Source organism: Pantherophis guttatus, chromosome 15 (genome assembly GCF_059756535.1).
Source record: "Pantherophis guttatus breed Tessera chromosome 15, ASM5975653v1, whole genome shotgun sequence".
Taxonomy (NCBI): domain Eukaryota; kingdom Metazoa; phylum Chordata; class Lepidosauria; order Squamata; family Colubridae; genus Pantherophis; species Pantherophis guttatus.
The window spans coordinates 2,038,460-2,108,556 of record NC_142077.1 but is presented as its reverse complement, the minus strand read 5'-3'; the positions used below and the strand labels follow the sequence as shown (position 1 = coordinate 2,108,556).

At 46.9% G+C, this 70,097-nt stretch overlaps 1 protein-coding gene and 1 long non-coding RNA gene across 2 annotated transcripts in view; one reads left to right on the top strand and one right to left on the bottom strand.

Moving 5' to 3' along the window:
- Positions 1-4,343, bottom strand: part of LOC148111845 (uncharacterized) — a 6,062-nt gene extending 1,719 nt beyond the window's left edge. Inside the window, exons 1-2 of the long non-coding RNA XR_015730054.1 lie at positions 3,880-4,343; positions 2,223-2,285 (exon numbers count right to left, since the gene is read on the bottom strand). This is a non-coding gene — a long non-coding RNA (uncharacterized LOC148111845). The remainder of the gene's footprint in view (positions 1-2,222; positions 2,286-3,879) is intronic.
- An 11,840-nt stretch (positions 4,344-16,183) lies between these two features.
- Positions 16,184-62,465, top strand: EPHA8 (EPH receptor A8). Its single transcript, XM_087879252.1, has 17 exons — positions 16,184-16,378; positions 32,635-32,699; positions 37,475-38,138; positions 42,588-42,743; positions 44,297-44,632; positions 48,624-48,748; positions 49,109-49,271; positions 50,695-50,791; positions 51,093-51,160; positions 52,114-52,239; positions 52,809-52,994; positions 54,122-54,183; positions 54,482-54,691; positions 56,056-56,205; positions 56,380-56,570; positions 56,866-57,021; positions 59,460-62,465. The coding sequence occupies exons 1-17, from the start codon at positions 16,279-16,281 to the stop codon at positions 59,572-59,574; spliced, it is 2,970 nt and encodes a 989-aa protein (XP_087735378.1). The 5' UTR covers positions 16,184-16,278; the 3' UTR covers positions 59,575-62,465.
- The last annotated feature ends 7,632 nt before the right edge of the window (positions 62,466-70,097 follow it).

The window sequence follows — 70,097 nt, the reverse complement described above, 5'->3', positions numbered from 1 at the left end:
AATGGCTGAGGAATTCTGGGAGATGAAGTGCAGACACAAAATGGCTGGGGAATTCTGGGAGATGAAGTGCAGACACAAAATGGCTGAGGAATTCTGGGAGTTGAAGTCCAGACACAAAATGGCTGAGGAATTCTGGGAGATGAAGTGCAGACACAAAATGGCTGAGGAATTCTGGGAGATGAAGCCCAGACACAAAATGGCTGGGGAATTCTGGGAGTTAAAGTCCAGATACAAAATGGCTGGGGAATTATGGGAGTTGAAGTCCAGACACAAAATGGCTGGGGAATTCTGGGAGTTAAAGTCCAGATACAAAATGGCTGGGGAATTATGGGAGTTGAAGTCCAGAAACAAAATGGCCGGGGAATTCTTGTCCCTCTCTCCCTCAGCTCGACCCACCTCACAGGATTGTTGTTGCGAGTAAAACTGAAGGAAGGGGTTATTAAGTACACGAACCTAACCATTATCCCAACCATAATCTTAATAAAAAATAAAGGAGATAAGTGAGAAAAAAAACCCCCTGCTTAACTATAGATAGCCCTCAACTTACAATGGTTCATTTAGTGACCATTCAAAGTTACAACTTCATCGAAAACACCATTTTTCACACTTAACGACCGTTGCAGCATCCCCCACAGTCACGTGAACAAAATTCAGACGCTTGGCCACTGACTCACATTTATGACGCTTGCCACATCCCAGAATCGTGCGGAATCATGCGACCTTCTGATAACCAAAGTCAATGGGGAGGCCAGATTAACAACGGTGGCAATGTCTCATTTACCGACAGAAATTTTGGGCTCAACTGTGGCCGTAAGTGAAGGACCTCTTGTGTGTTTTTATTAGTTGCAAATATTCCTTCCTAAATCCGTTTTCTTTTGTTCCATTCACTGTGCATTGAAAGGCCCCCAAATATCTTCATTTTTATAACGTGATTTGTCCAATATTATTATTTTGCAGACTTGGCTACCGAATGAGATGCCATTTCGAAATAAAAAATCTGGGTTGCAAGATTTTTAGAGGAGAAAATCATCGGACGGATTGCTGGGCAGACAAAGGTAAGATATAAATAACCCCCAAAATAAATAAACAAATCAAAATACAAATATATCAAATAAAACCAAATTCAAAAAAAATAAACACGGACAAACGAATGAATAAAAACAAGCTGTTGAATAAAAATAAACGAGTGAAGAAAATAAATGAAGAAAATAACAATAATAAAAATCCAAAATGAATGAATGAATAACATAAAAATAAATAAAATAAACAATTAAAATAAACGAATCAAACAAAAAAAAATAAACAAGAAAATAAAAACCAACCTACGAATAAAATAAAAACAAACAAATGAGCCAAATAAAAATACACAAATGCATAAAATAAATATAAATGAATCCAATAAAAACGAAAGAATGAACGAACAAATGAACGAACAAACGAATGAAGGAACCGCCCAGGAGGGCCCCCTCTTTGTGAAATTAATTTTTAAGAAACACAAAACATAAATACAAGTAAATAAAAAGCTACAAAGAAAAAGGAACGAGTAATAAATAAACCACATCAAATAAAAACGAAAGAATGGATGGTATGAATTAAAAAAAAATCAACGCACGAATGAAATAGAAATAAATCCTTCCAAAAATCAAGGGAATGGATGACAATAAAAAAAAAAAGGAACGGACGAATAAAAGATCAACAAAAGAAAGAAAAAAATATTTTAAAAAATAACAAATACATACCAATAAATAAAATAAAATAAAATAAAATAGACATTTTTTTCTCCACCAGAAATCCCTTCCAGGCGTTGCAAACTTAAGTTGGCTTGATCCCATCCAGAAGGGCAGAGGTCAAAGAGGGCATTTATCATCTCCATTCACACACAAATGGGAACAGGAATAAAAAAGCTGTTTATTTTTAATTTTAATTTTAATTTTAAAAAAAGTATTCGGACCGGACATTAGGGCTGCTCCAAATAAAATCCACTTTTTAATTCTTTGCATGATCTGCTCATCCTAGAAAATAAACCCCAGAAAACTTGTCTCCTGGAGTTCCTCCTTCTCTTTGCATATCCATCTTTTTCTCCCAAAGTTGGGGTACCCAAATTCCTCCCCCTTCAGTTTAACCCTTCGACTAAAGCATTTAAATTGAGATTTTCCTGAGATGTTACTTTGCAATTCTTTGCCGATTCCTTCATCTTGACCGGCCTTTTTTCCATTTCTTACCTTGCCATTTCGGTCTGTGGTCCTCTTGGACAGAATCGCTCCGGCCAGCCTTGATTGCACAAACTGGAAAAAGGAATTGATTTTTATTTTTATTTTATTTTTTACCCCAGCAGCAAAGCTGGAGCGTTCGAACCAATTATTTTGGGATTATCCCTGATGGTTACGGGAGCAAAAGCGCTCAATTCATCTAACACCACCGAAAGACAACGGGAGGTATGGTCACCCCATCCTTCCCATTTAAAGGTAATTTAGTCTAATTTACGTCCTTTACACGAATCGGGGTAGGGGGGGAAAAAGAGTGCCTGGGTCTGTGGGCATATTGGGGGAGGGGGGTTTATCCTTCAGAGTGGAATCTGATATTTTTTTTCTTTTTTGGAAATGTATTTTTAGATCCTGGGAATTAAAAAAAAAAAAACTTTTAAAGGGTGTTTGGGGATGCTTGGAAAATTCATTTTGAAACGGGATCGGTCCTTCTCAGTTTTAGCAACTTTGAGAGGGGTGGACTTCCACTCCCAGAATCCCCCAGCCAGCGTGCTTTAAGATGGACGGACTTCAACTCCCAGAATTCCCCACCTAGGGTGCTTTAAGATGGATGCACTTCCACTCCCAGAATTCCCCACCTAGCATGCTTTAAGATGGATGGACTTCAACTCCCAGAATCCCCCAGCCAGCGTGCTTTAAGATGGATGGATAACTCCCAGAATCCCCCAGCCGGCATGCTTTGAGAGTGGTGGACTTCAACTCCCAGAATCCCCCAGCCAGCATGCTTTAAGAGAGGTGGACTAGTGAAGAGTTGAGAGGAACTTCAGAGATCATTTAGCCCAACCCCAGTCGAGCGCAGGACACTACCTTCTAATCCAACCCCCTACTCAAGCAGGAGACCCTATACTCACTTCAGGCAACTGGTGGTCCAGTCTCTTCTTGAAGACTTCCAATGATAGAGCCTCCACAACTTCTTGTGGCAAGCTGTTCCACTGGTTAATTGTTCTCACTGTTAGGACATTTCTCCTTATTTCCAGGTTGTTTCTCTTCTGGGGTGGCTCATTGAAGCAGGATGTCTTGTCCCCAGGAGGTCCAAGTTCACAATTTGGCCCGAAAGCATCAAGATGCTGATGGTGGGATGGAAGCTCCATCATCTTAACTTCCTACCAGCGCCTCGTTTGCAAAAACGAACATGGATCTGTTTGTTAATGGGAGATCTCCCGCTCATTTTCCCTCCACCTCTTTTTGCAAACCGGGTCCATTCAATGGTGGGATCCTGCCGGTTTAACCACCGGTTCGGTGATCGCACGCTTCACGCACACGCACAGTTTTACGAAAACTTACCTTCCGCATTACTTCTGGGGAGTAACAGCTGAGAAGAAATAGGTCAGAAAAGTGCAGAGGCGGGTGGGCCCACCTGATTGTCTGAGTGAACCAGTTCGCCCGAACCGGTCTGAACCAGTAGAATCCCACCCCTGTGTCCATTCCCCTTTTATCTTTCAATCCCCCAGAAGTGGCCAGGCGAGAACTTCCAGACTGGTGAGATGTTCTCCACCGAATTCACTAGAAGGAGGACCCCGTCTCATAAAATAATCCTCGGACCCGATGGAAGTAGAAGTCCCCCGAATTCGAATCTAGCCCTCCCCACAACCAGAAAAAGGAAGCCAAACCGAACCTTCTCTGCAAAACGAGGACCTCGTTTTGGAATTCTTCCATCGTTGACGCCTTGGCTTTTCTGACGGTAAAAGTCTCCAATAGGAGTCGACAAGCTTCGCGGTCCTGAATCGATCCTGAATCAATCCTCTGGATCGGAGGCCGGTTGGGTAGAGAACAGACACCTCCCCCCACCCCCCAAATAGATCCATTTTTCTTCACTCCGAGTGCAGAACGCTCTCCGCTTCCTCCTCAGCGTCGCCAAATTAATATTCTGGCTACAAACCCCACGCTTCACAGCTTAATCTACGCGCTGCTGACAGCTCCTTTGGCGGTTTGCTTTGGTGTCCCCCACATTAGCTCAACGGATGTCACTCGGTGTAAAATCTGCTTTTTACTTTGGTTCGTCTTCTTTTTTTTCGCTCGGGGCCTGTTTGAGGCGATCTGGTCTCTGGCCTCCAAGGTTGGAGACGAAGCCCCGTACAATCCACAGCACGAAATGCAAAACGAGAACTTCCTACGGTACAGCTGGCTGACCGCGCGGCGAATAATACTACCAAACGATAATATGAATAAAAAGTACAGGCAGGCCCCGATTTAGTGAGCACTCAAACTTACAACGGCACTGTAAAAAAAAAAAAAAAAAAAAAAAGGACTTACTTAGGACCATTCTTCACACTTACGACGGACATGTGATCAAAATTCAGACGCTTGGCAACCGACTCGTATTTATGCCGGTCGCAGCGTCCTCGGGGTATGTGTCACGCGATCTCCTTTTGCGACCTTCTGACAAGCAAAGTCAACGGGGAAGCCGGGTTCACTTAACGACCGTGTGACTAACTTAACAACCGAAGTGACTCCCTTAACAACGGTGGCGAGAAAAGTCATCAAATGAGGCAAAATGTCACTTAACAAATGTCTCCCTTGGCAACGTAAATTCTGGGCTCAATGGTGGTCGTAAATCGAGGATTACCTGTAGTGCAGAATGCAGAAAGCAATTTTATATATATATAAAACGCCCCGCTATCCTACAGCAAACATTTAAAGTATTTTTATCCGCTTTTCTATTACTTTAAAAAAAAAAAAACTCTCTCACAGCAGCTAATGAAAGAAAACACACACCATCAAGTAGACATTTAAAATCCATTTTTAAGCAGACATCTTAAAATCAATCAAATCTCCCACCCACCCCCCAAATCACAACCTATGAAGACGAGACCCACCGAAACAGCCTCGATGGAGGCGTAGGCCTAGCGTAGACTTTCCTACTTTTTTTCTGCTCCAAAGATCCGCCCTCCCACTTAATCCGCGAAAGGAAAAATATTTATGAATATGGCACGTGGAGAATTAAAAACACTCGCCGAGGGATTCGGCGTTTCTGTCTGAAAAGACGCTGCTTTTATTTACAGGGTTTATTGTCTTAAGGGCCTGCCCTTCGGAGGAAAATTATGATTTAAAAAGAAACCCCAGCTGCCTTCCCTAATGAAGTTTTAGCGCTACTTTGCAGGGATTAGCGGTTTCCTTTTTGGGGTGGGGAGAATGTGGATTTTCCCCTTTTGGGAAAGCCTCGAACCTGGAGCCCAGCCGATAACGTAATCGATCCTTGCTCATCGATAGCCTTCATACAGTGAATCATTTTGGGGCCTCTTCGCGATGAATGGAACTGTTCAGCTTCGCGACGTCAGATAAAATTCCTAAATTGTGTTGGAATTCATTGTTGGCCTGTATTTTTACGCAACCACTACAGTAGTATTCGGCCAGTAGATGGCAGTGTTTACAAGTTTGGGATCTATGGTATATACTCTATGCTCTTTTGTTCTAAGTAGAGTTTCCTGTTTCCCGTTACAGTAAGAACAGTTGAGCAGTAAAGCACATGGTGACTGTGCTCTCCGATTGCTCTGCGGTGCTCTCTATGAGCAGCATTTCTAAACAATTTAATTTTTGCGGTTTCTCTTAAAGCTGAATTTCAAAATGCATCACGCTTACATCCAAAACGTTTTGCAATTTTGGAGAACAACTCTGTACAGTTGCCTGGATGATGATGATGATGATGATGATGATCCTCCTCCTCCTTCTCCTCCCTCCCTCTTAATCTTCCTCCTCCTCCTCCTCCTCCTCCTCCTCCTCCTCCTCCTCCTCCTCCTCCTCCTCCTCCTCCTCTTCTTCTCCTTCTTCTTCTTCTTCTTCTTCTTCTTCTTCTTCTTCTTCTTCTTCTTCTTCTTCTTCTTCTTCTTCTTCTTCTTCTTCTTCTTCTTCTTCTTCTTCTTCTTCTTCTTCTTCTTCTTCTTCTTCTTCTTCTTCTTCTTCTTCTGCAATGGGCAACAGAGAGGGCATCCTTAGCCTGAAAAGTTGTCCTCCTTTTGTTTCCTTAAATATGGCTCTGGTTCTCCAGGGTCATTTTGGATGGGGCCGGGTGAAATGGGGGGAGAAATCCATCCATCTTTCTTTCTGTCTCTCTCTCTCACACTCCTTCCTTCCTTCCTTCCTTCCTTCCTTCCCTCCCTCCCTCCCTCCCTCCTTCCTTCCTTCTGTCCTCCCTCCCTCCTTCTTCTTTCTTTTTCTTCCTCCCTCCCCCTTTCTTCTCTCTTTTTCTTTCCTTCATCCATCTTTCTTTCTCACTCTCTCTCTCTCCCTTCCTTCCTTCTTGTTCCTCCCTCCCCTTCTTTCTTTCTTTCTCTCACTCACTCATTCATTCACTCACTTTCTCTCTCCCTCCCTTCCTCCTCTCTTTTTCTTTCCTTCATCCATCCATCCATCTTTCTTTCTTTTCTTTCTTTATCTTTCTTTCTCTCCCCCCTCCCTCTCTCACACACACATTCCTTCCTTCCCCCCTCTCTCAGTACATATTTTCCTTCCTTCCTTCCTTCCTTCCTTCCTTCCTTCCTTCCTTCCTTCCTTCCTTCCTTCCTCCCTCCCTCCCTCCCTCCCTCCCTTCCTCTCTCCCTCTCTCCCTCCTTCTTTCTCTTTTTCTATTTTTTTTTAAATAAAAAAAGGAGTTGGGGAGGGGGTACGCTCCCCCCCCCATCTCAGACCCTCTGGTATGCTAATGTTCCAGTTCTCTGGGTTTTCATTTTCAGCAGGGACTAATTTGAAAGAAATGGCCATTCTCCCAGCGGACTTCAAAGCAAAAAGCATTTGATGAATTTTAGCAGTTTCTAGCAAGCTCTCATTAGAATTTCAGAGTGTTTCTCTGCAATTTTGCTGGTGACATTCAAGAGAGATGGTAGGGGTGGCTTTATCTGCCGGTAAAACTGGGCTGTTTTTTCCCCCTTTCTTTCTTTCTTTCTTTCTTTCTTTCTTTCTTTCTTTCTTTCTTTCTTTCTTCGTGATTTGTTACAGCAAAAAAAGAAGGGGGGGCTAGAAAGGAGACCTCTAAATTGTGAGGACACAAGGACCGCTTTAAGAAAGGATGGAGTGCGCAAATAAGTGAACGGAGGGGGGGGAAAGGGGGCGGCAGTCTGCTTGTCCGTGGGGAATAGAGGTCAGGGAGAACAAGCGGTTTGACTAAATTGGGAACTTCTTCATCCGGATAGGTTTCCCACCAAGATTTCTGCTTTCTGTTGGAAAGTCAGTTTGCAACAAGTTGTGTGTGTGTGTGTGTGTGTGTGTGTGTGTGTGTGTGTGTGTGTGTTTGTGTGTGCATTTCAAGCCCAGGTTGCAATCAGGTTTGGCCAGGAGCATTGCAGAGAGAGAAAGAGAAAGGGAAAGAGAAAGGAAAGAGAGAGAGAGAGAGGGAAAGAGAGAAAGAAAGAGAGGGAAAGAGAGAGATAGAAAGAAAAAGAAAGAAAAGAGGGAAACAAAGAGAGAGAAAGAAAGAGAGAGAGAGAAAGAGAGAAAGAGAAAGAAAGAAAGAAAAAAGAGCAAGAAAGAGAAAGAGAGCAAGAGAGAGCAAGAAAGAAAGCGAGAAAAAGAGAGAGAAAGAAGGGGGAGGGAGGGGGAAAAAGGGAGAGAGAGAGAGAGAGGGAAAGAGAGAAAGAGAGAGAAAGAAAAAGAAAGAAAAGAGGGAAAGAAAGAGAAAGAAAGTGAGAGAAAGAAAAAGAGGGAAAGAAAGAGAGAAAGAGAGAGAGAAAGAAAGAAAGAAAGAAAGAGAATGAAGGGAAGAGAGAAAGAAAGAGAGCAAGAAAGCGAGAAAAAGAGAGAGAAAGAGGGAGAGAAAGAAGGGGAGGGAGAGTTAAAATTGGGCACAACACGCTCAGCGGCCTTGCTTAGCAAGGGAAATTCTAGCCCCCACTCCCCCCCCCCGTTGCTGTCGTAGGCCGAGGACTTTTCAATCCTGGTCAGTCTACATGAATGGAATTACAATCACAATTGATCGTGGGATGCTATGCCGGTCGTAAGTGCGAGGACCGGTCGTAAACCACTTTTTTTCCCAGGACCTGTATAACTTCAAACGGTCGCTAGACAAATCGTTTCTAATTCGAGGACCACGTTTTTAATGCAACCTTTTCCGATTCTCTTTTACCCGAGTGGCTTGCCATTGCCCCCTTCTTGAGGCTGAGAGAGAATGGCTGGCCCAAAATCCACCAGCTTGGCTTCGTGCCCAAGGCAGGACTAGAACTCGGGGCCTCCTGGAGTTTCTAACCACGATGCCTTCAAACCGCCACAAATGAACTAGCACTCAATAAAAGCCAGATCCAGGCTTAACATGAACAGAAGTTGCCTTCAGAAGTCGTGGGAGCTTCATCCCTGGAAGCTTTCAGGAAGAGATTGGACTGGTGTAAAATCTCCTGCTCGGGCAGGGGGTTGGACTAGATGACCTATCAGGTCCCTTCCAACTCTGTTAATCATCTGTTACTTGGGGGGAGGGTCTTTGGGGAAGGCACAAAAACCCACTTTGGAAAAAGATTGGGCGGCTCCAGCTGGGGAAGATCTTAATAGACTCTCCAGACCCCAGAGGTCCGGGGAAGAGCTCCTCTTCTTCTCCACCCTATTACGGATGTCACTCTCGGAGACCATCTTAGCTTTCGGAGAGAAACCGCTGACGTGGCGTGGCCATGTTGCATTTAATGCCTCGCACCGCTGTCGCCGACAATTTCACGCCTTCCTGTACATCTTTAACTCGTCGGGTGTTGACAGCTTCTCATCCCAGCCGCCTGAACGCGCCGAAGGACAAAAGAGACGGGAGCCACTCATTAGCAAAAAAAAAAAAAAAAACTGCCTTGACACGCCGTTGTCGCCCCTTCCCCCCAAAAATATTTGCAAAATAAATAAATAAATAAATAATCAGACATCTGGGCAGAGAGTCCGCAGAATTTTCTACCTCTCCGGTAGTGCACTGAGCGGAATGAGAAGTAGGGCAGAGATCCCAACAGTGGGCAATCCTCGGGGGTCCGAGGAGGCCGCTGTAGTGACAGGGAGATTGACAAAGCCATGCAATTTTTTTTCCTCCCCCCCCTCTCTCCCCGCCTCAATCGTGCGCCGCGCCTGAGCATCTCAATGAAGGCAGGGAAAGGGGGAAAAAAAGAATCACAGTGGACACCGACGGAGAATTTTTGGTTTCTTTTCTTTTCAAATATTGGGAGAAAGCACGCCTCGGCGCTTCGTAGAGAGAGACCAGGATGGCTTCCCAAGCGTTCGGTGCATGAAATGCCACATTTCTCTTCCAACATGGCCTCCGTGCTGAGGGAGAGTAGGAGGAAAGCTTGGAGCGAATCCGAAAAAAAGTGACAAAACGGGAGTGCCGATTAGGTTCTTTCAGCACCACGGAGAGCTCTCGGCCAACAGACGCGTTGTTCCGAGACGCATTCGGTCGGGGGAAATTTGATAGCCGTTTCTCAGTCCTTGAAGGGCTGTCACGGAGAAGAAGGGGGTCGATTTATTCTCCATAGCTCCTGAGGGGAGGACGAGAATCGATCGGAATAGAGTTGGAAGGGACCTTGGAGGTCTTCTAGTCCAACCCCCTGCTCAAGCAGGAGGCCCTAGACCGTTTCAATCAATCAATCAGTCAGTCAGTCAGTCAGTCAATCAGAATAGAGATATCAGCCAGGTTTCCCAAAACCACCTCATGGTAAATAATAACACAATAACAGAGTTGGAAGGGACCTTAGAGGTCATTTAGTCCAACCCCCCGCCCAAGAAACGTGGCTTATTGCTGGCAGACCGTTCTCTCTTCACCTTGACATCTTGACCCTCCAATATTTGAGGGGCTGCCCCAAAGAAGAGTGGGGGGGGCGGGTCAGCCTATTCTCCAAAGAGCCTGAAGGCCGGAGAAGAAGCAACGGATGGAAACTCATCAAGGAGAGAAGCAACCTGGGATTAAGGAGAAACTTCCTGGCAGTGGGAACAATTAATCAATAGAACAGCTTGTCTCCAGACGTTGTGCTCCATCATTGGAGGTCTTCAAGAAAAGATTGTTCATTGTATATGAACGGTTGCAGGAACTGAGCATGGCTGGTCTAGTGAAGAGAAGGACCAGGGGAGACAGGAGAGCATCTTCCAATATTTGAGGGGCTGCCCCAGAGAGGAGGAAGGGGGTCAAGCTATTTTCCAAGGCCAGACAAGGAAGAATGGATGGAAACTGATCAAGGAGAGATTCAACCTGGAAATAAGGAGAAATTTTCTGACATTGAGAGCAATCAACCCATGGAACAGAAGTTGTCTTCAGAAGGTGTAGGAGCTTCATCCCTGGAGGTTTTCAAGAAGGGACCGGACTGCCCTCTGTCAGGAATGGTGTAGGATCTCCTACTTGGGCAGAGTGGGGTTGGACTAGATGACCTCCAAGGTCCCTTCCGACTCTGTTATTCTGTTATTATTCTGTTATTCAGAAGTTGTGGGAGCTTCATCCCTGGAAGCTTTCAAGAACAGACAGTCAGAAATGGCGCTCGGGTGGCGGGGGGTGGGTGGGTGGGGTTGGACTAGATGACCTCCAAGGTCCCTTCCAACTCTGTTAATCTGTTAATCCCCCTGGGCCGCGGCCTACTACCGAGGCCCGAGCTGTTCGGAACCGGGTCAGCAGAAGAAACGGAGCTCTTGCCCGTTAACTCGCGTGGGAACATCTCCCCCTCCTTCCTACCCATCGGGAAAGCCAGAAAGGTTGGCGAACTCTGGATTAGATAGAAGGTTCCTACGGTCGGATGCAAACCCGCTCGGGAAGCGCCATCGCGGGAAAGACGTCCGAGCGAGGACCTTCACTCTCGCTCCGGAGAGAGAGAGAATGAGAGAGAGAGAGAAAGAGAGAGAGAGAGAGACAGACGAGAAGGTCTCCCAGCGGTCCTGACCAGGATGTACACAATATGTCTTGTGTCTTAAGAGGCCCTCCGTCCCTTTTTAATCCTATCCGATGGTCTCGGTAGCTTTCAAACCCACCGAAAAAGCCCGAGTCCCCGGCTCTATCAGCGTCTCCGAATGAAATCTGGCTGACAAAGCTCTTTTTCTCCTAATAAAGCTGTCACTGCAAGGCTATTATTTCCCGGCTCATAAACGGAGCTTGCCCTCCGTTTCACCAGATAATCTGCCTATTTAAAAAAAAAAAAAAACCACTTTTCTGCCAGTCCGGTGAAAGCTCTCAGCCACTTGTAACCAATGCTGGGCGAGAAAAAAAAAAGATATATATATATATATATATATATCTCGGAAGAATAGAAAATAGCATCTAAGATTTTGCAGAGAACGTCTACGATGCTCGGCGGGGTTCAATTCCACGCTTATTTTTTTTCTTCTCGCCCTCCCACCCTCCAAGCTTTGGGGAAACGGTCCCGGTTTTTGGGTGGATCGTCTCGTAAAACGGTTGGGAAATGTGGGGTGGGGGGGGCAGCTCCATTAAAGAAAAATTAAATTAAACTGAGAGCGTGTTTGGGTCTTCGACGGGGGCGGTGGGGGCGCAGCTGCCGTAGAGAGTATCGCGGATCAAACACAGGGGCCCGGGGTGTGAGAGAGGCTTGGTTTAAACCTGATGTTAGTCTGTTTTGCTTAAATCGTCATTTATGGAAGAAACCAGACTGGGCTCTTTGGTTCAGGCCATCGATTCTGGTTTGCACAGGCTGCCGTGAGCCACAGGCGAGCAAAACTAGTTAGTATTTCATCGGTCGGCTTTGGGTGCGAAGGCACATTTTCTCCAGCTGTTCTCCACGCTTGCAGGCCGACGTTTCTCAAGAAAATTAGGAAAATTAAGAAAAATTAGGAAACTTGCAAGACGCTTTGGTGAAAGATCCCTGGCGAGGGACGCTAAATGTGAAATCCAGAACGAGAAAGGAAAATCGTCGTGTTGAACAGCGCAGGAGGCCTCCCCAAAAAAATAGGCAACGCTACATGAATTTTTGTATACAGGGAGTCCTTGACTAACAACAGTTCATTTAGTGACCGCTCAAAGTTACGACAGCACTGGAAAAAAAGTGACCAATGCCCGTTTTGCACACGACCGTTGTAGCATGATCACACGATCAAAAAATTTAGAGGCTTGGCAACTGGCACGTCCCCGATTCCCTTTTGCAACCTTCTGACAAGCAAAATCAATGGGGAAGCCGGATTCATTTAACGACCATGTTACTAATTGAACCACTACGGGGACTCCCATAACAACCGTGGTGAGAAAAGTTGCAAGACGGGGGCAAATCTCATGTAACAAATGTCTCACTTAGCAACATAAATTCTGGCCTCAGTTGTGGTCATAAGTTGAGGGCTTTCTGGTACTAACTGCATCAACAGAGGAAGGAAGGAAGGAGGAATGGAGGGAAGGAAGGAAGGAAGGAAGGAAGGAAGGAGGAAAGGAAGGAAGGAAGGGGGAATGGGAGGAAGGAAGGAAGGGGGAATGGAAGGAAGGAAGGAAGGAGGAATGGAAGGAAGGAAGGAAGGAAGGGGGAATGAGAGGGAGAAAGGAAGGAAAGGAAGGAAGGGGGAAGGGAGGAAGGAAGGAAGAAGGAATGGGAGGAAGGGAGAATGGAAGGAAGGGGGAAGGGAGGAAGGAGGAATGGGAGGAAGGAAGGAAGGAAGGGGGAATGGGAGGAAGGAAGGAAGGAGGAATGGGAGGGAGAAAGGAAGGAAGGGGGAAGGGAGGAAGGAAGGAAGAAGGAATGGAAGGAAGGGGGAAGGGAAGAAGGAAGGAATGGGAGGGAGGAGGAATGGAAGGAAGGGGCAAGGAAGGAAGGAGGAATGGGAGAAAGGAGGAATGGAAGGAAGGGGGAAGGGAGGAAGGAAGGAATGGGAGGAAGGGGGAAGGGAGGAAGGAAGGAATGGGAGGAAGGAGGAATGGAAGGAAGGGGGAAGGGAGGAAGGAGGAATGGGAGGAAGGGGGAAGGAAAGGGGAGAGAAACAAAGAGAGAGAGAGAGAAAGAACAACATGAAGGAAAGAAAAAAGAAAAGAGATGGCAGAAAAGAAAGGAAAACAGATGAAAGAAAAAAGTAAAGAGATGAAAGAGAAGAAAGAAGACCAAAAAGGAAGAAAAAAAGCGATAAAGTCAGAAAAAAATAAAAGAGAAAGAAGAGAAAGAGAAAGAAATATAAAGATGTGGCTTCCAATCTTCCTTTAGTCATAAACACATTGCATTTTAACCTAATCTCTCTCTTGGAGATTATTTGCCTAATCTACCTTTTCGAATCTTCAAACCTATATATCACAACTACATCCCTCCCCCTTCTACCCAGCAGAGAGTCCCTAAAGGGTTTCCAGCCAATAACAAATGTAGTTATTGTCTTTTCTCTAATTAAACAAGCCAATTTTGCCAACTCGGCTAATTCTTTCAACTTCCCCAGGCATCCCTCTACATTGATATTTTAAGAGCCCTTCCATCATACCATCATCTCGCTGCGTCCGAAAATCTTTTCTAGTTCCTTGTCCATTAGCAGGGGAGAAAAAAAATATCTAGATTTTGGTTGAAATATTAAGTCTTTCAAAATTCTTCCCATGACTGTATATATTTAAATCCAGAATCTTCTGGCTTTTTCTTTTTCTTTTTAACAAGCAAACTGACTCTTTAATCGTCTGTAAATAACAACCGAGATTTGAAGTCCCTTGCTCCGTTCATTGTTCTAAAGTCATGCACGAACCGTAAATCATTTTATTAAAAATTCTCTTTTTCAGTCAAATCCTAATGTAAATTTCAGTCCTTCCAGCCAACAGTTTCTCTGCTGTTCCTTCAGGATATTACCTCCTTTCTGTGCATTTTTAAATTTTGAGATACTTTTAGCCCATGGATATATATATATATAAGTATATATTTTACACCTCTGTATTGATGTGGTCATTTAGGATATATTAATAATTCTGCTGTTAGATCTGCAAAGGTGGGCATTGTCAAACACCGTTGAAAATCACAATCCTGCAGCATTGCACACGCTGTGGTGTGGGTTTTTTTTTTTTGCAAAGTATACGGGTCAGTGTTGCACGAGGGAGTTACGGCACACAGTTGTGAGATGCTGGCACCCGGACAGGAGAAACCCGTAAGACGGTTGCGGGTTCATATTTTCAAACTATGAAAAAAAAAAAGGCTACCACAAAACCCCACAATTTTCAGCTTGCTTGGAAGAGTTTTTGGCGAACAAGGAAACATGGTTGTGTGTAGGAGGTGTTGAGATGCGAGCAAAAATAGAAAAAAACCCTGTGAAGAAGTTCCGGTGGAGATGGCGAGAAAAATAAAAAGCGACAAAAATCCACTTTCTAAAAGAAAATATATATATATATATATATATATATATGCATTGTGAGATCACCCTGATTTTAACCGTGAAGAAAAACGGTTCCTTTGTTGAAAAATTCACAAAATAAATAAATAAATAAATTTCACACCAGGCCGATGTTTATAGTATCTGTAGTCCTCAAGTTATGACCGTTAATGGAGTCTGCCCATCCCAGTTATAACCTGGAGTGGTCGTAAAAGAGGTCGGACCTGCGTCTGACTGGATTTTGTTACTTTTTTTTTGCAGTGGTTGTTAAGTGAATCATCTCAGTTGTTAAGTGAATGAATGGTCGATCCGGCTGAAAATCGGAAGTCAAGGCCACATTTGACCCAAACCGTCACTGTAAGGATCTGCGAATGGTCGTAAATGCGATTCGGTTGCCGTGTGTCCTAAATGCATTCACGTGACTGCGCGGGGGTGAGGGAGGGGCGACCCCGACTGTCAGAACTTTAAATCTGGGTTGTAAGTCCCCTCCCTCACGAAGTAGTTCTGTCAGAACTTTGGACGGTCGCTAAGTGATCGGTCGTAACTCCAGGACTGCCTGATGTTTTTAATTCAGCTCACCGATTTTAACCAGCCTTATTAAAGGCTTTTTTCTACATTTTTTTAAAAGACCTTTTTCACCCCAAAATATTTTGTCTTTCCAACCTGGGGGAAAAAAAATTCTGTATCCCACTAGAATAGATCTTAGGAATGGAGGTGGGGGGGGAAAAAAAGAAAAGGAGTTTAGAAACAAAACACAGAACGTATTAAAAATGCTCTTATATTCTATCCCTTATATTTAAATATTAAAATACATGAAATGCAACGCAGAGTGTAGAAAATAGCTGGGCTCACCTGGATTTTTTTTTTTTCCAGGAAAGCAAAAAAAAAAAAAAAAAAAAAAATTTAGAAATCAGTTCCAAAAAAAAAAAAAAAAAAAAAATTAGAAATCAGTTCCAAAAAAATAATAATAATAATAATTCAGAAACGGAAACGGGCAGAAACCTGAAGTAAAAAGGAGCAATTTTCTTTGAAAGACTTTTAGGGGAATTTCAAAAATAAAATAAAATAAAAAGAATAATACATCCCCAAAGGAAATTCAGCTTTTTAAAGTGTGGATTTTTTTTTCTTTTCTTTTTTGGTCGTGCCATTTGAGCATCTCTCCTTTGCTTCAAAAAAAAAAAAAAAAAAAAAAAACCCAAAGGCAGGTCAGTTCTGAGCTCCGGAGACCCCCCCACTCACCCAATTCAGGACCCCCTGTGCCCAGTTAGGATTCTCTCCATCCTCCCTTTCGGTGCCAGCTGTGGCGATGCTGAGGATGGAGAGACCCTGTTTGAAAGTTTGGGTTTCCTAGCAACGGGAAACAATCTGCTGAGCATCCTCTGTGTGTGTGTGTGTGTCTCTCTCTCTCTTTCTCTGTGTGTGCATTTGTGTGTGTGTGTGTCTGTGTGCTTTCCCCTGGCAGAAGGGGAAGAGAAGGAAGCAGCCCTTGGCACAAAGAACCCCCTCCCATCATTTCTCTGGTTTGCATGTCAGGGAAAGGCTTCCCAACAAAAGGCAGGAGAGGAGGGGAGGGGTCCTGAGCCGAGGGGGTGCCTCCAATTGGCTTGGGCGCCCGTGACAGGCAGCTGGGCTCCCCCCCTCCTCAACCTCTCTCTCTCTCTCTCTCTTTTTTTTTTTCCTTCCTTCCTTCCTTCCCTCCCACCAACCCACCCACCCACCAGCTCTCGGGAATGCAATCAAATGTGGAAAAAGTCCATTAAGCAGAGCTGGCGCAAAACAGCAGGATCTTGGCCAGCTCCAGCTGGCCGGCGGCTCCCCACGCAGGATGGCCGGATCCCCCGGGGAAGTCGCCCCAGCCTCCGCTGCCACCCCGGCTGTCCTCTTGGCAGCGTTGGCCACCTGCCTCTCGGCCGCCACCAGCGAAGGTAGGGAGGGAGCCAAGGTGTGGGCAGGAGAGGAAGAGGAGGAGGGGGAGGCAAGCAGGGTTTTGTGGGGTGGGTGGGTGGGGGGTGTACTGTAGCAATCTGGTGCAGCAGCCTCTGCCAGCTGACTTGGGCATCCCAGGCTGGCCGGGTTCCCTTGGAAACCTGAATTTGGGGGTGCCAAGGAGAAGAGAGTCCCGGGCAACCTTTGGGTATCCCCCCCCCTCCTCCCATCCTCAGTCTCTGGACTGGACATCTTCATCTCGACTTTCTCTCTTTATAACAAAAGCATAGGATGGTAGGAAGGGACCTTGGAGGTCTTCTAGTCCAACCCCGTGTCCCCAGCAGGAGACCCTTCCCCTCAAATGCTGGTGGAGGGGGGGGGCGTTAGATCCAGAGTGGGGATGCTTTTATAGTTGGGACTCTGTCCTGCCCCGTTTTTGGACTCAGGACTCCCGTTTCCCAAATGGATTCTCCTTGCGTCTCCGGATTGCGGGCGGCCTTTCCTTTGCCGTGACCTCTGCCCTTTCCTCCCCTCCCCAGGACCAGTCGGGGTCACGGCGCACCCCTTTGCACTCTTCAGGCGATGCCCCCAATTTGTACTCGTTTATTTGTGGCTCGTGTGTCTCTGTGTGTGTATGGGGTTTTTTTTGTGCTCTCTTCTTCTCTTCTCTTCTCTTCTCTTCTCTTCTCTTCTCTTCTCTTCTCTTCTCTTCTCTTCTCTTCTCTTCTCTTCTCTTCTCTTCTCTTCTCCTCTCCTCTCCTCTCCTCTCCTCTCCTCTCCTCTCCTCTCCCCTTCCCTTCCCCCAAACCCTTTCTCTCCATCTCGCACCTTCTCACCTCCCTTCTTCCTGTCTTCCCATTGGCACCCCGGTAACTTTTCTTTGAGCAATTCCGAGGGGTCCCACTTTCTGTCCCAAACAGCCTGAGGAAGAAGTCACACTGAGCCAGAAAGAGAGAGAGAGAGAGAGAGAAAAGGAGAGAGAACGAGAGGAGAAAGAGAGAGAGAGAAGAAGGAGAGAAGGAGAAAGAGAGAGAGAGAGAGGAGAAGGAGAAAGAGAGAGAGAGAGAGAAAAGGAGAGAAAGAGAACGGAGGAGAAAGGAAGAGAGAGAAAAAAGGAGAGAGAACGAGAGAAGGAGAAAGAGAAAGAGAGAGAGGAGAGGGAATGAGAGAGAAAGAGAGGGGAGAGAAAGGAGAGAGAAAAAGAGAGAGAACAGGCGAGAGAAAGAGAAAGAAAGAGAGAAAAGGAGAGAGAAAGAGAGAAGGAGAGAGAAAAAGAGAGAGAAAGAGAAGGAAAGAGAGAGAGAAAAGGACAGAGAAAGAGAAAGAAGGAGAAAGAGAAAAAAGAAATAACGAGAGAAGGAGAAAGAGAAAGAAAGAGAGAGAAAGAGAGAGAGAAAAGGAGAGAGAAAGAGAAGGAGAGAGAAAGAGAGAGAGAAAAGGAGAGAGAACAAGAGAAGGAGAAAGAGAAAAAGGAGAGGAGAGAGAAAGAGAGAGAGGGAGAGAGAGAAAAGAAGAGAAAGAGATGGAGAGAAAGAAGGAGAGAGAAAGAGAGAGAGAGAAAAGATGGGGTTAGTGTTAGGGTTAAAAGGAGCTGCTTGAATCTTGACCCGTTTGAGAGACCCACATCTCGCCCAAACCGGGTTTATTTCAGTACTGCCCATCTCACGAACAAGGAAACCAGGTTCAGGGTTGTTGTATGGCGCCATCGACCTGGCTTAACAGAATAACAGAGTCGGAAAAGACCTTGTTAAGTCACCTAGTCTGACCCCATCCCCCTTTCAGACAAATGGTGGTCCAATCTCTTCTCCAAAAGCCTCCAGCGATGGGAGCACCCACAACTTCTGGTGGCCAGCTGTTCCACTGGTTCATTGTCCTCGCTATTCGGAAGTTTCTCCTTAATTCCAGGTTGCTTCGCTCCTTGATGAGTTTCCATCCGTTGCTTCTTCTCCTGTCTTCGGGCACTTTAGAAAAAAATAAAAATAAACTGACCCCCTCTTCTTTGGGGGCAGCCCCCCAAATACTATCCTATTCTTCTTTTTCTCTAGACTAGCCAAACTCCCAATTCCTGCCGCCGTGTTCTTCGTACGTTTTAATCTCCAGGCCTTTAACCATCTTCGTTGCTCTTCTTTGCGCTTTTTTCCAAAGTCTCAACCTGTAACGTGGGGACCAAAACTGGGTGCAAAATTCTAGGTGTGGCCTTACCCGTTAAGAGAAATTTGCCTTTAATTTCACATTCTCCCTTCCTCCAGGTGCTTGTCAATTAAGGCTACACCCTGATTCTGCCTCCGTTTCCCCCCCCCCGGTCATCGTGGTCTAGTTTAAGCGTCCCTCCCCACGACTCCTTTCTAACCATCATCGGGTGCAAAATCATCCAGGCGACGGACGGGTGTCTGCACCTCAAAACCCCATTTCACCTCGAGGTTCCTCCAGCTGCCCCATTACGCCAATCCACCCACCCATCCACCCACCCCCGCGGGCCAACGTCCCTCACCTCCCACTAACCACCAATGTCGGTTTGTTTTGCCGCTGGGCGGAGGGGAGGCCGCCGGCGTCCGCGACGACGTCCTGCTTGGCTTTTGATTCTGCAATTAGACGGTCCCCAAATTGTCAGCTTCGTTCTCTCCACCCCCACCCCCTCACCGTGATCTTAATTAGATGGTGGTCTGTTCTGGGATCTCCAGAGCTGCCTGATCTGGGGATCTGCTGGTTTTTCGTCCTTTTTATCTAGCAGCCATCGCATTTGCAGGCAGCTGTTCTCCCAGCGTGAACTGAAAGGCGACGGGGGGGCTTAAAATCTGCTTTTTAGCAGCCTGAATAAATCAAGGAAAGCTTCATCCGGTTATAATTTCATTTGGCGTCCAAAATCGGAGCCGAATGGCGAGTTTCGTCCGGCGAGATCCTTCCAGAATTTGTCGGTGGTTAGATTTGGCAATCACGAGAACCGATCCGAAGGGATCCTTTTTTTTTTTTTGAGCTGTGAAGCTTATCTTCTCTAGCCGAACATTTATCCTCGGCTTATCTAGCGATACCGTTTAGTTTTATTTATTTATTTTTCTTCCCTTCCAGCAAGTAAGGAATATCCCCAGTTCTCCTCCTTGGGAAAAAAGGAAAAAAAAAAAATGACACCCCTCGGTCGAATTCTTTGCACAGCTGGATTTAGGGGAGCTGTCCTCGCTGCCCGTTTTGCACCCGACGCTAAGCCAGGATGACAACAGGCCAAGATTGACCTGAACTGAGTTGAGCGTCTTCTTGGTCCAGGGTTGTTTTTCGTCCTGTTATGGTTTGGAAAGATGAGCTTGGTGCGGTCTTGCAAAGCGGCCCCTGAAATGCTTAAAATTTATAGGATGGAAGGGTTGGAAGGGATGTGAAGATCATCTAGTCTAACCCCGCCACCCGAAATTCTTTGCCAGTCAAAATCTGCTTTTTTTCTTTTTCTTTTTCTTTTTCTTTTTCTTTTTCTTTTTTTCTTTTTCTCTCTTTCTTTCTTCATTCATTCTTTCTTTCTCCTTCTCTCTTTCTTTCTCCTTCCTTCCTTTCTCTCTTCTTCCTCCTCCCTCCCTCCTTCCTTCTTCCTTCCTTCCTCTTCCCTCCTTCCTTCCCTCTCTTCCCTCCTTCCTTCCTTTCTCCTTCCTTCTTTCTCCTTCCTCCCTCCCTCCCTCCTTCCTTCCTTCCTTCTTTCTTCCTTCCCTCCCTCCTTGTCTCTCCTTCCTTCTTTCTCCTTCCTCCCTCCCTCCCTCCTTCCTTCCTTCTTTCTTCCTTCCCTCCCTCCTTGTCTCTCCTTCCTTCCTTCCTCCTCCTTCCCTGTCTTCCTTCCTTTCTCCTTTCTCCTCCCTCCCTCCCTTCTTCTTCCTTCCTTCCCTCCCTCCTTGTCTCTCCTTCCTTCCTTCCTCCTCCCTCCTTCCCTCCCTCTCTTCCTTCCTTCCTTCCTTTCTCCTTCCTTCTTTCTCCTCCCTCCCTCCCTCCCTCCCTCCCTCCCTCCCTTCTTCTTCCTTCCTTCCCTCCCTCCTTGTCTCTCCTTCCTTCCTTCCTCCTCCCTCCTTCCCTCCCTCTCTTCCTTCCTTCCTTCCTTTCTCCTTCCTTCTTTCTCCTCCCTCCCTCCCTCCCTTCCTGTTTAAGAGTCTTTTCTCCTAAAATTAAACATAGCCCAGCTGGACCTCCAAATTCCTAAACTACAGATACCTAGGAGAGCTTGTCGTTCTCTCTAACACCCTTGCAGGGTAGGTCACTTTTAAAGAAGGCCGAATCGGCACCTGTGTCCGTTTCTGTGAAAACTCTCCTGGCCCTTTAGTGCAAATCTGGCATCCACAATTGGCACCACAACGATCTCCAAATTTGGCACCGTTTCCATGCCCCTTAAATTTTTGGACTTTCAGTTCTCTTCCTCTTTATTTATTTTTGCTTCGATCCCAGAATCTCCTGTTGGTGCCCCATCCACGGGCTCCGCTTCGATTTCGCCTTCTAAAAAAAAAAAAAAAAAGAGACAACTCAAATGCGATCTTTATGCAAATGGGCAGGCCTGTCCGGAAAGGGGGTTTCTAAAATGCCAGGAGAAGGGGGGGGGCACAAAACCTGTTTAATTCCTCCCTTTGCGTCCTTCTTTGGTCACAAGAAGAGGACCAGGGAAACTCGGTGGGCACGTGGGAGAAAACCGGTTTTGCAAGCTTTGCAGAATCGGCCGTCCAATTCCTCCCTGCCCCAAATAGCTAAACCAAATCATAAAACGCCTTTTTTTGTGTGTGCGTGTGGGTCCCTCGGGCGCTGCCCAAGATCGAATTTTGGCTTGGTGAGGGAGAGAAGGATGATCGTGTCGGAGTTCATTTTCCTCCGCGGCTCATTTTTTCTCCCTCTTCTTTCAAGTTGCTTGCAGCTCTTTTTTCTGTCGTAGATGGTGGTGGGTTGTTTTCTTTTAAATATTTTTTGTAAATGAAGAAAGACCCTTCCTTCCTTCCTTCCTTCCTTCCTTCCTTCCTTCCTTCCTTCCTTCCTTCCTTCCTTCCTTCCTTCCTTCCTCTTATTCTCTCTCACACAAAAACACACATTTTTCCTTCCTTTCTTCCTTTCCTTCTTTCTCTCTTTCTTTCTTTCCTCCTTCCTTCCCTTCTCTTCCTTTCTTCCCCCCTCTCAGTACCTATTTTCCTTCCTTCCTTCCTTCCTTCCTTCCTTCCTTCCTTCCTTCCTTCCTTCCTTCCTTCCTTCCTTCCTTCCCTCTCTCTCACACACAAAAACACACATTTTTCTTTCCTTTCCTTCTTTCTTTCTTTCCTCCTTCCTTCCCTTCTTTTCCTTTCTTCCCCCCTCTCTCAGTACCTATTTTCCTTCCTTCCTTCCTTCCCTCCCTCTCTCTCTGTCACACAAAAACACACATTTTTCCTTTCCTTTCCTTTCCTTTCCTTTCCTTTCCTTTCCTTTCCTTTCCTAAGTTCTTTCTTTCTTTCTTTCTTTCTTTCTTTCTTTCTTTCTTTCTTTCTTTCTCTCTCTCTCTCTCTCTCTTTCTTTCTTTCTTTCCTCCTTCCTTCCTTCCCTTCTCTTCTTTCTTCCCCGTCTCTCTCAGTACCTATTTTCCTTCCTTTCTTTCTTCCCTTCCCTTCTCTTCCCTCCCACCCTCCCTCTCTCACACAGAAAACAACACATTTTTCCTTCCTTTCCTTCTTCCTTTCCTTCCTTTCCTCTCTTTCTTTCACACACATTTTCCTTCCTTCCCTCCCTCTCTCAGTACATATTTTCCCTCCCTCCCTCCCTCCCTCCCACCCTTCCTTCCTTCCTTCCTTCCTTCCTTCCTTCCTTCCTTCCTTCCTTCTCTCATTTCCCCCAAGGCCTGTGTTCATCGCAGGGCCTGTCCCTTTCCTCGAGCACCCCCATTTCCCTACAGAGTTTCCGTGTTGTCGACTGTGTGGAAAGTTGTGTCGTAACACACACACAGCCTTGGGCCGGATGGCCGATGGCCGAGAAACGAAGCTCTTGATCTGCTTGATCTGAAAGGCTCTCCTGCCTTTCCCCATTCCGTGCCCTGAAAATATACATATATATATTTCTGCTTTTCTTTGTTTTTCCCGAAACGGAAGGGGATGTCGGTGCATTTCGCAGGGCTGTCAAAAAATGCACGAGGGCCTTTCCTTCGTCTTCAGTTTTGCTTTCTGCCCGGCTGAAATATTTCCACTTTCAACATTTTCCCCTGCAGACTTCATGGGAGATCCCAGGATCTCGCCAGGGTGGATCCAAAACTATCTTTTTTTGCAGAATGGGGTTGGGTGGGCAGCCTAGAGTGCTGCAGAAAAATGCAAAAATTGTGGGATGTTTTTTTGGGGGGGCTCTGTGTTCAAGAGCATTTCTCTCATGGCGTACAGATGGTCCTCGACTTACAACCGCAATGGAGAAACCCCAGATTTCTGTTGCTGAGTGAGACCTGTGAGTTTTGCCCCATTTTACGGCTTTCCTTGCCACGGTTATTAAGCGAATCCGGTTCCCCCCCCCCCTTGACTTGGCTCATCAGAAGGTCGCCCAAGGGGAATCACATGACCCTGGGACACTGTGACCGTCATAAGTATGAATCAGTTGTTAAGTAAATCGCTGCAGCTAAGCTAGTCACACTGTCCTTAAGCGAATCCAGCTTCCCTCGCTGACTTGGCTTGTCTGAAGGTCGCAAAAGGAGATTGCGTGACGCCGCCGGGATGCTACATCCGTCATAAGTATGAGTCAGTTCCCGGGTGCCCGAATTTTGATCCCATGGGGATGCTGCAACGGTCATTAAGTGTGACAAACTGTCCTTTTTTTCAGTGCCTTTTTGTAACTTCGATCACTAAGGGAACTGCTGTAACTTGAAGACTAGCTATAGTCACTAAATGAATGGTTATAAGTCGAGGACTGCCTGGAATTTTAACAAGAGAATGGGACTCTCCATAATGGTTAGCATCCACTTGTCGAATTGTGGATGCAGGCAGTTTAATAATAAGAGAATAATAGTGTTGGAAGGGACCTTGTAGGTCATCTAGACCAACCCTGCCCAAGAAGGAGACACAGACAACTTCTGGTTTCCCCCCCCCATCCCCGGAGCCCCCCTTGTCTTCCCCCCCCACCCTCAGGCTGAAGAATCTCTGTTGCTTTGATCATTGCCCCCACCCCCACTCCCAATTGGGATCTCAATGGGCGGTGAGTCAGATTTGATTGATTGGATCGATCGATCGATCGATCGGCAGAGTGGAGAAAATTTCGTCCAAACCCTTCCTCCAGCCTTCTTTTGTTAAATATGCCTTTTGTTAAAACATTGACACACGGAACAACTAACTCAAACTAAGAAAGAGTGAACACAGGGGAAAAAGGAAGGAAGGAAAGAAAAGAAAGAAAGAAAGAAAAAAGAAAGAGAGAGAGGGAGTTAAGGAAGCAAGGAAGAAGAAGAGAGAGAGAAGGAGGAAGGGAAGGAAGAAGGAAGGGAGGGAGGAAGGAAGAGGGAAGGATGGAAGGAAGGAAAAGAAAGAAAGAAAAAGGGAGGGAAGGAGAAAGGAGAGGAAGGAAGGAAAGAGGGAGAAATGGAGAAAGGAAGAGAGGGAGGAAAGGAAGGAAGAAGAAGAGAAAGGGAAGAATAGAATAGAATAGAATAGAATAGAATAGAATAGAATAGAATAGAATAGAACTTTTTATTGGCCAAGTGTGATTGGACACACAAGGAATTTGTCTTTGGCGCATAGACTCTCAGTGTACATAAAAGAGAAGATAACGTTCGTCAAGAATCATAAGGTACAACACTTAATGATAGTCATAGGATACAAATCAGCAATCAAGAAACAATCGATAGCAATATAAATCGTAAGGATGCAAGGAACAGTCATGCAGTCATAAGCGGGAGGAGATGGGTGGTGGGAACAATGAGAAGATTAATAGTAATAGTAGTGCAGACTTAGTGAATAGTTTGACAGTGTTGAGCGAATTATTTGTTTAGCAGAGTGATGGCGTACGGGAAAAAAACTCTCCTTGTGTCTAGTTGTTCTGGTGTGCAGTGCTCTATATAGCGTCGTTTTGAGGGTAGGAGTTGAACCAATTTATGTCCAGGATGCGAGGGGTCTGTAGATATTTTCCCAGCCCTCTTTTTGACTCGTGCAGTCAACAGGTCCTCCAGGGAAGGCAGGTTGGTAGCCACAGTTTTTTTCCGCAGTCCTAATGATCCTCTGACGTCCGTCTCTGTCTTGTTGGGTTGCAGAGCCAAACCAGACAATTATGGAGGTGCAGATGGCAGACTCAATAGTTCCTCTGTAGACCTGGATCAGCGGCGCTTTGGGGCAGTTTGAGCTTCCTGAGTTGGTGCAGCATCGTATTGGCTTTTTCGGCTGCTGCCGCACACGGATTGGCTCATGTTTAAGGGATCGTCCAGTTAGGACTCTCAAGGTCTTCTTTTGCACGATTGTTATGTTTTTGCATCCAATTTTTTTTCCCCCCCTCTTCGGCTTTTTTAGACACCCTCCCAAGCTTGATAACACGTCCTTGATTTGTCCCAACGAACTCTCCCGATTGCGTTTTTTTTTAAAACCCATTTTCTAGGCGCTTTACACTGAATTATTTACTTGCCTGCAGGTGGGTTCGCTCACCGCCTAAGGACAGGTGTGCTCGAAATGAAAAACCTCTATTTTATTTGAGAACGCGTCCCAGATGTTTGGCCGACGGCTGGTTGATGCGCCTGCATTTCAACCGGGAGCAAACTCCAAAATGGGTCTTATGGGGTGTTTACGGGCTCCGTCTCCCCACTTTCCCCCCCTTCTTCCTCCTCGGCATGTGTCAGCCCTGCCAGGTAGTCCAGACCGGAAGCACATCTGGGAATATCTGTAGTCCTCGACTTTATGACCGTAATTGAACCCCAAATTTCGGTGGCTCAGCAAGACGGTGGCTATGCGAATTTTACCCCGTTTTACGACCTTTCTGGCCACCGTTGTTAAGTGAAGCGCTGAAGTGGTTATGTTAGGAACACGGGTGGTTAAGCGAATCAGGCTTCCCGCTTGACTTGGCTTCTCTGAAGGGGGCCCTGGGACACCGTGACTTTCGTAAATAAGAGTCAGTTGCCATTTGTTTCTGAATGGTCAGATAAGAGACCGTCTGGCCCTCAGCTGTATGATGGAGAGAGAGAGAGAGAGAGAGAGAGAGAGAGAGAGAGACCCTCCCTAGTTTCCCAAGCTGTAAAGGAGACCCTCCCTAGCTTCCCAAGCTGTAAAGGAGACCCTCCCTACCTTCTCAAGCTGTAAAGGAGACCCTCCCTACCTTCTCAAGCTGTAAAGGAGACCCTCCCTACCTTCTCAAGCTGTAAAGGGGACCCTCCCTAGCTTCCCAAGCTGTAAAGGAGACCCTCCCTACCTTCTCAAGCTGTAAAGGGGACCCTCCCTAGCTTCCCAAGCTGTAAAGGAGACCCTCCCTAGCTTCCCAAGCTGTAAAGGAGACCCTCCCTAGCTTCCCAAGCTGTAAAGGAGACCATCAAAGGAGACCCTCCCTAGCTTCTCAAGCTGTAAAGGAGACCATCAAAGGAGACCCTCCCTAGCTTCTCAAGATGTAAAGGGGACCCTCCCTAGCTTCCCAAGCTGTAAAGGAGACCCTCCAAGGAGACCCTCCCCAGCTTCTCAAGCTGTAAAGGAGACCGTGGGAAATTCGTACTTTCAGACTCGCAAGGTTCTGTTAACGTCGCTTTGCCATGAAAATAAAACGAGTTTATCCGGTCACGTTTACCTGTCTGATGTACCTGGAAAGGCTGAGATGACTCTTGAAAGACATTTCCCCCCCCTGTACTTCACATCCCTTGTTTCCGCTTATCTCTTGTTATGCTAACAAAATAATCTGCTTTCCGGCTGTTTGTTTTTTTGACACTCTCTTCAAGTGTTCCCAAATCTTTCTTTTCCCCATCCAAGGACGGACGATTCATTCGGGTAGGGGAGGAGGGACACCCAAAGGACAGTGGGAGGAGCCTGCCGTGTCCCATAAGGCGAAGAGGGAAAGGAAGGCGCTGGGTAGCCGTTTGAATTGCAGCTGGTCCTCGACTTACGACCATTCCTTTAGTGAAACCGTTCGCAGTTACTGCTGCACTGAAAAAAAGGGACAATGAGCTTTTTTTTTCACGTTTCTGACCGTTGCAGCATCTCCCTGCAGTCACATAATCGAGATTCGGATGCTCGGCCACTGACTCGTATTTACGACAGTCGCAGAGTTCCGGGGTCACGTGATCCTCTTTTATGCGACCCTCTGACGAGCAACGTCAATGGCGGGGGGGGGGAGCCCAATTCACTGAACGACCATGTTCCTAACTTGAGCCCTGCAGTGATTCTCTGAACGAGGGTGGCAGGAAAGGTCGTAAAACGGGGCAGAATTCACTTAACGGCTGTCTTTCCTCTGTAAAGGCTTCTCGGTTGGGGTAACGTCCTGTTTTCACACTCTTCCAGATCTCATTCTATATTCTTGGAGGTCGGATGGATGGATGGATAAATAGAAGATAGAAGATAGAGTCAGAGAGAGAAAGGGATGGATGGATGGATGGATGGATAGATGATAGAGATAGATAGATAGATAGATAGATAGATAGATAGATAGATAGATAGATAGATAGATGAGAGAGATAGAGAGGAATAGATGGATTGATGGATGGATGGATGGATAAATGGAAAATAGAAGATAGAGACAGAGAGAGAAAGGAATAGATGGGTGAGTGGGTGGATTGATGGATGGATGGGATGGAGGGAGGGAGGGAGATAGAGAGAGGGAGAGAGAGACAGATAGATAGATAGATAGATAGATAGATAGATAGATAGATAGATTAAAGAGAGAGAGAAAGGAATGGATGGATGGATGGATGGATGGATGGATAGATGGATTAGAGAGGAATGGATGGATAGAGATAGATGATAGAGAGAGAGAAAGGAATAGACTGATAGGTAGGTAGGTAGGTAGATGAGAGAGAGAGAGAGAGAGGAATGGATGGATAGAGAGAGATGATAGAGAGAGAGAAAGGAATAGATTGATATGTAGATGAGAGAGAGAGAGAGAGAGAAAGGAATGGATGGATAGATAGATAGAAGATAGAGACAGAGAGAAAGGAATAGACGGATGGATGGATGATAGGGATGGATAGATAGATGGGTAGGTAGGTAGAGATAGATAGAAAATAGATAGATAGATAGATAGATAGATAGATAGATAGATAGATAGATAGATAGATAAGCAGGCAGGCAGGCAGGTAGGTAGTTAACCGCATCGCCTAACAATAGAAGTTTAATTTTTTATTTCATTTATTTACGAAATTTAGAAGCCGCTCCTCCGCCTTCTAACTTGCCATCCCACTCGCGGCCGTAAGTCCAGGACTCCCTCTTTATCCGGTTCGTAAACCCACCCACCCAAATAATCCTGGCTGCAAGCATTATCCCTGGTTAGGTCTTTCCACCTGAAAAACGCAGCTCCCTTAACGCTGTGAAGGCGGCAGCTTGTGGGTTTTCTGGCTGACCCGGGTCAAAAACGATCGTGCGAATGCCGGTTCCGGGAATCCTTCTTCGTCAACCTTTTTTTGGCGGACAAGCCGAGTTGGAGACGGTTAACGGATTTATCCGGGGAGGGAGTCAATTAAGCGGCAGAAGAGAAATCTTACTAAAAGCTTGCGGTGTCAAAAGAGCAAACACAAGATCAGAGGCTGTGTGTATCACACACTCACACGCCCTCCCTGCTCATCCTCAGCACAAAAGATAAATTAACTGGGTTTTTTCTTTTTTTTTTTTAAAAACGCACTGCAAAAAAAAAACTCGTGTAAAAAAAAAACAGCCCAGCCAAATAACAAACTCAGGCCTGTTTTGGGCTCTGCCCAGCGACCGTCAAAATGACACTAAGATGATTTTTATATTTTTTATTATTATTTTTTTTTGGAAGCGCTCGACGGGGGGAAGGAGAGAGGCACCAAATTGCCATCACACTGTTCGGGAGTTGCTGAAGAAGGAGATTTCTTGCAGCTTTAACTCCTCCTGCGTTCCGGGGGAAACGTTCAAGGTTTTCTTTCAAATAGTGATAGTGAGGGAGAGAGAGAGAGAGAGAGAAAGAGAGGGAGAGTTAGACGGAGAGAGAGAGAAAGAGAGGGAGAGTTAGAGGGAGAGAAAGAAGGGGGAGAGAGACAGGGAGGGAAGGAGAGGGAGGGAGGGGGAGAGAGGGAGAGAGGGTGAGAGAGAGGGATGGGGAGAGAGAGAGGAGAGAGAGAGAGGGGGAGAGAGGGAAGGAGAAAGAGGGGGAGAGGGAGAGAGAGGGAGGCGAAAGGTAGAGAAAGGGGGAGAGAGAGGGGGAGAAAGAGGGATGGAGAGAGGGAAAGGGAGAGGGAGAGATGGAGGAGGGAGAGAGGGAGAGAGGGAGGGAAAGAGGAAGAGGGAGAGAGGGAGAGGGAGGGAGGGAAAGAGGAAGAGAGGGAAAAGGGAGGGAGGGAGAGGAAGAGAGAGAGGGATGGGGAGGAGAGAAAGAGGGAGAGGGAGAGATGGAGGGGTAGAGAGGGAGGGAAAGAGGAAGAGAGGGAAAGAGGGAGATGGAGGGAGGGAGAGGAAGAGAGAGGGAGAGAGAAAGGAAGAGAGGGAGAAAGAGAGAGAGGGATGGGGAGGAGAGAGGGAAAGGGAGAGGGAGAGATGGAGGGAGAGAGAAAGGGAGAGAGAGAGAGAGAGGGAGGGAGGGAGAGAGAGAGAGACGCATACACACAAAAATCTCCATTTTTGATTTCCTTTGGCACATTTCCGAAGGGGGTTTAAAATGCCCCCTCCTTCCTTGGAATTCTTGCAAAATTATTTGAATTGGATTCTTTAAATTCTTGAAAATTCTTGCCAGAAGTCTTGCTAAAAATCTGGGGCTGCAGGAAAATTGGGGGCATCCTTTAGATTTTGGAACAAGAAAAGAATGACATCGCCCATCGGGAAGTCAAACTTCCCCAATCCAAATGTGTCTTCAAACGTCACCGCGTTTCCATTCCACAAATTTTTCTCTTTTCTTTCTTCCGTTATTTCGCCCTGGATGGATCATTTTCTTCTTTTGGTCGGGTGGAAAAATTGACAGTTTAGTGGCCTCTTTGCAAACCTCCCCGCTGAGATTTTTGGTGAAGTGTGTGATTCTTTCCGATGTGTACAAAACGCGTCTTCCAGACCTTTTTCGGCACCATTCTGTCATCGTTTCACATTTCAGTTTCATTATACAAAAAATGTTTCGGGGGAGAAATAAACGCTTTCTCTTTTTTTTTCCAAAAGAAAAAAAAAAAAAACCTGTTCAATCAATCAGAATAGAGCTGGTAGGGACCCTGGAGGTCTTCTAGTCCAACCCCCTGCTCAAACAGGAGACCTTGTATCATTTCAGACAAGTGTCTTATCCAGTCGCTTTTTAAAAACCTCCAGTTTTGGAGCACCTGCAACTTCTGGTGGCCAGCTGTTCCACGGGTTAATTGTTCTCCTTAGTTCCACATTGCTTCTTTCCTTGATTGGTTTCCATCCGTTGCTTCTTGTCCTGCCTTCTGGTGCTTTGGAAAATAATTTGACCCTCCTCTTCTTTGGGGCAGCCCCTCAAATACTATCATGTACCCCCCCCCCCAATCCTTCTTTTCTCTAGACTGGCCATACCGAATTCCTGCAACCGTTCTTCATATGTTTTTTGTCTGTTGCGTAATGCCTATTTATCCCAGATACACGGGAAATTCGTAGGAAATGCAACCGTTGGCGGATTCGCTAATTTTTAGATGCCCGGGGGGAGCGTCTCCCGAACAGGGTCCGTAGGAAGATTAATAACCATCTGAACTCTGACAAAGGAGGAAGAGTGGAGGAGGAGAGAAGGAGAGGATGGAGGAGGAGGAGGAGAAAGGTTGGAAGATTGAGAAGGAGAAGATATGGTAGACAAGGAGAGGAGGAGGAGGAGGAGAAGGAGGAAGAGGGGTGGAGGAGAAAGAAAAGGAGAAAGAGAAGGAGAGGATGGAGAAGGAGGAGAAGGAAGGTTGGAAATGGAGAAGGAGAAGCTGGAGAAGAAGATGACATAGTAGACAAGGAGAGGAGGATGAGAAGGAGAAGGAGGAAGAGGAGTGGAGTGGAGGAGGAGAGAAGGAGAGGATGGAGGAGGAGGAGAAGAAAGGTTGGAAGATTGAGAAGGAGAAGATATGGTAGACAAGGAGAGGAGGAGGAGGAGAAGGAGGAAGGGGGTGGAGGAGAAAGAAAAGGAGAAAGAGAAGGAGAGGATGGAGAAGGAGGGGAAGGAAGGCTGGAAATGGAGAAGGAGAAGATGGAGAAGTAAAAGATATGGTAGACAAGGAGAGGAGGAGGAGGAGGAAGAGGGATGGAGGAGAAGGAGAAAGAGAGGATGGAGAAGGAGAAGGAAGGTTGGAAGACGGAGGAGAAGGAGAAAGAGAAGATATGGTAGACAAGAAGGGGAGGAGGAGGAGTAGGAGAAAGAGAAGGAGAGGATGGAGAAGGAGGAGAAGGAAGGTTGGAAGCTGGAGAAGGAGAAGCTGGAGAAGAAGATGACATAGTAGACAAAGAGAGGAGGATGAGAAGGAGAAGGAGGAAGAGGAGTGGAGGAGGAGAGAAGGAGAGGATGGAGGAGGAGGAGAAGAAAGGTTGGAAAATTGAGAAGGAGAAGATATGGTAGACAAGGAGAGGAGGAGGAGGAGAAGGAGGAAGAGGAGTGGAGGAGGAGAGAAGGAGAGGATGGAGGAGGAGGAGAAGAAAGGTTGGAAAATTGAGAAGGAGAAGATATGGTAGACAAGGAGAGGAGGAGGAGGAGAAGGAGGAAGAGGAGTGGAGGAGGAGAGAAGGAGAGGATGGAGGAGGAGGAGAAGAAAGGTTGGAAAATTGAGAAGGAGAAGATATGGTAGACAAGGAGAGGAGGAGGAGGAGAAGGAGGAAGAGGGGTGGAGGAGAAAGAAAAGGAGAAAGAGAAGGAGAGGATGGAGAAGGAGGGGAAGGAAGGTTGGAAATGGAGAAGGAGAAGATGGAGAAGTAAAAGATATGGTAGACAAGGAGAGGAGGAGGAGGTGAAGGAGGAAGAAGGGTGAAGGAGAGGAGGAGGAGGAGGAAGAGGGGTGGTGGAAGAGGAGAAAAAGAACGGATGGAGAAGGAAGGTTGGAAGACGGAGGAGAAGGAGAAAGAGAAGATGGTAGACAAGGAGGGGAGGAGGAGGAGGAGAAGGGGTGGAGGAGGAAGAGGAGGAGAAAGTGAAAGAGGAAGGAGAAGGAGAAGGAGAAGGAAGGTTGGAAATGGAGAAGGAGAAGATGGAGAAGTAAAAGATATGGTAGACGAGGAGAGGAGGAGGAAGAAAAAGAGAAAGAGAAAAACGCCAAATTCAAAGCAGTTTTTTTTTCCCACCTACCTTCAGACTTCCCACCGTTCTCATTAATCTCCCCATTATAATTAATCCCTATTTCCTGCCGATCGGCAACTTTAGAGATGGGGGACTTTGATTTTTAATTTTTAGGATTTTTTTCTTCTTCTCGCCGTCGTCGTCTCCCACTGGGGGGGGGACAGAGGAATCCGAGTCCGGCTTGGTAGCTCTGCAGATTTGAAAATTTGGGTTTTTCTTTTTTTAATTGTCCCCAGAGAGTGATGGAAAAAGGGGGAAGGATAGAAAAAAATGAAATAAAATAAAGAGAAATAAAAACTCGGAAGAAATACAAATGGGCCTTTGTTTCTAACCTCTTTTATTTGGGTTTGGGAGCATTTTAAACATCTCGATAACATGTGTGGAAAACAAACGTTTTTCGGAGTCTCCGACCGTGTGGCTTTTTCCTGTTGTGCCTTCACACAACCCCCAAGGAGTCCCGTATTAAAAGCAGAATATAGAAGAAACATCAAATCACAGGGAAAGGCGTGAAGTCCAGCAGGTTCTGGCGAACCTGTAGCGGAAATTTTGAGCATAGTTCGGAGAACCGGCAAATACGACCTCTGGCTGGCCCCAGAAGTGGGGTGGGAATGGGGATTTTGCAAGATCCTTCCCCCAGGAGTGGGGAGGGAATGGAGATTTTGCAGTATCCTTCCCCAAGCCACACCACGCCCACCAAGCCACGCCCACAGAACCGGCAGTCAGTTTCCAAGCATGTGACAATTGGTCATAATTGTGAGAAACGCTCCTAAGTACCCATTTTTCAGGGCCGCTGTAACTTCGAAAGGTCACTAAAGGAACTGTTGTAAGTCAAGGACTAGTCTGTAGTTATCCAATCTCGTGTTCAGACAATACGTTATGCCCAAATTTCCAAGATTCATTGCTTTAGATCCTTTTAAAAAAGATTTTTCTCCTCTTTTTGCAGTGAATTTGCTGGATACGTCCAAGATTATAGGAGACTGGGGCTGGCTCATTTATCCTTCCCACGGGGTAAGTAGTAATCGTAATCGTAATCATATAATCATAATCACATTCATAATATTCATAATCAGTCATAATCACAATCATAATAAATCAAATACGCAATCACAGTCACAATCATAATCAATCAGTCACAATCACAGCCATAATCACAATCACAATCACATCACAATCACAGTGATAACCACAATCATATTCATAATCACAGACACAATCATAGCCATAATCAATTACAGTCACAATCACAGCCATAATCACAATCACAATCACATCACAATCACAATCATAGCCATAATCACAATCACAATCACATCACAATCACAATCGCAATCACATCACAATCATAATCACAATCACAATTACAATCACAATCATAATCACATCACAACACAATCACAATCACATTCCTAACCACAATCATATTCATAATCATATTCAGTCACAATCACAAAATCATAATCGCAATCACATCAGAATCATAATCACAATCACAATCACAATCATAATTGCATCACAATCATAATAATCAGTTCCAGTCACAGTCACAATCACAATCACAATCACAATCACATTCATAACACAATCACAATAACAATCAATCACAGTCACAATCACAATCACAATCACAATCACAATCACAATCACATCACGATCACATTCATAACCACAATCATATTCATAATCACAGACACATAATCAATCACAATCACAATCATAGTCACAATCACATCACAATCAGAATCACAATTGATCGTGGGATGCTATGCCGGTTATAAGTGCGAGGACCGGTCGTAAACCACTTTTTTTTCCAGGACTTGTATAACTTCAAATGGTTGCTAGACAAATCGTTTCTAATTTGAGGACCACATTTTTAATGCAACCTTTTCTGATTCTTTTTTACCCGAGTGGCTTGCCATTGCCCCCTTCTTGGGGCTGAGAGAGAGTGGCTGGCCCAAAGTCCACCAGCTTAGCTTCGTGCCCAAAGCAGGACTAGAACTCGGGGCCTCCTGGAGTTTCTAACTGTGATGCCTTCAAACCACCACAAACGAACTGGCACTCAATAAAAGCCAGATCCAGGCTTAACATGAACAGAAGTTGCCTTCAGAATTTGTGGGAGCTTCATCCTTGGAAGCTTTCAAGAAGAGATTGGACTGCCATTGGTCAGAAATGGTGTAAAATCTCCTGCTCGGGCGGGGGGTTGGACTAGATGACCTCCAAGGTCCCTTCTGTCACTGTTATTCTGTAATCTGTAACATCTGTCTGACCATGCAACAATAATAGTTAAATTTATATTCTGCGTGACTCAGGTTCCGGAAAAATATCTTGGCTGAAATTCAGGGCTTTGCAAAATCCAGATTTTATTTCTCCTGCTGCTTATACGTTAGTCCTCGACTTATAACAGCCTCCTTAGCGACGGTTCGAAGTTACAACAGTACTGAAAAAAAAGTGACTTAGGAACGTTATTCACCCTTACGACCGTTGCAGGGCCCCCCCCCTCTCCCTGTGGTCACTTTGATCAAAATTCCCACGCTTGGCAACTGACTCGTATCCCGGGGTCGTGTGATCTCCTTTTGCGACCTTCTGCTTAACGACGGCGGCAAGAAAGGCCTCAACACGAATGAAAGTGCACTTAACAACTCTCTCCCTTTAGCCCCAGGGATTCGGGACTCAGTTACGGTCCTAAGTCGAGGACTTTCTGGTATTTTCATTTTTTGGAAATTTTGCTTCGTTTTGGAGCCTCCCAAGTCCTGGATTCCTTTTTTTCTTTTCCTTTTTTTTTTTTTTCTTGAAGGATCTAGGAGAGCAAAATTAGATCTGGGAAAGTGGTGGTAGATTTGAGCCTTCTTCAGCGCCGACACCCGGCAGGAAAACATCGTCTCAGCCAAACCCCTCGTCTCAATTTTGCACAGCGCGTCTGCAGAAAATTGAATGCAATTTAAGCTTTTTCTCCAGCGGCAAAGATTCGAAGGCTCGCTGCCTCCTTGCATGTCAAAAAGAAAACCAGAGACCAGAGAGAGAAAAAAAACAAACAAGGCAAATCGTAGAACGTAGAATCGTAAGGGTGGAAGGGACCTCGGAGGTCTTCTAGTCCAACCCCCTGCTCAAACAGGAGACCCCCCATTTCAATCAATCAAACAGTCAATCAATCAATCAGAAGACAGATGGAAAGGACCGGTTGGGAAAACGGAAAATTTGGGGAATATTATTATTCACCAAATTCTGCCCTCTCCAAACTGTGCCAAATTCAACGCCTTGGATGACGGAGAGTCCTCGGTTTATGAGCCACACCGTTGGGGGGGGGTGTCGCTCAGTGAGGCATGCCCGGGGTTTTTTATGGCCGTTATCGCCACCACAGTCATTAAGCGAATCACTGGGGGGGTCGTTTCAGGGAGTCGCACGGTTGTTAATCCAGCTTCACATCACACACGCACACACAACAGAATTTTGGGTTGGCTGGCTGGGGGATTCTGGGAGTCGAAGTCCTCACCTCTTAAAACAAGCTAGCTGGGGAATTCTGGGAGTTGAAGTCCACCCATCTTAAAGCATGCTGAGTGGAGGATTCTGGGAGTTGAAGTCCACCCATCTTAAAGCATGCTGAGTGGAGGATTTTGGGAGTTGAAGTCCACCCATCTTAAAGCATGCCAGCTGGGGGATTCTGGGAGTTGAAGTCCACCCATCTTAAAGCATGCTGAGTGGAGGATTCTGGGAGTTGAAGTCCACCCATCTTAAAGCATGCCAGCTGGGGGATTCTGGGAGTTGAAGTCCACCCATCTTAAAGCATGCTGAGTGGAGGATTCTGGGAGTTGAAGTCCACCCATCTTAAAGGATGCCGGCTAGGGGATTCTGGGAGTTGAAGTCCACCCATCTTAAAGGATGCCGGCTAGGGGATTCTGGGAGTTGAAGTCCACCCTTCTTAAAGCTGGCAGGGTTGAAAAAAAACTTTCCTCTAAATCCAACCCCCCCAACTGTGAAAATTAGCCCCAAAACTTTTTGCAAAGACGGACAGATTCTCCGTGTCTTTGCAAAAAAGAAAAGCCGAATCATCTCTTGTTTGAGCAGGGGGCTGGACTAGAAGACCTCCAAGGTCCCCTCCAACTTTTGTTCTTCTGCCGTCCTTCCATAACGGGTGCAACGCTTGTCTGATGCCAGCTTCGCAGCCAACAGCCACTTCGGTTTCCAACCCTTGCCAAACTTGGCGGGCCAAGGAAGCTGGCCGTCTCGCTCGCTCGCTGCCTTGCAGTCTGCCGCCGGAGGCTTCTCCGTTGGGGATGCCAAGCTGCATCTTGGTATTCATGATGAACCCCCCGTTGCCACGTCAGGACGAGAAGCTGCTTCTTCTCTGCCAGCCTGAAATGCATCTCCTGGCATTGGCTTCCAGCTTTTGGCTGGGTGCCAGGATATTCCCCCCCCCCCGGCCAGATGCCAAGGGAGAGACACAGCAAATCTTAATCAATGTTAGCCAGGATGGATGCTGCCTGGAGCTCAGAGCCAGCGGCGTTTAGGCTGCGATCGAAAAAGAGGAAAAAGCCAATTTGGACAGCAGCAAGTCTCTCTGTGGACCGGCCTGGAGCTTCTATGTATTTGTTAGAGGTTTTTTTTTTTTTTAAACCCCACTTTTATTATTATTATAAATAAGCCAAGGTGGTGAAGGCAGGGCAAATCCTGCTTTTTCCCCCCTCCTATCTGGCCCATAACAACGACCTTGGGAGATGGGTTGGGCTGAGAGAGAGAGGGACTGGCAGAAAGAAAGAAAGAAAAGAAAAGAAAAGAAAGAAAGAAAGAAAGAAAGAAAGAAAGAAAGAAAGAAGGAAGGAAAAAAGAAAGAAGGAGAAAGAAAGAAAAAGGAAAAGGAAGGAAGGAAGGAAGAGAAAAAGAAAGAAAGGAAGGAAGGAAAGAAAGAAGGAGGAAGGAGAGAAAGAATGAAAAAGAGTGAGAGGAAGAAAGGAAAAGAAGGAAGGAAGAAAAGAAAAAGAAAGAAAGAAAGAGGAAGGAAGTCAGAAGGAAGGAAGGAAAGAGGAAGGAAAGGAGAAAGAGAAAGAAAAGAGAGGAAGGAAGGAAAGAAAGGAAAGGAAAGAAAGAAGGAAGGGAAGGGAAGGAAAGGAAAAGGAAGGAAGGAAGGAAGGAAGAGAAAAAGAAAGTAAGGGAGGAAAGGAAGATGGAAAGAAGGGAGAAAGGAGAGAAAGAAAGGAAGAAAGAAAGAAAAAAGTGAAAGGAAGAAAGAAAAAGAAGGAAGGAAGAAAAGAAAAAGAAAGAAAGAAAGAGAGGAAGGAATGAGAAAGGAAAAGAGAACTGAAAAGAGAGGAAAGAAGGAAGGAAAGAAAGGAAAGGAAAGGAAAAGAAAAAGAAAGAAGGCAAAAGAAAAAGAAAGGAAGGAGAAAGGGGAGGAGAAGTGAGGAAAAGAGAGAGAAGGGAAGGAGAAAAAACATAGAATTATGACTTATGCCCCTTACTTTCATCAAGTAGTTGTCACTTTCTTGTTTCCCCTCCCTCTTCAATATCTTTTAATCCCCTCATCATAGAATCACAGGGTCTTGGGAAGAGACCTCGGAGCTCATCTAGTCCAACCCGCTTCTCAAGCAGGAGTTCCCGGACTAACAGCTATCCGAACTCTTCTTAAAAAAACCCTCCCGCGATGGGAGCCACTCACCATTTCTGTTCCACGGGTCCATTCTTCTAAACCGTCGGGCGTCCTCCGTTCTACGTTTGGATAGAAAGAACCCTGGGTTCAAATCCTGACACCCCCCCTCTTCCCCCCCCTCTTTCCCCGCTTTCTCTCTCCCCAGTGGGACTCCATCAACGAGATGGACGAATTCTTCCAGCCCATCCACACTTACCAGGTGTGCAACGTCATGACGGCCAATCAGAACAACTGGCTGAGGACCAGTTGGATCCAGCGGCACGGAGCTCACCGGGTTTACGCCGAGATCCAGTTCACCCTACGGGATTGCAACAGTATGCCCGGCGTGCTGGGCACTTGCAAAGAGACCTTTAACCTTTACTACCTCCAATCCGACCGGGATCTGGGCAGTACCACCCGCGAGAGCCAGTTTGTCAAAATCGACACCATCGCGGCCGACGAGAGTTTCACCAACGTCGACCTCGGGGTCCGGCGTCTGAAGCTGAACACCGAAGTCCGAGGGGTCGGACCCCTCACCAAACGGGGTTTTTACCTGGCCTTCCAGGATATCGGGGCCTGTATCGCCGTCGTGTCCGTCCGCGTCTATTACAAGAAGTGTCCCGCCATGGTCAGGAACCTGGCGGCTTTCTCCGAAGCGGTGACGGGTGCGGATTCCTCCTCCCTGGTGGAGGTGCGGGGAGAGTGCGTTTTGCACTCGGAGGAGAGGGACACCCCCAAAATGTATTGCAGCGCGGAAGGCGAGTGGCTGGTGCCCATCGGGAAGTGCGTCTGCAGCGCCGGGTACGAAGAACGGAAGGACGCGTGTTCGGGTAAGATGCGGGTCGGGGAGGATGGTTTAGGGGAGGGGGGGTACCGATATGGCGGTGAGAGAAAAATCCGGGAAAAATCCTTGCCCAAGCAATCCTCGACTTATGACCACAACAGAACCCTAAATGTCTCTTGCTAAGCGGGCCGTTTGAGTTTCACTCCGTTTTTATGACCTGTCGTTTTTAAGTGAATCACTCCAGTGGTTAAGTCAGGAGTGGTGCGGTGGCCTTAGAGGTGGAGCTCCCGCCTCACAATCGGGAGGCTGTGAGTTCGATCCTCAGTAGAGGTAGATATTTCTCTCTCTCTGGGCACAATGAGAATATATCAGGCTGAACAAAACTCCGCACTGGCGATAAGAAGGGCATCCGGCCATTCATCACTCTGCTAGCTTCATTCAGTTGTCCAGACTCCACCCTGCAAGGGATTATGGGGTCATTAAAAGGAGATGATGACTCCCGCGATTAAGTCAATAACATGGTTGTTAAGCGAATCCGGCTTCCCCGTTGATTTTGCTCGTCGGAAGGTCGGCGACCCCAGGACGCTATGACTGTCGTAAAGATGAGTCAGTGGCCAAGCGTACGAATTTGGATCGCATGACCACAGAGTATAACGGTCATAAGTGTGAAACAAGGGCCTTAAGTCCCGTTTTTCGTTGCTGTTGTAACTTCGGTCACTAAATGAACCGTTGTAAGTCGAGGACTACCTGTACAATAGCCAAAGTCTCAGATAAAAATACAGATTCTCATAGGAAGTCATTTTCCCACAGTTAAAACAATGAATGAAAACAATCTTTTATTAGTCAGCTTTCCAGATAAAACTCACTTTTTTCAGTTCGAACAACCGTGTTATTAACTCAAGAAATGAAGTGATTCACTTAACGGTGGCAAGAAGGGTCATAAAATGGGGCAAAACTCCTTTAACACCTTTCTAGCTTAGCAACAGAAATCTACGGTGTGGGGGGGGGAACTCTCTTGTGGTTGTAAGTCGAGGACTACTTGCGGGCTGTGTGAAAGAGATTTCATTTTGCTAGACTTAATTGCCGTTGACATTTTATCCAAATATTTGCCTTTCCTCCAGAAAGGACTGATTAAGATCTGTTCGTTTCCCCCAAACGGCAAAGTAGGTTACCTTGAAACACAACGGCTTCTTCGCACAACACAACACAATTCACGAAGTCGTTTACACACCCATCTTGGCCATTCGAAGATGGCCAGGCTTCAACTCCAGCAGTGGGTTTCACATACTCTTACCACTGGTTCACCGCTCGTGCACACATTTGCTTCACGTGCGTGCCTTCTCGACATGCACCTAGCCTTCCGTGCATCTGCTTTGCTCATGTGCGTGTGTTCTGCGCATGCGCCCGGCCTCAAAAACATGGCTAAATAGGATGGCATTACGCCTGGGCAGGTCCACCCCACCTGCAGTCGCCGCTACGGGTTTGCCTGAACTGGTTCGAACCGGCTGAATACCACCTCTGTTCAACTTCCGTCACATCCTTTCATTCTGTGAAAAACTCAGTTAACACCTGGTTTCGAGCCTGGCTAAGGAGGTCGAGAAAGGAATTCAGGAGGAGAATTCAGCTAGTCCTTACTTGACCGGCGCTCGTTTAGTGACCGTTCGAAGTTACAACGTCACTTGAATAAAGGGAGTTAGGATGGTTTTTTTCTCCCTTACGGCCCGATGCAGCCTCACGCGATCAAAATTCAAAGGCTCGGCAACTGGCATGTACTTATGACGGTTTGCGGTGTCCCCAAATGACTTTCCGACCAGCAGATCAGAGGTTGTATTCAGCCGGGGAAACCGGTAGCAGAAATTACGGGCGGGCCTGCCCACCTGCCCCGGCTGTATGCTGTCCTATTTAGGAACGTTTTTGAGGCCAGGTGCATGTGCGGAAGGCAACGGCGGTGGCAAGAAAGGACGTCAAACATGACGAGAGCCCCTTAGCGACCATCTCGCTTAGCAACAGCAGTTTGGCGCTCGATTCCTGGTCATAAAACAAGAGGACACCCCACCCCCTGTTATTTTCCCAAGCTGAAATCTGAATCGACAGCTTTACCCCGATGATGTGTTTCTTCCTCGGAGGGTGTCATTCCTGCATTTCACAAAGTCGCGCAACGCAAACTCCATCCGTCTGTCCGTCCATCTGTCCGTCCCCCCCGCCCCCCAGAGGGGCTCCGGCAAGATCATCCGGCCTGCCACTTGTCTCTAAACGACGATAAGAAGCCGGGAAGAAGACGTGCGGTGCCGCTCGCCCGAGGCGACGCGTGTTCAGGGGAGCCACCGAGGAGACGATGTTTATTTGCTTCTTCTCCAAAGAAAGAAGCGAGCGATGAAGCTTGGCAAAGACATCGCGGGGGCTTTGTTCAGCTCCGGGGGAAACGGGGCGAGTTTCTGCCTTGACAAAATTTAACACAAGGATAGCACCATCAAAGTCACGGCGGGAATGGAAGGACGCCGGAGCGAAAAGAGGTCCCCGCCGTCAGATTACGCTGGATAAATTTGGGACGGCGTTCCAGTTTTTTTTTTGCAAACAGCCCGTCTCTGTTTTCCAAGGGAGTTTTTTTTTTCAAGAAGAGACCGGATGGCCAATGTGTCTGAAATGGTTTAGGGCCGTGATGGCAAACCTATGGCACGTGTGCCACAGGTGGCATGTAGAGCCATATCTGTGGGCACGCGAGCGTTGCCATAGCTCAGCTCCAACGTGCATGTGCGCACCGGCCAGCTGATTTTCTAGCCTTTTGGGCCCACTGGAAGTCAGGAAATGGGCCATTTCCAGCCTCCAGAGGGCCTCCGGGGGATGGGGAAGGCTGTTTTTGCCCTCCCCAGGCGCCAAGAAAGTCTCTGGAGCCTGCGGAGGGCGAAAAATGGTCCTACCGGGTCCACTGTGCCATTGCGTGCCAAAAGCGGGGGGAGTGTGGGTGGGGTTGCGTGTGCATGCACAGGGGAGTGGGGCACTTTGAATTATGAGTGTGGGCATCCCCCCCCAATCCCCCCGTTTTTGGCGTGCGATGGCAAAAAGGTTAGCTCTCACTGGTCTTGGGTTCATCCCTGGAGGTTTTTAAAGGAGAGACTGGACAGCCATTTCTCTGAAATGGACTACGGTGTCCTGTCTTTGAACGGTCACGAAACGGATGGCCGTAATTCGAGGACCCACCTGCCTCATCCCCATGAAGAGAAATAACTGAGAATAACTTTTAGATCGATGGTCGTAACTTTTAAGCAAAAGGTGCTTTAAAACCTTGCACGGATTCCCATCTTGCTCGTTTGAAGATTGAACGACAGATCGTAACGGCAATAGATTTAGGTTACGTTCGCATTGGAATCGATAGATTTATCGATTAAATGACAGAGAAGAAAGAACGACAGAGGAAAAGAGTTTAATTTGGAATTGCTAAATAGACCCCTTGGTCATTTCCCCCCCCACTTCGGATAGACAGGGCAAATAACGGACTATAAATAAACACCCTTTGAGATTCGTAGGGAAGGCTTTGCAGGGGGAAAAAAAATCGCTTTATTTATTCATGCCAAGTCCTTCCTTATTAGATCAGTTTATTTTTAGAACTTGGAATAATACAATTACGAGAGGAAAATGAAAGTACGTTTGCCCAGACATGGATGGCATTACAAAATAATAATAATAATAATAATACGCTGAAAACGTTTTTGGCTCCCTTCCTTTTACAGATAGTCCTGGGCTGACAACGGTCCATTTAGTGACCGTTCGAAGTTACAACGGAAAAAGTGACTTATGATTTGTTTTTTCACAAAACCGTCCCCAGGGTCAGGTGATCCGAAATTCAGATGCTGGGCAGCTGACTTGTACTTATGACGGGATGGATGGATTGGTTGAAATGGTCTCGGGTCTCCTGCTTAAGCAGGGGGCTGGACTAGAAGACCTCCGAAGTCCCTTCCAGCTCTATTCTGATTCAGAAGCGAAATGTTTTCCAAGAAAAAAACAACATCCCAGATAAATAAATAAATAGATAAATAAGATGACGTGCGTAGCGGCTCTATTTCATGAACCTGGGTTTGCAGAATTGGGTGGATGATAAATAATAAAAGTAACAATTTTTTTTTTTTTGTCGTTTAATGACCTCTAATCCCTTGCGGGGCGGAATCTGGGCAACTGAATGGAGCTAGCAGAGTATTGAATGGCCGGATGCCTTTCCTGTTGCCGGCGTGGAGTTTTGTTCGGCAGATCTATTTCTCATCGTGCCCAGAAAGACAAATATTTACCTCTACCTAGGATTGAACTCACAGCCTCCCGATTGTGAGGCGAGAGATCCACCTCTAAGGCCACGAAACCACTCAATAATAATAATAATAATAATAAATAATAATAATAGATAAAAATCAAAGTAATAATAATACAATTAAAATGAATAAATAAACCGCCATGTCTGACTTCTTCTCCTTCTTCTTTTTTTTTTTGTGCTTCTTCTCTTTTCCAGCCTGCCAAGTTGGGTTTTATAAATCTTCCCCCGGAGACCAGCTGTGTGCCAGGTGTCCCGCTAACAGCTACTCCGACACCTTGGCCGCGCAGGTGTGCCGCTGTGAAAACACCTTTTACCGGGCGCCCCAGGATCCCCCTTCGGCGGCCTGCACCCGTACGTATCTCCCTTCTCGTCCGTGAATTTGCCGGTTCCGAGGCCTCCCCGATCTTCCTCTTCGTCAATCGCGTTGCCCTTCTGGTGGCCATTTCCCTGATCGTGAAGGAGTTCCCCCACTCGTTCATGGGGTGAAGGGGTTACGTGGTTTTTTTCCCCCCCTTTTGGGACGACCTGGACTGTCGTGCACCCCAAAATAATTTAATAAACAGCAGGACAAGATATAAAATAAAAACACTGGTATTTCGTAAAAACAACAACAAGTAAGGTCCCAAGCCTTTGTCTCTCTCTCTCTCTCTTTATCTTTCTTTCTTTCTTTCTTTCTTTCTTTCTTTCTTTCTTTCTTTCTTTCTTTCTTTCTCCCTTCCTTTTCTTTCTTTCTCTTTTCCTTCTTTTCTTTCTTTCTTCCTTCCTCTCTCTCTTTTCCTCCCTTCTTTCCTTTCTTTCTATCTTTTCCTTCCTTCCTTCCTCTTTCTTTCTCTCTCTCTCTCTCTTCCTTCCTTCTACAGGTCTCCTGTAGGGGGTTGGACTAGATGACCTCCAAGATCCCTTCCAACTCTGTTACTGTTACTTCTTTCTTTCTTTCTTTCTTTCTTTCTTTCTTTCTTTCTTTCTTTCTTTCTTTCTCTCTTCCTTCTTTCATTTCTTTCTCTCTCTCTTCCTTCCTTCTTTTCTTTCTTTCTCCCTTCTTTCTTTCACTCTCTTCCTTCCTTCTTTTCTTTCTTTCTTTCTTCCTTTCTCTCTTTTCTTCCCTTCTTCCCTTTCTTTCTATCTTTTCCTCCCTTCCTTCCACTTTCTTTTTTTCTGTCTCTCTCTTCCTTCTTTTCTTTCTTTCTTCCTTCCTTCCTTCCTTTCTTTCTTTCTTTGTTTCTCTCTCTCTCTCTCTCTTCCTTCTTTCGTTTCTTTTTCTCTCTCTCTCTTCCTTCCTTCCTACAGGTTTCCTGCGTGAGGAGGAGGTTGGATTAGATGACCTCCAAGGTTCCTTCCAACTCTGTTATTCTTTCTTTCTTTCTTTCTTTCTTTCTTTCTTTCTTTCTTTCTTTCTTTCTTCCTTCCTTCCTTCCTTCCTTCCTTCCTTCCTTCCTTCCTTCCTTCCTTCCTTCCCCTCTCTCCCCCCCCTCTGTTTGTGTGTGTAAAGGTATGCTTGATTTAATCGTAAATTCCCAGGATCAGATTCTTAAATCTGTTGCGTTCTCCCCTTTGTCCGTCCATCATACAGCTGAAGGCTAAGCAGTCCCTTATCTGACCATGTCCCTAGGTAGCATCTCTTCTCTCCACCTCTCGAGGGCATTCGCACATACAATTACACACTTCGCAATGCGGCCACCACCCCCTTTTGCAGCCTGATAAATTAGAAAGGATCTTCCCTGATTTTCTTTCCCCTACCTGTGATGCATCTGTGGGCTAGGCCGTCTCTTATCTGTCCATTCCTAGCCAGCATCTCTTCCCTCCGTCCCTCAAGGTCTTTCCCAAATGTGACCTCGCCCTGCCCTCCGAGTTGGACCTCAGCTTGGCTTCTGCCTTGACCTTCAGCTTCTTCTGAACTTCTCCAGGTCCTCCTTCCGCTCCCACGAACCTGCTCTCCAGCGTGAACGGCACGACCGTGACCCTCGACTGGGCCCCTCCGCTGGACAAAGGAGGACGCCAAGACGTCACTTACAACGTGATCTGTCATCGCTGCACCTGGGGAGGGGGCCATTGCGAATCCTGCGGGTCCGGGATCCGTTTCCTCCCTCAGCAGATGAATTTGGCCCAAGGGTCTCTATCCATCTCCAACCTCATGGCTCACACCAATTATTCCTTCTCAGTGGAGGCCGTCAACGGCGTCTCCGACCTCAGCTTCGAGTCCCCAAGATTTGTGGCCGTCAACATCACCACGAACCAGGCAGGTAGGAGAAGGTGTGCCCCCCGTACCCCAACTCACCTCACCCCGCTCCTCTAGATAGACAGACAGACAGACAGATAGATGGCTTGATGATAGATAGACAGATAGATAGATGGATAGATGATAGATAGATAGATAGATAGATAGATAGATAGATAGATAGACAGACATCTATCTATGATGTCAGATGATAGATAGATAGAAGATAGATAGATAGATAGATGATAGATAGATAGATAGATGATTGATAGATAGATAGATGATAGATAGATGATTGATAGATAGACAGATAGATAGATAGATAGATAGATAGATGATAGATAGATGATTGATAGATAGACAGATAGATGATAGATAGATAGATGATAGATGATAGATAGATAGATAGATGATAGATAGATGATTGATAGATAGACAGATAGATGATAGATAGATAGACAGATAGATAGAAGATAGACAGACAGATAGATAGATAGACAGACATCTATCTATGATGTCTGTTAGATGGTAGATAGATAGAAGAGATAGATAGATAGATAGATAGATAGATAGATGATAGATAGATAGATTTATTTATTTATTTATTTATTTATTTATTTATTTATTTATTTATTTATTTATTTATTTATTTATTTATTTTATTATATTTCTATACCGCCCTTCTCCTGCGGGACTCAGGGCGGTGTACAGCCAGGATAAAACATAGCATATAAAATTTAAAAACATTTTAAAAAACAATTAAATAAATTTTGGCCCGAATTTAAAACAACCCAATTAAAACCAAAATTCAATTAAAAACTGAGAGGATGGGATCAAGATGATTGATAGATAGATAGATAGATAGATAGATAGATAGATAGATAGATAGATAGATAAAAAGATGGATGGATGGATGGATGGATGGATGGATGGATAGACAGATAAGATATGGTATAGGGTGTCTCCCGCTTGAGCAGGGGGTTGGACTAGAAGACCTCTGAGGCCCCTTCCAATCCTACGATGCCACTACTTTCAAGGAAAGACGGTTGAGAATTCGCCTTTTCCGGTGCGGAGGACATCCCGTCAGCCTCCGCTGGGGAACCCCTCCGCTCGCATAGAAACTGGGCCAGCTTGGCGAGGAATTATTTTCACATCTTGCAAATCAAATCAGTTCCCTCCGGTTATCAGATTGCAGCCTTAATTGTAGCTATTAATGGCAATCATTTACAGTATTAGCTGCTCCGGTGGAGATCGTTCTACCCTAATTGCTATTATTTAATGGCTTGGGAAAAACGGAAATCCGGATGCAAGTTGGAACTGTGCACGCTGCTTGGCTGAATTTTTTTTATTTTTTATTTATTTTTTAATGTTATTTCCTATTTTATGTGCAATCGCTTTCTCAATAATTCTTAATGGCGGATGGGCAATTTTCACGGCGGGAGTCTTATTAAGCCATTTTTTACATTTCTCTGGTGACCCCAAGCTGTTCTTCAATTTAAGAGTGTCGTTTTATTTTGTGTTCTGTTTTTTTTCCCCCCTCTTTCTTTTCCTCTAAAATAGCCACACTCGCTCTGCAAACGAAATGTATAAAGATTGCGCGGTGTGTAAAAAGCATATTACAAGATTTGCAACGCAGCTTGTTTTGATTCCAGAGGACAAAGAAAGAAAGAAATGAAAAGCAGATAAAGAGATGTGTTTCGTTTCCTTGTCCACGTACTAAAAATTAATCAGATTAATTTCCCCTCCTGTCTTTAACGGTTTCTCCGTTCTCCGTCGTAAAACATTTTAATTTGCGAACATGTTTTAAAAAATTTTAGGCTCCACCTAAAGTTTTGAAAATGGAGAGGCCCAGGACTAGAGTTTGCCTAACTCCAATTTGGGGGAAAAAAAATTGACCTTAAAAAGTAAAATAAAATGGAAAGGATCTCTTTTCTCTTATCTGCTTTGTCATCTTATATCTGATGGTTTAAATATTTTTCATGCTATGGGCTGCCCGGAGACGTTTGACATGAGATGGGTGCCAACTAAATTTCATAACTCATAAAATAATAAAAACAAATGAATCTATTTATTTATTTATAGTGAGCGATAATTGTGGAATGTCCAAAGTATCAAAATTAGTGACAGGAGAGAAAGAAAGAAAGAAAGAAAGAAAGAAAGAAAGAAAGAAAGAAAGAAAGAAAGAAAGAAAGAAAGAAAGAAAGAAAGAAAGAAAGAGAGAGAGAGAGAGAGAAAGAGAGAGAGAGAGAAAGAAAGAAAGAAAGAAAGAAAGAAAGATGGAAGAAAGGAAGAAGAAAGAAAGATGAAAGGAAGGAAACATGAAAGGAGGAAGAAAAAGAAGGAAGGAGAAAAAACATGGAAGGAACAAGAAAGATGGATGGATAGAAGGAGGGAAAGAAGAAAGGAAAAAGAAAGATGGAAGAAAGGAAGAAGAAAGAAAGATGAAAGGAAGGAAACATGAAAGGAGGAAGAAAAAGAAGGAAGGAGAAAAAAACATGGAAGGAACAAGAAGGATGGATGGAAGGAGGGAAGGAAGGAAGGAAAAAGAAAGATGGAAGAAAGGAAGAAGAAAGAAAGATGAAAGGAAGGAAACATGAAAGGAGGAAGAAAAAGAAGGAAGGAGAAAAAAACATGGAAGGAACAAGAAGGATGGATGGAAGGAGGGAAGGAAGGAAGGAAAAAGAAAGATGGAAGAAAGGAAGAAGAAAGAAAGATGGAAGGAAGGAAACATGAAAGGAGGGTGGGGGAGAGGAAGAGAAGGAAGGAAGGAAGGAAGGAAAGAAGGAAGGAAGGAAACATGAAAGTAGGGAGGATAGGGAGGGAAGGAAAGAAAGAAAGAAGGAAGGAAGACCAGAAGTAGGAGGGGAAAAAAGAGAGACTAGTATAACACTTTTTAATATATATATTAAACCCTTTTTATTTTCATCACTTTATTTCATCCCCCATCACTCCAGCGCAAAATTTATTTTATGTACGTTGGGGTGTAGCCTCCCTTGCCTGCCCCCCCTCCCGCTTGTTTATTTTGCTTAATTAGTAAAACCGGTTTATTAAAAAAAAAGAAAGAAAGAAAGAAAGCCACCCAGAAGGCTAGAGAGAGAAGGAGCCTGCCGTGCCAAGGTCACCTTGCATTTCTTGCATTAAATGGGAAACACGTTCAGCCGGCTGCATCGTTCACCATCTTCCTGCATCTACAGAGACGTCTCTTGCTATCTCTCTCCGTCGGGGTAGCTGCGCAGATTTTCAACTTGGAGGGAAATCATCCAAGAAACAGATTTTTTAAAAAAAATATTGTTTTTTTAAAAAAAGATTTTTCAATAAACGCTTTTTTTAAAAAAGACTTTTTTTTTAAAAAAAAGACCTTTTTTTAAAAAGATTTTTTTAAAAAAAAAAAGACTTTTTTTTAAAAAAAAGACTTTTTAAAAAAAGACATTTTTCAAAAATAAAAAAAACCCTCTTAATTAATTTGCACTATTTTCCTGCAAGCCAAGCGGAGACTTTTGAAAAGGAGATTGGGGTGGGGGGGGGGGGAGAGAGAAAAAGAGAGAGAGACAGAGAGAGAGAGAGAGGAAGAGAATGAGAAAGGGAGAGTGTGGGAGAGAGGGAGAGAAAAAGAGGAAGAGAGAGAATGTGGGAGAGAGAGAGGAAGAGAGAAAGAGAAAGAAAGAAGAAAGAAAAGGAAGAAAGAAGAAGGAAAAGAAAGAAAGAAGTAAGAAAGAAAGAAAGGGAGAGAGGGAGAATGTGGGAGAGAGAGAAAGAGAGAGAGAGAGAAAGAGAGAAAATGAAAGAAAGAGAGAGAGAGAAAGGAAGAGAATGTGGAAGAGAGGGAGAGAGGGAGAAAGAAAGAGAGAGGGAAATCCTTCAGGTCACAGCCCAGGATCCCAGGCAGGAACCTTACCTGTCGGGCAGCCATGGCTCCACCCCTTCATTTGCATGCCACCTGGAGGGAGGAGCTGTGGGTGGGGCTTGTTCCCTCTTCTCCCCTGACCTGCTCGGTTTTTTCCCCTTTTTCTCCGCAGCGCCTTCCCAAGTGACGGCAATCGAACAGCAAAATGTGGGTCAGAACAGCGTCACCCTCCTCTGGTCCCAGCCGGAGCAGCCAAACGGCATTATTCTGGAATACGAAATTAAATATTACGAGAAGGTAAGTCTCATCTCCGCCCCGGGGTGGGGGGGGGAGGGGGTAGAATGTCAGGGTTCCAACGGGGCGACATTCCAAGTGAAGCCAACTCTGACCCCATGTAATTTATGGCCCAGGCTTGATTCTGTTTCCCCCCCTCCCCCCAGGGTGTGTCATCAGTCACATTTGCCAAAGGAGCAATTTTGCGGCTTGTCGAGATCACTCCCCTCCATCCACTGTGGGTAACCCTGGGAGACAGCCTTGACAAAGATATGTCTGGAGTGTGCTTTTGTTTTCGGCTGCTGTGCTGCTTCGCCGTAGCTGCAAATTCATTTTCCCAGGCTGGATTCAGAGGTGACCCCTGACCCCCTTCTGTCCCCCCAGGACAAGGAGATGCAGAGCTATTCCACCCTGAAGTCCAAGGGCAACCATACCACCGTCTTCGGCCTGAAACCGGCCACCCGGTACATATTCCAGGTCCGAGCTCGGACATCGGCCGGCTGCGGCAAGTTCAGCGAAGCCCTGGAGGTCGAAACAGCCAAAGCAAGTGAGATAAAATAGAGAGGAGGAGGAGTGTGGGAAGAACTGGGGAGGGGGAGGGGGGTGCTGGAGAGGGAGAGACGACCAGAAGGTTTCCCCAAGGAGGTGTTTTTTTTTTTTTTTTTTTACGGAGGGCAACTGCATGTCGGGAAGAATACCAGACCCAGGAAAGAGATCCTGATTTTGGAGAGAGGTGTTTCTTCGTCACCCCGCTTCGTGCGCACTGGCCATTTAAAAAAATAATAATAATCACATTTTGGAGGGGGGGGGCATGCTTTGCAAGTGGAGGCCTTGTTCTTATTTTCCCCTTTTTTTATTTTGGCAAGAATTCTTCCCCTCCAGATGATGTTTTCTTTGCTTGCTTCTTGCTCCATTGTTTCTTCTTCTTCTTCTTCTTCTTCTTCTTCTTCTTCTTCTTCTTCTTCTTCTTCTTCTTCTTCTTCTTCTTCTTCTTCTTCTTCTTCTTCCTCCTCCTCCTCCTCTTCCTCCTCCTCCTCCTCTTCCTCCTCCTCTTCCTCCTCCTCCTCCTCCTCCTCCTCCTCCTCCTCCTCCTCCTCCTCCTCCTCCTCCTCCTCCTCCTCCTCCTCCTCCTCCTCCTCCTCTTCTTCTTCTTCTTCTTCTTCTTCTTCTTCTTCTTCTTCTTCTTCTTCTTCTTCTTCTTCTTCTTCTTCTTCTTCTTCTTCTTCCCCTCCTCCTCCTCCTCCTCCTCCTCTCTGCAAACCCCATTTCTTGCTAATACTGATGATGTTACCTAGCTGGGTAATGAAATGTTTGCAAGAAAACCATTAAGCCCAGAGAGTCCTTGTCTTCCTCCTCCTTCCCTCTTCCCGACACTCCTCCTTCCTTCCCTCCTTCCCTCCTTCCTTCCTTCCTTCCTTTTATTTTCCATCCTTCCTTCTCCCTCACATCTCCTCCCTCCCTCCTTGTCTTTTCCTTCGTTCCTTCCTTTCCTCCTTCTTCTTTCCTTCCTTTCTTCCTTTTATTTTCCTTCCTTCCTTCTCCCTCACATCTCCTCCCTCCCTCCCTCTCTCCCTCCATCCTTGTCTTTCCTTCCTTCCTTCCTTTCCTCCTCCTTCTCCCCTTCCTTTTATTTTCCTTTCCCTCCTTCTCCCTCACATCTCCTCCCTCCCTCTCTCCCTCCCTCGTATTTTCCTTCCTTCCTTCCCTCCTTCCTCCTTCTCCCCTTCCTTCCTTCCTTCCTTCTATTTTCTTTCCTTCCTTCTCCCTCACATCTCCTCCCTCCCTGTCTCCCTCCATCCTTGTCTTTTCCTTCCTCCCTCCCTTCTTTCCTTCCTTCATTTCCTCCTCCGCTTCTTTCCTCTTTCTTCTTCACCTCTTGGCTGGCCATGTTTCAAAACCTGGGGAAACTGACCGGTGCCAGGTCTGTTGTCGCTCAAATCCCCTTTTTTTCCTTTTTTCTTTTTTTCCAGTAGTCCCCCAGTATGACACCATGACGGTGGTCTGGGTCTGCCTGACACTCATCAGCGGCTTAGTAGCAATGCTTCTACTCCTCATTTGCAAGAAGAGGTAGGGGTTCCCTCCTTCGAGCGGGCCGGGTTTCCCACCGTTCCCAAAACGACTCACTCACCCCGTTCGCCAAGATAAATCTTCACACAACTTTTCACACAACTGCGCTTCTCTCCCGGCCAGGCAGCCTGCTTCCCCGTTAAGAACCTGCTTTCGGGGTGATTGGGGGTCTCGGGGATGGGTTGGGTGGGGGTGGGAATAAATCCAAACCGGAAGCAGCTCCCTGGCTTAACCGTTAGGAGGTTTGTGCGGTGAGTTGTGCCCTTCACAACTTTGTCACTTCCTTCCTCCTCCACAACAGGCACTGTGGCTACAGCAAAGCTTTCCAAGATCCCGACGAGGAAAAAATGCATTACCAGAACGGGCAGGGTAAGTTCAAGAAAAAAAAAAAAAACAGCTAGTCCTCGACTTACAACGCTTCATTTAGTGACCGTTCCAAGTTACGAGGTCACTGGAAAAAAGGAAATGTTTTCGCCCTTACGACCGTTGTATATCCCTATGTTCATGCGATCAAAATTCAGACGCTCGGCCGCTGACTCGTATTTACGACGGGGTCCTGGCGTCCCCCGGGTTGGTCCCACGATCCCCCTTTTGTGACCTTCCGAGAGGCAAAGCCAGATTCGCGTGTCACTAATTGAACCACTGCAGGGATCCATTTAACAACTGTGACAGGGAAGGTCGTAAAACAGGACAAAAGCTCACTGAGCAACTGCCTCCCTTGGGAACAGAAATGTTAGGCTCCGTCGTTGCGGTCGTAAGTCGAGAACTACGTATACAGCTGAATGCAGATAGTTCTTCGACTTACGACCGCTTTGGGGGCCAGAATTTGTTGCTAACCAGGGCAGAATTTCCCTCACTAAGTGAGGCGTGATCAATTTCACCATCTGTTTTATTTTTTGGCCACGGTTGTTAAGCGGGTAGGCGGTCATTAAGCGAATCTGGCTTCCCCCATTGACTTTGCTTGAAAGGAGGTCGCAAATGTGGCTCCCGTGATCACGGGGGACGTTGCAACGGTCGTTAAAGTGTGAAAAACCTGTCATAAATGAGAGTCCACTGCCCCATGTCTGAATTTCGATCATGTGACCATGGGGGGAGGGGGACGGCCACAAAGGACGTGGCCATAAATCGAGGTCTTTTAAGATGAGGTGGCCAGCCACCCCTCCTAGAGGGTTAGGTAGGTTGGTTTTCCTGCCTGTTGCAGAGGGCTGGACTAGTTGACCTCTGCGGGTCCCTCCGCGGGCTTTGAGAACGGCACGAAATTGCGAATTTAAACCAATTTAATTCTCTTCTGCTCCTGCCTCTTCTCGCCTGCTCCCCCACAGTGAAATTCCCCGAGTCTAAATTTTACCTGGAATCGCACACCTACGAAGACCCCTGCCAGGCCGCGCACGAAGTCATGCGGGAAATCGATGCGTCTCGGATTAAAATCGAGCGAGTGATCGGCTCGGGTGAGTCTCCTTCAGTGGTGGGATTCAGCCGGTTCGGGCAAAGCGGTAGTTAAATATGCTGGCTGGCCCCGCCCCTTCCAGAAGTCCCCACGCGCCTCGTTTTGGCTCCCAGGTAAGTGCTGGGAGGCCTCCAAGGCCCAAAACGGGGCGTGGGAAGGGCATGTTTCCGGCCTCCGGAGGGCCTCCGGGTGGGGTAGGGGAGGCCATTTTCACCCTCCACAGACTCCTAGAAAGCTCCTGGAGCCTGGGGAGGGCAAAAACCTGGCCTTCCGGTCCTCCCAGAAGTCAGGAAATGAACCGTATCCCATTTCCGGAGGGACTCCGAGGGGATGGGGAAGGCTGTTTTCACCCTCCCCAGGCTCCAAGAAAGTCCCTGGAGCCTGGGGAGGGCAAAAAAATGGGCCTATCGGGCCCACCGTGCCATCGCATGCCAAAAGCGGAGGGGGCGTGTGAGTGGGGGGGTCACACATGCATGCGCCTGTTTCCCAATTTCTGGTGGGCCCGGAAGGCCCAAAAATCAGATGGCATAATAAACAACGGAAACAATAATCCTTTTTTTCGTCCGATAGGTGAATCCGGGGAGGTTTGTTACGGCCGCCTGAAGATCCCTGGGAAAAGAGAGGTACCCGTGGCGGTCAAGGCCCTGAAACCTGGTTACACGGAAAAGCAGCGGCGGGATTTTCTCAGCGAAGCCAGCATCATGGCTCGGTTTGATCACCCCAACGTTATCCACCTGGAAGGGGTGGTGACCAAAAGTAGGTTATTTCCCGCGACAGATGCAGGGTTCTTGGGGAGTTGTAGATCAGCCGAAACGAGCCACGGATCCGTTTCCTGGGACTTGCAAAATTCATCGGAGCCATTGCGCCCATTTCGCAGATGTAAAACACTGAGGCCGACGCCGAATATCGTTCTCCGATCCCTGGAATTTTGTCCTAGATCAAAGCTAAGGGCTCCCCGAGGTTGGTCAGGAGGTTATAAGGGGTTAGCGCTGCCCCCTGCCTTGATAGCTCCACCTCCTTCTGGCAAACCCCGCCCATTTGGAGGAGAGCAATTCCTTTGCAGGAAAACGTCGTGGGATTTTTACGCTTGTATGAAGGAAGGGTGGGTCCTTTGAACTGTCTATTTGATCCCTGGAATGTGGTTAAGAATCAGAATGTCAGCGCCTCAGCGCTGGCATAGAGAGGAGAGAGATAAGCTCTGAACTTTTGCCTGCTAAATCCCTTTGAAGCCAGGTTGTCGTGGAAATGAGGAGTGGGGAGACATTCCTGGGAAATGACGAGACAAGAAGTCTGGAGAATGACTTGGAAGATAGCCAATGAGAAGCAGAGATTTGGGGATCGGAAAGGGAGGGATTGGGGGGGGCAAAAGGTCAGTCTTGTCCACATCGAGTCATAATCTGATTGCTGTGCTCAATTAAAGAAAAGATTTCCTTAAAGATTGGCAGTTGGGAAATTCATTTACTTTGAGATAGCATCGAAGTCTGACACAGAATAAAGATGGAAGGGACCTTGGAGGTCTTCTAGTCCAGCTTTCTGCTCAAGCAGGAGTATCTATACCATTTCAGACGAGTGGTTGCCCAGTCTCTTCTTAAAAAACTTCAGTGATGGAACACCCATAATTTCTGGTGGCAAGCTGTTCCACTGGCTAATTGTCCTCACCGTCAGGGAGTACAAGTGCATTTGTTTCACTTAACAACTGTTAGGTCGTAAAATGGGGGCAAAACTCACTTCACAAATGTCTCGCCCAACAACAGAAATTTTGGGCTCTCTCTTGTGGTCGTACGTCGAGGAATGCCTGGACTTCTCACCCCATGCCAGTCACTAAAGGAAGCTGCCAGAGTGACAGACCAGCGCTCTCGTCTAATCTCTCTTGTCTCCTGCAGGTAAACTGATGATGATTGTGAGCGAGTATATGGAAAACGGATCGCTGGATTCCTTCCTCCGGGTAAGATTCCTTCACACCCGAGTGGTCGAAGTTGGAAAGAGAAAAGAGTGGTGGGCACCTCGGAGAAACGCCAGAGAACAAGTAGAGGTGTCACATTGGAGAGCTAGCAATCGCACTTAAGACTTATATACCGCTTATATAGCGCGAGATGTTGAAAACCCTTTATGTCCAGGATGCGAGGGGTCTGCGGTGGGCAGATCCTCGAAAGAGCTGAGGGCAGGAAGGGGTTGCCAGTTAGATGAGGTGCCCACCAGAAAACCCACACGGCTCTGAGTATTTTTTTTCCTCCCCTCTCTAGAAACACGACGGGCAATTTACGGTTCTCCAGCTGGTAGTCATGCTCAGGGGCATCGGTGCCGGCATGCGCTACCTCTCCGATCTGGGTTACGTCCACCGGGACCTGGCGGCTCGTAATATCCTCATTAACGGCAACCTGGTGTGCAAAGTGTCGGACTTCGGCCTCTCGCGCGTGCTGGACGATAATCCTGACGCAGCTTACACCACCACAGTAAGTGTCCGCCGTTGTGACTTGGTGTCTCGTGGGCTGGACTAAAGGACAGGCTCCGTTGGGACCGTCACGTCCCGAATTCTCGGAAAAAGAAAGTCTTCTTTTTCGCCTCCGTCCTCTTTTCCGCGCGTTCTCAATTCGCCTCCGATTTATTTATTTTTCCGCTCAGTCAGCCACCAGGGGCTGACTCTGGAGTCCGTCAGAGTCTCTGGACTCTGACTCAGTCAGCCTCCAGGGGCTGACTCCAGGGGCTCCAAGAGGCTTTCTTGGAGCCTGGGGAGGGCAAAAATGGCTTTCCCCACCTCCCATCCCGGAGGCTAGAAACGGCTCGTTTCCCGACTTCCGGTGGGCCTGGAAGGCCCAAAAATTAGCTGACCTTGGGCAATGCTCGCATGCCCACAGATATGGCTCCGTTTGCACCTGCGGCACACGTGCCAGAGGTTCGCCGTCACAGCCCTAGACTATTCTGACAAATAGACAAAAGAGTCAACCTCTTCTTGAAAACCTCCAGAAATGGGTGCATCCACAACCTCTGGAATTAAGTTGTTCCACTGATTAATTATTCTAACTTCTTCCTTATTTCTAAGTTGCTTCTCTCCTTCGTTAGTTTCCACCTGTTGCTTCTTGTTCTGCCCTCAGGTGCTTTGGACAATAGCTTGACTCCCTCTTCTTTGTGGCAGCCGCTCAAATACTGGAATACTGCTATCATGTCTCCCCTGGTCCTTCTTTTCATTAGACATACCCAGTTCCTGCAACCGTTCTTCATATGTTTTAGCCTCCAGCCCCCTAATCATCTTCGTTGCTCTTCTCTGCACTCTTTCCTTTCAAACCACATGTGTGAGAATCATGCCACCCTCTTCTCGGCTATCTAATAAAGGACCGGAGGCCCGGCAGTGATGGGATTTAGCCGGTTAAGACCAGTTCGGGCAAACCGGATGTTAATTTTAATCTGGTTCGCCGGACACAATTGTTCCAAGAACTGGCTGACCCTATCCACCCCACCCCACCCAGGAGTCTCCACGTGGCCCGTTTTGGATGTGAGATAAGTGCAGGGCCTGTGCGGAGGCTCCGGGAGGGTGAAAAACCTACCGGAAGTCTGGAAATGGGCCCGGTGCCTGGGGGGAGGCCATTTTCACCCTCCTGGAAGCTCGAGGAAAGCCTCCAGAGCCTCGGGAGGGTGAAAACACCCCCCCCTGTGGTGCAGGAGGCCGAGTAGGCCACGCCCCCGTGGCCACGCCCACCCAGCACCCGGCCAGTAGACCGGTTGTTAAATTTTTCAATCCCACCACTGAGGAATGGTAGAATGTAAGTCTTTCTTGGGGGAACCCTAGAGGTCATCTCATCAGACCCGCTATGTATTCCAGGGAGGGAAGATCCCCGTAAGGTGGACGGCTCCCGAAGCCATCACGTTCCGGAAGTTCTCGTCGGCCAGCGATGTTTGGAGTTATGGCATCGTGACGTGGGAAGTGCTGGCTTATGGAGAGCGGCCCTATTGGAACATGACCAATCAGGACGTAAGTATGAGAAGGATCTGTAATGTGTCTCTGTGTGTGTGTGTTTGTGTTGTGTTGGATTTGAAGCTCCAGAGCTGTCTACTGTCCGAAGATACACAAAAATACCCCGATTTCCCCCCCCCCTGATTTCTCTGGCCTTTGATTCGCAGGCTGACAACAACCGTTCCTTTGCAGGTCATTCAGTCGGTGGAGGAAGGCTACCGGCTGCCCGCTCCCATGGGCTGCCCAGTGGCGCTGCACCAGCTGATGTTGAACTGTTGGCAGAAAGAACCGGACGAGAGGCCGCGCTTCTCTCAGATCCTCGGCGTCCTGGACAAACTCATCCGCAACCCTCAGAACTTAAAATGCACCGCCACGCTCAACCGGTAAGTTGGCCGTCGCAAATGATCAGCCGCGGCCAATTGGCCGTCGGCAAGTTAGCCGGCGGCAAATCCGTCGTGGTGAATTGGCCGCGGAGAATTGGCCGCAGCGGCTGGTCCCATTCCAGGCAATCAGCGGCAAAACGGATTTCTGAAACGAGAGGCTAAAGCGCTCCTTGCCTTTTCCCATAACCCCTGAACTGAACCGGAATGATTTTTCCCGTCTTGCTTGCCCCCTTTCCTGGCATACACAGTGACACACACACACACACCTCCTGTTGTTGTTGTCCTTTGCCTGCAGGTTCACACAAACGTTGTCCGAACGGAGCCACATTGATTTCACCCACTGCGGCTCTGTGGAGGAATGGCTGGACTCCATTCGGCTGGGAAGGTACCAGGAGAATTTCGCCCTGGGTGGCTATTCGTCTCTCGGCATGGTGATGCACATGAATATTGAGTAAGTGCCCGCGGGGAAGCCATCACACACACAATAACACAATAACACACAACGCCAGTGTCTGATTTTCAGCTCGTTGGGCCTTATCTCTGAACACCAGGGGTGAAATGATCCCGGTTCGGACCGGATCACCCGATCTGGTAGCGATGATGGCGGGTGGTTCGGAGAACCGGTAGCAAAAATCTCTGCCTCCCTCCATGCCAAGCTGAGCCAGGCGATCGTCAGAGCCTTTTAAAAAACTTTTAAAAGCATTTTTTTTAAAGGTTAAAAAATGCTGAAGCCAGCTAGGCAAAAAATGGGGGGGTGTTGTTTCATTTTTGAGAGAGAGAGAGACAGAGAGAAAGAAAAAGAAAGAAAGAGAGAGAGAGAGAAAGAAGAAAGAAAGAAAGAAAGAAAGAAAGAAAGAAAGAAAGAAGAAAGAAAGAAAGAAAGAAAGAAAGAAAAAGAAAGAAAGAAAGAAAGAGGGAAGGAAGGAAGGAAAAAGGAGAGGAAGGAAGGACTACAAACTTGGCACTAGACGCAGCTTCAGAGGATAATCCAGGGCTGGAAGAGACCTGGAGGTCGTCTAGTCCAACCCTGCTCCAGCGGGACATCGTTAGTGACTTTCTGTCTTTTGATCCCCCAGTCAAAATGGCTACAAAGCCACACCCACCCAGTCACATGACCCCCCACCAAGCCACGCCCACAGAACCGGGAGGAAAGAAATTTAGATTTCACCACTGCTGCACCCAAACACACCCCACCTCCACCGGATAAAACGCGACGTTTCCTCTAGATTTGAGCCAGCCTGAAAACCGTCACGGGCAGGGGAGGGTCTCGGTGGTAAAGCGGGGGGACCTCAGAGGTTGTCTAGTCCAACCCCGAAGCTCTCCAAGGTGGCTGCGACTCTCCAGGGTCGATCCTGCAGGCCCATATTTTGTCCTTAGAAAATCGCTGCTTCCTGGAGACCCCTGCCCCTTCCTTCCCCCTCCCTCAAATCTTGGGGGGGGGAAGGAATGCTTTTCAGGGGGGGGCATATTTTCTTCCTTCCATGAAGACCCCGCCCCATCTGCAACAACCCAGAAGGATTTCTTCCCCTGCCCCGTTGCGAATCTAACGGTGGGATCTAACGGTGCTGGCGGAAGGCTCCGTCCACCCGTCCGGACGTCGTCATGTCCCGTTTTTGATGCTCTGCGCATATGTGGAAGGTCACATTTGCAAACCGGTAGCGAAGGTAATTTAAATACCACGCCTGGGTGCAAACCATCATTGGTGGTCAGATGCTGGTTTGTCTCTCATCTTGCCTCAAAGAGAGATTTTTCTCGCAGACGTTTTAAGACAAACCTGCCTTCTTCCCCGCTGTTTTTTTCAACCGGGGTGAAATTTGGACATTCGGATGTTTATCACGGGGCCCTCGAATCAGGCCGACCCCAGGAGGGATCAAGGACTACAAAGCCTTAGAAGCTAGAAGGACGGCAGGGGCTTCTCCTGGAGCTCTAATCTCCCCTCTCCCCTGCAAGACAGAAAGCAGAAGCAAACCGGCAGTCTTTAATCTCCTGGCCCTTTTAAGCGAGGAAAACATCAGAAAAGCCACCGATTCTTTCCGCGGCCATAAAATATTAAAACCTGCAGCAGGAGAAACGCGACGTCGAGAGAAATAATTAGGCCTTTTTTTTTTTTTTTTTTTGCTTCGGGATCAAATAATTCTAGCTTGTTCTGCTTGTCTTTCTCTCTCCCTCCCTCCCTCTCTCCCTTTCTCTCTCTCTCTCTCTCTCTCTCTTTCTCTCTCTTCCCCCACATTCTCTCTCTCTCTTCCTTTCTCTTTCTCTCTCCCCACGTTCTCTTTCTTTCTCTCTGTTTCTCTTTCCCTCTCTCCCTCTCTCCCACATTCTCTCTCTTTCTCTCTCCCCATGTTCTTTCTTTCTCTCTCTTTCTCTCTCCCCCACGTTCGCTCTCTCTCTTTTTCTCTCCCCACGTTCTCTCTCTCTCTTTCTCTCTCTCCCACATTCTCCCTCCCTTTCTCTCTTCTTCTCTCTTCCTTGTTCTCCCTCCCTCCCTCTTTCTTTTTCTTTCTTTTTCTGTCTCCCTCTCTCTCTCCCATGTTCTCCCCCTCTCTCTCTGTCTCCCACATTCTTTCCCTTTCTCTCCGTCTCCCACATTCTCTCCCTCTTTCTCTCCCTCTTTCTCTCCCTCTTTCTCTCTCTCTTTCTATTTCTCTCTCCCCCTCTCTCTCCCACGTTCTCTCTCCCTTTCTCTCTCTCCCTTTCTCTCCTGCTCTCTCCCATGTTTTTTCTCTCTCTTTCTCTTTCTCCCGCTCTTTCCTACGTTCTCTCTCTCACTTTCTCTCTTTCCCGCTCTCCCATATTCTCTCTCTCTCTCTCTTTTCTCTCTTTCTTTCTTTCTCTTTTTCTCTCTCCCGCTCCCTCTCTCCCCTTTCTGTCCTCCCATCCCTCCTCCAGAGACGTGCAAAGCCTGGGGATCAGTCTGACGGGCCACCAGAGGAAGATTCTAACCAGCATCCAAATCATGAGGTCCCAAGTTCTCAACACCATGGGTTATCGGAGACCCCTCTGATAGGAACTCCTTCGGGGGGGCCGAGGAGGTCTTCGCGGCTGCTTGTTTTGTCAAGACTTGTTTTCGCGCGGGGGAACCCCACCGCGGAGTTAGCTGGAGCCTCGCTTGTGGTGTCAGCAGTGGGATACTCCAGAACAAGGAGGTTGAAGGAGGCCCCAGAAACAGGCCGGGTCCTGTTCTCCACCGTTCCTCCTTAGGGTGGACTCCTTCAGACTGAACTTCTCCAGACCTTGGGCCCTACCTGATCGGTAGGGAGAGTGCGGTGGGGTGTCTCCCGTGCGAGACGGTCTTCGTGACTAGCCGGAGATGACCACTGTGGATTCTTAACAGATGTTTTTTTAAAAAGACACTGATTGCAATAACGTTCGGACTGCACCCTTGACAGCACCTTCACCAAGAGGGTTCGGAAAGGAGCCCCCCCTGCCCCCCTCTGCTTCCGTCGGAGGTGGACAACGGGCGGCCCACCTGAAGCTGAACAGGGATCGCTCTTCCCGCATTTCTTCCAGGGTATCCGGAGCCCACAAACTCGAGTCTCCCCGTCCCCCCTCCCCCAAGATCCATCTCCCTTAGCCCACCCTCCGTACTCATTTCCCAGCTCTCCCTCCCTCCCTCGCTGAGGAAAGCGGGATTCTCACCCACCACCACCTCTTCCGCGGGAGGGAAACTTCTCCACGTCCAGCCACATCCCGGGGAGAGTCCGTTTTCCGTGCCACGTTCCTTCAATCCGGAAAATTTTCTTGGTGCTGTCCTTGATTCTCGATTTACAGGGTATTCCATTATCGCTCAGGGGTGGAACGCTGAACTGGTGTCACACACACATACACACACACACAAAACGACTCAACAACCTCGTTGCTTTCTTCCTTGTCGACCGAGAAGATCTCTTCCAGTCAAGGCCATTCCCTGTTTACTTCTTTGGGGGGGTGTCTCCCGATCGACACCCCCCCAAACTCTCAAAAATCCATCACGGACGGTGTGAGAAATTAATCTGTGTCCCGTCACAGCTGACCGACAAAGCTTTGGGGAAAAACGGACATCCCGTCCAGAAGGACGTCTCCTGGATCATCTCAAGGCTTCCAAGATTGAGACCCCAGAAGAGCATCCAACCGACCCCCTCCCCCACGAGCTCTCGTAGCATGCAATAAATTTTTTTTTTAAAAAAAACCCTCCCCATCTCTACAGGGTATAACCACCACCCCCTCGGCCACGACCAGCACCGGAAGCCCAGTCAAAGCCATTGTCGGACAAATCAGCCTCATCCGAGGCGAGTGGCTGGGAGGGGCAAGGGGCGTGGCCGGGTGTGGTTAGCTACCGGTTTGGGCGAACTGCCTCGAACCGGCTGAATCCCATCACTCTGTAAACACCAACCTCAGCTCTTAGCCTCGGGCCGTCCAACGGCGAGTATCCTTCCTATGGAAGGCCGTTCTTTCATATTTTTGAAGCAAGGCAATAACGTCCGTCGTAACTCGGAGGTTCAGGAGCAGCGGGAGGAGCGGGCCCAGCGATCCGCACGCGACGTGGTGAAGGGGAGGGATTTTTGGAAGTCGGTACAGGCGTACAACAGGGTAGTGGGCTCCACAGGGTGGGAGGGAAGAAAACTCATGGCCAGTCAATTCACTACGATCAATTCGCCGTGGGACAATTCAACCATTCAGGCAGTCTTCAAACGTACGACCGAAATTTTTGTCGTTAAGTGAGAACATTTGTTTTTAAGGGAGTTTTGCCTCGTTTTACAGGCAGTCCTTAACTTACAGGCAGTCCTTGACTTATGACCGACATGTCCATCGTTAAGTGAGACATTCATTTTTAAGTGAGTTTTGCCCCATTTTACAACTTTCCTCCCCTCGTTCGTTAAGTGAATCCCTGCCGTTCTTATATCAGTCACACTGTCGTTAAATGAATCCAGTTTCCCCCTGGATTTGGTCGCCAAAAAAACCAGGGATCACGTGACTGCCCGTCGTAAAGGTGAGTCAGCTGCCAATCATCCGAATGTAAATCACGCGACTGCAACCAGTCCTAAGTGTGAAAACTGGTCCTTAAGTCCCCCTCTTTTTTTTCTTGGCTGTCGTAACTTCTGAACAGTCACTAAACGAACCATTGCGCGTCGAGGACTGCCTGTATATACGACAGTTTTTTAAAACGATTATTTTGATTTTTGACATTTCCCCTTTCATTCCGACTCTCCTTTTTTCATCCTTCAGCATTCAGCCGGTTTGGATCGGTTCAGGCGTAGCGCTAATAACGACTTACAGGCCCACCCGCCTCGGCGCTATGCCGTCCTATTTTACCACGTTTTCAAGCCGTGTGCATTGCACATGCAAGCCAAGCGCACGCAAGGCAGGCCATGCACATGTGCAAAAGTGCCGCACGCTCTCACATTTTCGGTGATGGGCAAACAAGTAGGTAAATTACGCGAATCCTACCTTTGAACCGCTTGCCTTCGGAAGTCGTGGGAGCTTCATCCCGGGAGTCTTTCAAGAAGAGACCGGACAGCCATCTGTCAGAAACGGTGTAAGGGCGGGGAGGGTCTCCTGCTTGAGCAGGAGTGGGGGGGTGGGGTGGGGTTGGACTAGATGACCTACCAGGTCCCTTCCGACTCGGTTGATCTGTTAACGTTTCTATTCCCACTATTTCTCCGATATTCGTGTAAAGTTTTTTTCCCCCCGTGGCGAGTTGGGCCATCACGAATTGTCCCCGCGGGGCGAGTTGGCCGCGGCGAGTTGTTGTCCTAAGAACCCCGTGAAGATAAGTTGATGGTTTGCTAATCTGCTGGGAGGAGGGAGGGCTGGAGATGGAGAAGACCTCCCTGGTTGGGCTGTCTGTATTTTCGGCGTTCCGTCAACTTTGTTGGAGAATAAAACTCTTATTTTATTCTTTGTTGGAGAATAAAACTCTACGCCTGCTTTCTTATTTGTGGGGGAAGAAAGGGGGCACGGAAGAGCCGTGAAGATGATTTGAGGGGTGGGGGGCACTGGAGGATGAAACATCTCAAGGACAAGCGTTCCATAAACCCTTAGTAAGCATTCCACACCTGGATTGCTGTGTCCAATTTTGGTCACCATATTATTAAAAAGAGATTGAGACTCTGGAAAGAGTGCAGAGAAGAGCAGCAAAGATGATCAAGGGACTGGAGGATAAAACATATGAAGAACGATTGCAGGAATTGGGGGTGTCTAGTTTAATGAAAAGAAGGACCAGGGGAGACATGATAGCAGTCTTCCGATATCTCAGGGGCTGCCCCAAAGAAGAGGGAGTCAAGCTGTTCTCCAAAGCACCGGAGGGCAGGACAAGAAGCAACGAATGGAAACTGATCAAGGAGAGAAGCAACCTGGAATTAAGGAGAAACTTCCTGACAGTCAGGACAATGAACCAGTGGAACAGCTGGCCACCAGAAGTTGTGGTTGCTCCATCACTGGAGGTTTTTAAGAAGAGATTGGGCAATTCATTTGTCTGGAAGGGTATAAGGCTTCCTGCTTGAGCAGGGGGTTGGACTAGAAGACCTCCGAGGTCCCTTCCAACTCATTCTATTTCCTCTCTCTCTCTCTCTGTCTGTCTCTCTATCTCTCATCTCTACTCCTGTCTGTCTGTCTGTCTGTCTGTCTGTCTCTCTCTCTCTCTCTCTCTCTCTCCCTCCCTCATCTATCATTCTATCATTTTATCTATCTATCATTCTATCATTCTATCTATCTATCTATCTATCTATCTATCTATCTATCTATCTATCTATCTTATCTCTCTCTCTCTCTCTCTCTCTCCCTCCCTCCCTCATCTATCATTCTATCATTTTATCTATCATTCTATCTATCTATCTATCTATCTATCTATCAATCTATCTATCTATCTATCTATCTATCTATCTATCTATCTATCTATCATCTATCTATCTATCTATCTATCTCTCTCCCTCCCTCATCTATCATTCTATCATTTTATCCATCTATCTATCTATCTATCTATCTATCTATCTATCTATCTATCTATCTATCTATCTATCTATCTATCTATCTTGTCTACCTGCCTGCCTGCCTGCCTGCCTGCCTCTCTCTCTCTCTCTCTCTCTCTCTCTCTCTCTCTCTCTCTCTCTCTCTCTCATCTCTACTCACCTCTCCCTTTATTTTTTGGGGGGGGCTCAATCCCTTTGCGTGGCTTGGGGGGGGTCTCCGTGTCATAGTGCAGGGGACGAAGGGGGAGATATTTTATGGGCGAGGGTCCGAAGCGATCCTGGCAGCCCCCCCTTCTCCCCCCCAGTGTCATCCCTCCTCCCCTTCTCCATGGAAAACGTATGTGTGTATGTGTGTATGGGGGGGTCTTTGTTACTGCAGCTGGACAGCCGGTGATAAATAAAAGATGGGCACAGGTGTCTCCGACAATTTAAGCACCAGGCAGTGAAAATTTGGGTGGGGGGACCACCAGGTGCTGCCCATCAAAATTCAACTTCAAAGAAGCCCGAAGCCCAGACTGGCCCTTTGATGTGGCTTTCCGTCTGTCCCCCCATCGTGGCAACGGATGGGAAACTGGTCCGAGCAGCCACTGGAGTGGGGTGGGGGTGGGGAGCCCCACAGGGGGGGCTACGACGGGGCGAGGCAGGATCTGCCCTTCTGGGAGGACGGTGGTGGTGGGGGGGCAAAGAAGCCCGGGCAGGAACCGTTGAGTTTAATCAAACCGGGCAGCCACAAAGGGTGGGAAATCTTTGCAAGATGCATTTTTGACCCTCACAACGATGGAGGTGGGAGGAGGGAAGGGGAGAGAAAGGAGGAGGTCTGGCAGCGACCTCTAAATTGGGGGCGCCCCAAAAGGCTTTCCCCCCCCCATCCCCTGAATTTTAATCTTTGAAATGTGAAAGGAGGGAGACTAAATGAAAAGGCCGAGCAAGGAAAGGGATTAAATTTGTTTTGCTTTGGTTTGAGCAAATGTCAATTCAGTGAAGTCAATTCAAAGGAAGGAAGGAAGGAAGGAAGGAAGGAAGGAAGGAAGGAAGGAAGGAAGGAAGGAAGGAAGGAAGGAGATAGATGGATAGATGGGTAGAGATAGATAGATATATAAATAGGATGGATGGAAGGAAGGAAGGAGATAGATGGATAGATGGATGGAGAGAGATAAATATAGATAGATATACAGAAAGAGAGATACAGAGAAAGATAGATATAGAGATATAGAGATAGATAGATAGATAGATAGATAGATAGATAGATATAGATGATATAGATAGATAGTTATAGAGATACAAAGAGAGACAGATATATAGAGAGATACAGAGATACAGATACAGATAGATAGAGATAGATGATATATATATATAGAGAGAGAGATACATATATATAGAGAGAGATACAGAGATAGATACAGATAGATAGATAGACAGAGAGAGAGAGAGAGAGAGATAAAAATACATAGATATAGAGTGATACAGAGACAGATAGATAGATAGATAGATAGATAGATAGATAGATAGATAGATAGATAAAGAGATAGATACAGAGATAGATATAGATACAGATAGAGAGATAGAGAGAGAGAGAGAGAGACAGAGAGATAGATAGATAAAAATAGATAGATAGATAGATAGATAGATACAGAGATACAGAGATAGATACAGAGATAGATATAGATACAGATAGATGGATAGAGATAGATAGATAGAGAGAGAGAGAGACAGAGAGATAGATAGATAAAAATAGATAGATAGATAGATAGATAGATACAGAGATACAGAGATAGATACAGAGATAGATATAGATACAGATAGATGGATAGAGATAGATAGATAGAGAGAGAGAGAGACAGAGAGATAGATAGATAAAAATAGATAGATACAGAGAGATAGCTAGAGATGATAGATAGATAGATAGACAGACAGACAGACACAGAGAGAGAGGGAGGGAGGGAGGGAGGGAGGGAGAGAGAAGATCTCTTTAATTGCTCCTGGGCGCCTCTGGACCTTCGGGGCCTCCCAACTCCACTTTCTCCGGGGCCCCCCGCTGTTCTCCATCCTCGGCTGCCGCTGACACAGAGGCCTTCCCTGCACGCAAGTGTGGCTGCCTGAGCTTTAACCGAGGTGACAAGGAGGGAATGGAACCATCGACGCAACAGCCGGCACGGGGAATCTTCGCACGGAAACATGCAAACAGATCAATGCCTCCCACTGCGCGGGGCCTCCGCGCCCTCCCTTCCGTGCAGGCAAAATGCCCGCTTTTCCTCCCTGCCCTCCGCGGGAAGAGGTCAGCCGCCAAAGCAGATGGTTTGGGGAAGAGACGTCGCTCACGGGTGCCACTCGGCCTGGCAAGGCGCATCCTTTGTGCCCTTCTGCCAACCCGCCGTGGGCTGGCAAAATGTACGGCCTCTGAATCAAGGGGTTATTATCCGTAGCTCAAAGTTGGGGGGCGGGGGGTCACTGTTTCCCAGTTGGAAACTCTGGGGAAGTCTCCATAAAAGGGAACTTTTGGACCCCAAGGATTGAAATGAGGGGTCCTTGGTAGGGCCTGAGCTTGGGTTTTTTTTCTTGTAGACGTTTCACGACCCAATTAGGGAACATCATCAGTGCTAGGAGGAGAAGGAGGAAAAGGAGGAGAAGATGGAGGAATAAGAATAAGAAGGAGGAGGAGGAGGAGGAGGAGGAGGAGAGGAAGAAGAAGAGGAAGAGGAAGAGGAAGAAGAAGAAGAAGAAGAGAAGACAGGAGAAGGAGAAGAAGAAGAAGAGGAAGAAGGAGAAGAAGAAGAAGAAGAAGGAGAAGAAGATGACGGAGAAGGAGAAGGAGAAGAAGAAGAAGAAGAAGAGGAAGAAGGAGAAGAAGAAGAAGAAGGAGAAGAAGATGACGGAGAAGGAGAAGGAGAAGGAGAAGAAGAAGAAGAAGAAGAAGAAGAAGAAGAAGAAGAAGAAGAAGAAGAAGAAGAAGAAGAAGAAGAAGAAGAAGAGGAAAAGGAGGAAGAAGTGAGAGAACAATTAACCAGTGGAACAACTTGCCACCAGAAGTTGTGGTTGCTCCGTCACTGGAGGCTTTTAAGAAGAGATTGGATCAGCCATTTGTCTGAAATGGTATAAGGCTTCCTGCTTGAGCAAGGGGTTGAACTAGACAACCTCTAAGGTCCCTTCCCACTCTGTAATTCTGTAATCCCAGATCAATTAATCAGTGGAACGACTTGCCACCAGAAGTTGTGGTTGCTCCGTCACTGGAGGCTTTTAAGAAGAGATTGGATCAGCCATTTGTCCAAAATGGGGTTTCCTGCTTGAGCTGGACTAGAAGACCTCCAAGGTCCCACCCAACCCTATGAGTCTATGATTTTCAGATAGATAGCTGAAATATATGAGGAAGGGAGGGAGGAAAGGAAGGAAGGAAGGAAAGGAAAGAAGGAAAGAAGAACAGAAAGGAAGGAAGGAAGGAAGGAAGGAAGGACAGAAAGAAAGGAGGGAGGGAAGGGAAGGAAGGAAGAGCAGAAAGAAAGAAAGGGAGGGAGGGAGGGAGGGAAAAAAGGAAGGAAGAACAAGAAAGAAAGAAACAAAGTGGAAGGAAGGAGGGAGGGAGGAAAAGAAGGAAGGAAGGAAGGAAGGAAGGAAGGAAGGAAGGAAGGAAGGAAGGAAGGAAGGGCTTGCCTCCAGAACTTGTGGCTGCTCCATCCCTGGAGGCTTTTAAGAAGAGACTAGTAAAAACATTTGACAAGGATGGTCTAAAGACCCCTCCCTTTAGCCAGGGGTTGGACTAGAAGACCTCTGAGGTCCCTTCCCTCCAAATCACTCTATGCCCCAGATGACAAGCCGGGAAGTCGAGTTAACCGAGTTAACCTCACTCCTACCTGGTCGGATTCCGAGGGAATTATTTGCAGCCGGGAAGGCTGAGAGAGAGAGAGAGAAAAAAAAAGTCAAACCAGGGATCTCAATTCGCCGGAAGGCAAATCCGTCTGCCAATTTGGAGTTGAACCCGAGCTGCTGTTTGGCATCGGCAACCTTTGGGCTACCTTGAAATGCCAGCTTGTCCCTGCTGGGAAGGGCCGCGTGTGTGTTTGTGTGTGTGTGTGAGGGTGTGAGAAGTCACAGCTAAGCAACCCTCCCGGATTTCCCTCCCGGGACCGTTTGACACGCTCCTTTTCCTGCACCGAGACTTCCTTACACGCTACAGCTGTCACAACACAACCCTCTACTCTGCCCAACAAGAGTTGGCACGGCCTGGCGTTGATTTTTTCCCCCCCTCCCCTCCTGGCGCTGGCAGGAGCGCAAGGAATAATTTTATTGTATTTTTTATTTTTTATTTTTTTTGCAAAAGAAATAAATGTTTGTTTTTTTCCCCCCTTCCACTTTGGCTCTTTAACAGGTGCTTTTTCCCTCCACTTTCCGTTTTTAATTATACTTTCTGGCTAACCTTTTTGCCGTCGCGTGCCAAAAGCGGGGGAAGTGCGGGTGTGTGTGTGTGTCACAGCCACACAAATCAAAATTCAGTTAGCAACTGACTCACAATTATGACGGTTGCAGTGTCCCCCGGGGGTTACGAACTTCCGAACCAGCAAAGTCAACGACTGAAGGCGGATTCGCTTAAGGACCCTGCCACTCATTGCAACGATTTACTTAACCACGCTGGCCAGGAAGCTTGTACCATGGAAGCAAAGGTCCCTTAACAAGTGTCTTGCTTAGCGACATCGATTCGGGGCTCCGTCGTGGCCGTAAGTCAACGATGACCCGTACTCGCTTAACGACGAAAGAGATTCCCCTCAACGAAGGTCGAAAAATGGGGCGAACCTGATTGTCTCGACGACATTCTCGCTTACCATCGTGCTCGTAAGTCGAGGAACGACTTAGGCCTTTCTTACAAACCATCTGTTTACGGTTGGAATAAAGAGAAAAGGGAGATAAGGGAATGCAGCAAGGAAAATCTACATTGCGAAAGGTCTGGAGCATAGCCGGTATTGAAATTCAGGGCCCGTGCTGGAAGACTGGGGAGGGGGAGAAAAAAAAAACCCATAATAATGAAAAAAAAGAGAACCGATCATCCTGGGAACGTCCCCCCAGATACGGCATAAATAAGAAACTTTCTTCCCTCCCCCCCACCAAAAAAAATCAGAATCCACTTCAAAGCCTTCTCATCTCCTTATCTGTGTCAAACTGCGGCTCTAAGCCGTCGCCGATTAAAGCTGAACTTTTCTACTCGGCTCGACATCTTAAAAAGCATAAAACATACGTTTTCATGGGCTTTTTAAGTTTCCCCCTTGGCACGCCGCGCAGGCTGCCGGGGCTATTTGCGAGCGAATGAAAGCCGGCACACGGCGGCTAACACAAGGCAAATGCGGCATCTCAACGGCATATGTTTTTTTTTTAAAAAAAAAGGCCGCCGTGATACGGCTTTGGTGACCTCGCAGTTGGACTGCTGCCGGGCGCTCCCTCGGGGGCTGCCCTTGGAGACCGCATGGAAGCTAAGCGGAGGGAAAGTGATGGGCAAGTAGGCTTAAAAAGCTCAAGATAGGAGCAGTAACGCTACTTTTATGGTAAGGTGACATTGAGAGTTCTTTGGAAAGTCTGAAAAGTAGATTCTCCCCCCCCCCGTTGTTTTGACAGTTGGAGAAACTTGGGAGGGTCCCTTCTGAGATGCTTCCCACGCCCCTTTTTTCTTCTTCTTCTCTGGGCTAAGCTGCCTTTTACCTGAGCACCTCTTCCTCCTCCAGGATGAGATTGGTGATAGATAGATAGATAGATAGATAGATAGATAGATAGATAGATGACAGAGAGATGATATATATAGAGAGAGGTAAATAGATAGATAGATAGATATAGATAGATGATAGATAGATGATAGATAGATGATAGAGAAAGAGATAGATAAAGAGATGATAGAGATAAAGATAGATAGATAAAGAGATTATAGATAGATATGATAGAGATAAATAGATGATAGAGAAAGAGATAAATAGATAGATAGATGATAGATAGATAGATAGATAGATAGATAGATAGATAGAGATATACATACAGGTAAATATAGATGATAGATATAGATAGATAGAAAGAGATATACAGGTAAATATAGATGATAGATAGATGATAGATAAGATAGAGAGAGAGAGAGAGAGAGAGAGATACAGGTAAATATAGATGAGATAGATAGATAGATAGATAGATAGATAGATAGATAGATAGATAGATTGATTATGGAGGGAGAGAGGGAGAGAGAGAAAGAGATAGATAGATAGATAGAGATTTTGTTTTTTGAGCAAAGTAAATATTGGCCAGTTTTGAGACCTGGCAGCTGACCTCTCCAAGAAGAAGGAGAAGGAGAAGGAGGAGGAGGAGGAGGAAAAGGAGAAGGAGAAGGAGGAGGAGAAGGAGAAGAAGAAGAAGACGACGAAGAAGGAGAAGGAGGAGGAGGAGGAGGAGGAGGAGGAGGAGGAGAAGAAGAAGAAGAAGAAGAAGAAGAAGAAGAAGAAGAAGAAGAAGAAGAAGAAGAAGAAGAAGAAGAAGAAGAAGAAGAAATAATCAGAAAAGGGGGAAAAGGGCAGCTTTGCAAATGAGCTTTTAATTACTTCTGGCCTGTAACGGCCTCGTA

Coding starts and splice junctions, on each gene's coding strand:
- EPHA8 (XM_087879252.1), top strand. CDS start 16,279: ATGGCCGGATCCCCCGGGGAAGTCGCCCCAGCCTCCGCTGCCACCCCG. Junction 50,792..51,092: donor CTCCTCATTTGCAAGAAGAG/GTAGGGGTTCCC, acceptor CCTCCACAACAG/GCACTGTGGCTACAGCAAAG. Junction 56,206..56,379: donor GGAACATGACCAATCAGGAC/GTAAGTATGAGA, acceptor GTTCCTTTGCAG/GTCATTCAGTCGGTGGAGGA.